The sequence below is a fragment of the Oncorhynchus gorbuscha genome, linkage group LG06, assembly GCF_021184085.1.
Source record: "Oncorhynchus gorbuscha isolate QuinsamMale2020 ecotype Even-year linkage group LG06, OgorEven_v1.0, whole genome shotgun sequence".
In the NCBI taxonomy this organism is placed as follows: domain Eukaryota; kingdom Metazoa; phylum Chordata; class Actinopteri; order Salmoniformes; family Salmonidae; genus Oncorhynchus; species Oncorhynchus gorbuscha.
Genome location: NC_060178.1, coordinates 81,602,849 through 81,666,001, shown reverse-complemented (window position 1 = coordinate 81,666,001; position 63,153 = coordinate 81,602,849). Strand labels below are relative to the sequence as shown.

Below are 63,153 nucleotides of genomic sequence, written 5' to 3'. Positions count from 1 at the left end.
AATTGTCCCATGAAATCAAAGATCCACCACCAGATTTTACAGTAGGTATGGGGTTCTTTTCTGCTCATGCATTCTTATTTCGATGCCAAACCCACCAATGGTGTGCTTGGCCAACAACCTCGATTTTCCCGAGAGGTGACTCCTATAATTATATCAGTTAAGCTCTTACTCAATCAGTGAGGCATTTGATAGTGCATGAGTATAGTACACTATATATGTATACACACCGGGGCCTCCAACTCCTATTTCTATTCTGGTTAGAGACAGTTTGTGCTCTTCTGTGAAGGGAGTAGTACACGGCGCTGTTCGAGATCTTTAGTTTGTTGGCAATATCTCCCATAGAAGCCTTAATTTCTCAGAACAGGAAAAGACTACACGTGTTTTCAAAGAAAGTTCAGTGTTTCTGGCCATTTTGAGCCTGTAATCGAACCCACAAATGCTGATGCTCCAGATACTCAATTAGTCTAAAGAAGACCATTTTTATTGCTTCTTTAATCAAAACAACAATTTTCAGCTGTGCTAACATAATTACAAATGGGGGTAAAACACAGATGTTTCGGCATCACTGTGTAAGTGTGCACAGTGACGCCGAAACATCAGTGTTTTACCCAATAAATTACTGGATGTTTACAGTACCAGTCAAAAGTTTGGACACACCTACTCATTTAAGGGTTTTTATTGATTTTTTCTATTTTCTACATTGTAGAATAATAGTGAAGACATCAAAACTATGAAATCATTATTTAAACAAATGGAAATTCCTCAAAGTAGCCACCCTTTGCCTTGATGACAGCTTTGCACATTCTTGGCATTCTCTTCAATTAACAGGTGTGACTTGTTAAAAGTTCATTTGTGGAATGTATTTCCTTCTTAATGAGGATGTCAGGGACAAGATTGTAGACCTACACAAGACTGGAATGGGCTACAAGACCATCACCAAGCAGCTCGATCCCAATAAAAGGTGTTATTACGTGCTCCACTAAGGCAGTTATTTATCTTATAACTTGTCCTTGTGGTAAAAATTATGTAGGTAAAACAAAGCGCGAATTAAAAGTACGTATCTCAGAGCATCATAGCACCATTAGGTGTAAAAACTTTACTTATCCAGTTGCCCATGAATATCTGAATGATTCAGAGGACAACTGGGTGGAAGTGTTGTGGTCAGATGAGACCAAAACAGAGCTCTTTGGCATCATCTCAACTCGCTGTGTTTGGAGGAGGAATGCTGCCTTTGACCCCAAGAATACCATCCCCACCGTCAAACATGGAGGTGGAAACATTATGCTTTGGGGATGTTTTTCTGCTAATGGGACAGGACAACTTCACCGCATCAAAGGGATGATGGACGGGGCCAGGTACCTTCAAATCTTGGGTGAGAACCTCCTTCCCTCAGCCAGGGCATTGAAAATGGGTCGTGGATGGGTATTCCAGCATGACAATAACCCAAAACACACGGCCAAGGCAACAAAGAAGTGGCTCAAGAAGAAGCACATTAAGGTCCTGGAGTGGCCTAGCCAGTCTCCAGACCTTAATCCCGTAGAAAATCTGTGGAGGGAGCTGAAGGTTTGAGTTGCCAAACGTCAGCCTCGAAACCTTATTGCCTTGGAGAAGATCTGCAAAGAGGAGTGGGGCAAAATCCCTCCTGAGATGTGTGCAAACCTGGTGGCCAACTACAAGAAACATCTGACCTCTGTGATTGCTAACAAGGGTTTGCCACCAAGTACTAAGGCATGTTTTGCAACGACTTTTTTCCCTCATTAAAATGCAAATCAATTTATAACATTTTTGACATGCGTTTTTCTGGATTTTGTTGTTATTCTGTCTGTTCAAATAAACCTACCATTAAAATTATAGAGTGATCATTTCTTTGTCAGTGGGCAAACGTCAAAACAAATACTTTTTTCCCTCACTGTATATCCATCCTGCCATGCCCTTCTAAAAACTTTGAAAGCCAAGTTAACGAACAGATCACTGACCATTTCGTGAACACACAATGTTTTCTTGCCTCACATCATTATTTGGAAACGGTATATTGATGTTTTGTTCTATGGAGGGGTGATGCAAAACAGCTCCAGGCGTTCTATGCTTTTCTTAACTCCTGTTCTGAGCATCTGAGATTTACTATGCAATCTGATACATGTCTAATCAGTTTTCTTGATCTTCTGATCTTATGTGAAGATAATGTTCGATACATTGATCTTCACAGGAAACCTACTGATCGTAACAGTTTGTCGAGGGCTGATAGTTGTCACCCACTTCCCTTAAAAAATAGTTTGTCCTACCACCAATTCTGTCGAATCAAAATAATTTGCAAAAAACAGTCCGATTTCGACAGAAATATGGCTGAGACGCAAAGAAAGTTCAAGGAGAGGGGCTACAAGAATGATCAGATCAATATTGCCATTGAGAAAATTCAAAACAAAACGAGACATGACCTTTTTCAAAGTCGGTCTCGCAAAAATACGCATTCTTGCGTTTTAACTACCCGCTATTCAAAGTGCTCTGAACAAATTAAGGGAATTGTTCACAAACATTGGCACATCCTAAAATCCGTTTTCGGACCTTCCCTTGGTCGTATTCTCACGGGGCAGAAATCTCAGACACCAATTGGTAAACTCTGATTTACCACCCCAAGATATTCCTGAACAACGTCTATTTGCGCCCCTACTGGATGGAAATTACAAATGTAATGGCTGTGCTCAATGCAATGGCACTTATAAATTTAGAGCCTTCAAACACCCACAAACAGGGAAATCGATCCTAATAAAAGGTGTTATTACGTGCTCCACTAAGGCAGTTATTTATCTTATAACTTGTCCTTGTGGTAAAAATTATGTAGGTAAAACAAAGCGCGAATTAAAAGTACGTATCTCAGAGCATCATAGCACCATTAGGTGTAAAAACTTTACTTATCCAGTTGCGGCCCACTTCTTGGAGGCAGGCCACTCGATTTCGTCTCTGCGTTATATTGGCATCGAACATGTCACCCTCCCTAGGAGAGGGGGTGACCTTGATAATGTATTGTTAAAACGAGAGGCTGCCTGGATCTTTAATTTAAAGACCCTTGCGCCCTTCGGTCTCAACGTAGACTTTGATCTGGAGCCATTCTTGTGATTATTGTGACTTTGCCATTGTAATTGTGTGTAAACTTGTATAGTCAAATTAATCTATGATCGTATGCTATCCATTTGTTTGTATGCTGTTCTTTGTATGACATTTTAATATTTGATTATTAACCAATGATATTAGGCCACTCCTGGCCATGATTACAGACACCTGTGTCTTTTGACACTATATAAACGAGTCATCCCGCAGTGTTTGTGATTATACCCTGATGAAGACAGCTTGGCTGTCGAAACGTTGGTATTACATTTTTGCATCTGAGCTCCAAGAGTGTGCGGCTCTCTTTTATTTTCAAGTTTCTACTCCGCTAGCCAGCGTTTCTTTTTCTTCTAGATCACTGACCATTTCGTACTATCTCCACTATGCAATCTGGTTTCCAAGCTGGTCATGGTCAATCACTGCATTCTTATTGGCAGACTCAATAGCCTTTGTTTCTCAAATGACTGCCTCGCCTGGTTCACCAACTACTTCTCAGACAGAGTTCAGTGTGTCAAATAGGAGGGCCTGTTGTCTGGACCTCTGGCCGTCTCTATGGGGGTGCCACAGGGTTGACATCTCGGGCCGACTCTTTTCTCTGTATATATCAATGATGCCACTCTTGCTGCTGATGATTCTCTGATCCACCTCTATGCAGGCGACTCCATTCTGTATACATTTGGCCCTTCTTTGGACACTGTGTTAACAATCCTCCAAATGAGCTTCAATGCCACACAACACTCCTTCTGTGGCCTTCAACTGTTTTTGACTGTACTTATGTTAATCCCATGTGTAACTCTGTGTTGTTGTTTAAGTCGCACTGCTTTGCTTTATCTTGGCCAGGTCGCAGTTGTAAATGAGAAATTCTCTCAACTGGACTACCTGGTTAAGTAAAGGTGAACAAAAAAATATTTTAAAAAATATATAACTTTTGACTAATTTAACACACATGAATTTGTCTGATAGAAACAAACTGAACTTGTCCCAATAGTTTTGGTCCCCTAAAATGTGGGGACTATGTATAAAAAGTGCAGTAATTACAAAACAGTTTATCCAATATCTATGTACAGTAAATACACTCAAATTAAGTCTGAACTTTGACCTCATAGTTATTGTGTCATTTAAAATGTGTCACTGTCCCAATACTTTTCTAGCTCACTGTATATGCCTGTAGCAGACACTTTTATCCAATGTGACTTAGTTGCACGTGCATACATTTTATGTATGAGTGCCTTGGGGACTCAAACCCACAATCCTGGCAGTGCAAGCACCATGCTCTACAAACTGAGCCATACAGAACCACTTGAGGCCCACTTGACAAAGGAATAAAACTACGCAGATTTAGTTTAATACGGTATGTGAATGCGCTTTCATTCTCTCACCTGCATTAAACCAGAACCTTTCCCAAATCAATAGGGAAGGCTAATCTCTGCATTATGTACTGTATGTTGTGTCAGTCGATGTTTCCATCTCAATCTCAATTGCTTTCACAGGCAATTGATGGTCAAGTGGATAAAGGAGATTCACAGGGCCCATTGGACAGGTGTATGAAAGAGGACACACATTGAGGAATCTGATTCCTAAGACACAGTGTACTTGTAGCAGAAATCATTTTGTAAATATATTCTATGAACCTTAAAGTATTGTATACTTTGAACTATCACATAAAAATACCAGAAAAATGTACACATTTTATTGAATCACATTTAAATGCATTTCCCTTTGAGGAAAGTGAGAAACTGTACTTAGAAAAGTCATTCTCTGCTTTCTCTGAAGTGTTCTGAATGGATGTTGCTGAGCAGTCCCTCAGATGATTAGCGGAAAACAATTGTCAGTTCTAAAGTGCTCATTTCTATTTTAAGTGGTCCTCCAAAGCATATCTTGCAGGACTATAGTAACTTGATGATAAAGGTCATAGTTTTAGAGCAAAGTTACTATAGCCTTGCCTATATGCCGCAAGAATGCAGATTTATCTGCTGGTTCTCTCCACAGGTGTGTTCCCCTGCACATTTGCGACAGCAGTCAGAAGATCTGTACGCTGTCATAGACGAAGTGTTAGAGGGCCCCATGCCAACGGTGAGTTTTGTACTGATCTGCACTAATTTGAACCAAAATGACAGAGATCAAATAAAGTGTTCTCTTTTATGATTTATTTTGCCATATCTCAGCACAAAACGTCCCCTGCCCTCGCAAATCCCAGGGAATCAAAGGAAAAAGTTGCACCAAAGGTATGTAAGAAGAACTCACAGCAATAAGTAGAATAGAATAGAAGTTTATTTTTCCAGAAGGAACTTCAGTTGTGGTAAGTGGGATTAGATAAAGATAAAGACACGGTATGTAGTGAACCTATAAACAGCAACATTCACATATACAAATGCTTACAAGGTATATATACAAAATAAATATGTCACACAAATACATTTAATTTAAACACAGTGCTAATGTGGGTACAAAACTGTTAGTGGCTCTCTTGGTTTTAGGAGAGCCTGCACCCAGATGGCACAACTGCATATTTACTGTTCAGTGGATGTGTTAACCAAAATGATTTCTTTATCCCTCTTACATGTAAATGTCTCGTACACATGTATTTCAACTCTTATCTCAGGCTTTGTTCAAATTATCATGGATACGTTACTGGAAAGCAATAATGTGATAGCAAAAATACATGTGTTCTCATATTGTCACGCCCTGACCTTAGAGAGCTGTTTTATTTCTCTATTTGGTTAGGTCAGGGTGTGGGCATTCTATGTTTTGTTTTCTATGTTTCTTTATTTCTATGTTCTGGCTGGGTATGGTTCTCAATCAGGGACAGCTGTCTATCGTTGTCTCTGATTGGGAATCATACTTAGGTAGCCCTTTTCCCCTCCTTTGATTGTGGGTAGTTGACTTTTGTTAGTGCCACTATGGCCCTGTAAGCTTCTCGTTCGTTCGTTCGTTCGTTCGTTCGTTCGTTCGTTCGTTCGTTCGTTCGTTCGTTCGTTCGTTGGTGACATTTTAAATAAAAGGAAAATGTACGCTCTCCATGTTGCACTTTGGTCTACTTCTTTCGACGGCCGTGACAGAAGTACCCACCACCAAGGGACCAAGCAGCGTGGCCAGGAGGAGCAGGGATCCTGGGCCCGGGAGAAGAGAGAATGGAGGACATCTTAGACATGGGAGGTTATGGCAGTGGACAAGACCCTGCCATGGTTACAGGCTGAAGTAGCGAGGGAGGAATGACTTCGCTACCAGGAGTCACGGCAACAGAGCAGGCACGAGAGGCAGCTCCCTCCCAAAAATTGGGGGGCACACGAGGAGTTTGGCTGAGTCAGGTTGGAGACCTGAGCCAACTCCCAGTGCTTACCGTGGCGAGTGTCGTACTGGTCAGGCACTGTGTTATGCGGTGGAGCGCACGGTGTCTGCAGTGCTCGTTCACAGCCTGGTACGCTACCTTCCAGCTACCTGAATCGGCCGGGCTAGAGTGGGCATCCAGCCAGGTCGGAGGGTGCCAGCTCAGCGCATCTGGCCGCCAGTACATTTCTACGGTCCAGGATATCCTGCGCCGGCTCTGTGCACTCTGTCTCCGGTGCGTCTGCACAGCCCAGTGCATCCTGTGCCCCGCACGTGACGGGCCAAAGTAACCATCCAGCCGGGACGGGTTGTGCAGGCTCTACGCTCGAGACCTCCAGTGCGCCTCCACAGCCAAGTGTATCCTGTGCCTGCTCCCAAAGCCAGGCCTCCTGTGTGTCTCTCCAGCCCAGTGATGATCCATGGCATGAAGCCTCCAGTGATGATCCATGGCACGAAGCCTCCAGTGATGATCCATGGCACGAAGCCTCCAGTGATGATCCATGGCACGATGCCTCCAGTGAGGAGTCATGGCACGAAGCCTCCAGTGAGGAGTCATGGCACGAAGCCTCCAACGACGGCCTCCAGTCCGGAGCCTCCGGTGACGCACTATTTGGATTCATTGTCAGTCATTGGGACGTAAAACTAAATGTGTGAGTATACATTTTTGTTTTGTTCCCTTAGTTATAAACTACACATCACAAAATAAATGAGAATACTTGTTACTGTGCATCTGGAAATCCAAACTTGCTCCCTAAAGAACAAATAAATAAATCTGGTGGCCACATGGGAATACACCATATCTTTGTTGATGACTGTTTACTGTCTGTAATTGAATGACTTAACAATGTATTATTCACTCCTTCTGATACTGTAATGTGTTTCTTTGTTGTGATTTTTTTCATTTCTCATATGCGTTTGTAGAAAATAAATTAATAGAAATATCCGGACAAAGATTGTCCTCTTGAGTTTGAGATACAGGTTATGTACATGAAAACCAGTTGAAAGAAAAGCGAACAATAACAACTATATTTTGTTGCAAAAAACACATGCACTTAGGGTAGGAGGTATTTTTGAGAAGGGGATTTAGTCAAGCTTTCTGGATGGAGACCTGTGGAGGATTTAGGCTTTTATGATATCCTCACGGTGGGGATGTTCCACCCCCTCTGAGTCTTAATGCCCAGGCCAGGGCCTGGCTGTTCTGCTGCCCTAGGCAAGACCAAAAAATGCCCCCCTCCTATACTCCCTCAAATCTAATCCCAGTAAGCAAAATTACATCTAAAATATGTATTTTCCAGACGTTGAAGTTAGGTTCATTTTAGGTTCTGGATGAAAGGTGAAGAAAAAGTGTTTTCCGGACATTGAAATCAGGTTTATTTTTGGTTCTGAATGAAAATAGGAATTTTCCGGAAGTTGAAATAGGTTCATTTTAGGTTCTGAATAAAAGTTTAAACAGATGTCATTTATATAAGTTTTTTTTTTTACCAAATCAAGGCTGGTCTAGACCAAATCTGAACCAAATATAGACGTTCAAACCAAAAACCTAGCCCGGCGACATTGAAATCAAGACTAGTCCTGACTGCACCAAATCTGGACCAAATATAGAAGTCTGTTTGGGCCAAATCAAGGCTGATTCAGACCAGAACAAATCTGAACCAAACGCAGACGTCTATGACTGGCTCAAACCGGTCCCGACCTCACAAGAAAAAGGCATCTGGTCTGAACAGGACCGACAGAAGACGTCAGCGTCAGTCCGTGCTTACTGGAGTGTAGCCTACAGTGTTATCCCGCAATGGAATTTAATCAATGCCCATCCATGTGGTAGGCCTACAGTTTGTAAAACAGGCAGTTGCATTGGCTTTATTAGTAATGATTCCTGTGACTAATCAATTTGGCTATTAAAGCTCTTGAGTATCTCCTACCCAACTTTATCAGGAGTTATCCTGAGCCTATTTGCAATGATAATCAATGTGTTTACACGTCTTGACATGCAGAAGTATTTCTTTTTCACTATGATAAGCTCATTGAAAATGTATGGATACAAACTTGAAACCACTGATCATGACAATTTAGTCCCCAGGGTGAAACTCCTGGACAGCAGCTGTGAGTAGCTTGATTGTCCATTTCATATTGTCCATTTTACTTTGACCCGCCCTGTGTTTAGGATATGGTCTTCGCTAACATGTTATGGTGCAACGTTTTAGCGTCATATCCAGTTTCAAATCAACCATTCAGGCGAAGCACTCCTCCTGTAATGGAGAGCTTCTCATTTAGTCATCAGGAAAACAGTTGGTGTCAGTCTATTACAAACCTTGGAGAAGAGGGATGAAACCATAAGGAAGCAGATTTATCACAGGAGGGATGGGCGGAGATGGGACCAAACACTATCTGCCAGTCATTGGGAAAACCGCACCTAAATGTAATCAATGTAGGCAGCTTTCAGACGAAACTGACCTTTTGAAACTGGGGCAGCGCCAAAATGAGATGAATGCTTCAGAAACAGGAATGCAAGTGGGTGCAGTAGCTAGACAAAAGCAATTTCACACTCACCTCAGGGCATTTTTTCAACCACTTGCATGGGAAATATGTTTGGGCTTGGCGGTATGCCTCCGGTTGACTGAGTGAACAATACAAAGAAAACTAGGCCTTTCCTCCACGAAACTAAATACGTTTACATCTCTTTAAGTCATTTTGGCAAATACATAAAGAAGATTAATTTAATTGAGGAAACTGGAAACGTTCTGGAACACTTGTCAGCTAATAAATAAATGGGTCAGATTCTGCATCATTCCATCTTAATAACTTTGCATTTCTTAATTTTGAAGTAACAGCACATGTCCCCCCATCTGATCCCCCTTGTTTAGTTCTCAGACAGTTGTTACCTTGAATTCCTGTCTCACATTCCATTTCTAATCCCCAGCGTGTCCAACCCATCTAATTCAAAGTGCTAAAAGCTCTCAAACTTTTCAACTCATGGTTCTAAAAGGTTACCATGGTGAACATGTTCTTATTTGACACATCCTTTGGTGACAACACAGCACGATGAGCTAGAGGTGAGAACGTAAGGGTACAGTGTATGTGCAGAAGGAAGGACCATACATTATTAGTCGTCAGCAATTAAGAGTAATAATTTAATTTCCTACTGGACATATTTTGCACTGGCAGAAGCCACAAGTACACCTAAGCCTTATAAATTAATCCTACCATGTGTATCGAAAATGATACTGTTAAAAATAAAATAACCAAAGATTGTATAATGCTGACTAAAATGTCTGTCCTAGATATTTGTTTTGATCTGAATAGTTTATCCCTAATAACGTAGTATTAGAGTCAGCATGAAAACACTATCACAAATATATGAGGGCAATATCACTGAGCACTTCCAAGTATATAGTGTCAAGGTGAAAACACGCTTTTGAAAAACATCAGGGATGGTTTTGAAATGTCAATTTTCAATTGAAGCGGCTCGGACACAAAGCAAGGCTGTAAAAGTAATCAAGAAATGCCAACAACAAAGTCTAAACAGAGAGGATCATTTCGGAGAATGTTGTATAACACTGAACATGAAATACAGTATGAAGTTTAAAGTATTTGTACATATGTGACTGATGTGAAATGGCTAACTAGTTAGCGGTGGTGCGCACTAATAGCGTATTGATTGGTAGCGTCACACGCTCTGAGACCTTGAAGTAGTGGATTTTGTGGCGCGATGGGTAACGATACTTTGTGAGTGACTGTGGTTGATTTGTGCAGAGGGTTCCTGGTTCGAGCCCAGGCTGGGGCAAGGAGAGGGACAGAAGCTATTCTGTTACACATACACTTAGACATTGGGTTTGTAAGTCGCTCTGGATAAGAGTGTCTGCTAAATGACTTAAATGTAAATGTTCTGCCACAAAAATCTCTGATTTGACATTTCATGGTATTTGTCATTACAAGGTATTCACATAACTTTTTTTCCCCCATGCATACAACAATGTCTGCATACTCAGACTTCTCACTTAAATGTACACCTTGGTTACAGACCATAGGAACCCTAGACTTAGCATGAGTAGCAATATCAATAGGCTAGGTAGGTGGTTTAGTAACATTTGGGGTCTCGTCCGAGATGCACTGTATATACTGGGTATACCGAACATTAGGAACACCGTAGTAATATTTAGCTACCCCCGAGTTCCCCACTGTCAAACACTTTCCACAGGGATGCTTGCCCATGTTGACTCCAATGCTTCCCACAGTCGTGTCAAGTTGGCTGAATGTCCTTTGGGTGGTGGACCGTTCTTGATGCAAACGGTGAACTGTTGAGTGTGAAAAAAACCATCAGCATTGCAGTTCTTGACACAAACCAGTGTGCCTGGCACCTACTACCATACCCCCATTCAAAGTCACTTAAATCTTTTGTCTTGCCCCTTCACCCTCTGAATGGCACACATACGCAATCCATGTCTCAAAATTCTTAAGGTTTAAAAATGGTTCTTTAACCTGTTGCCTCCCCTTCAGCTACACTGATTGAAGTGGATTTAACAAGTGACAATAACAGATCATAGCTTTCACCTGGACTCATCATTCTGTATACTCCGTGTACTTTTTTCATGTTTGATATCAATTAAAGTATTGGTTTCCAAATTTTGTCCACTGGGTCTGGTAATCATTTGGGCCTTTATTATAAAACAAATAAGTCACACGGAGATCCTTAAAACCATGGGTCTTCACTCGCTCCCTCCCTCACAACAACTTAATGGTTATTTGCGGCACGCTTTAAAAAAAATCTATTGAATAAATCTAGTTTTATTCATCTGATCATACATCATTCAGCAAAATAACCACTTATTCATTACACTAGTGAGCATTAAATCATTACAGTCAAGCTGCAGGTACATTAACTCTTAAGGTAATTATACACTGAGTAGAGGCACAGGTAAACAGAGTAGTCAACTGGAGGCCAATGTTTTGATACAGCGAACATCTCTTGAAGGGTATTTGTGCTATTAGGAATTCCCCAATTCGTAGTGGTGTTCCATTTAGCGTGGTGTCCACTGTCCTAGTCCCCCCAAGGCAGAAGTATCATTAGTGAGAATACAGTTATGACTCAAGATGCAAAGAAGGGTATGGATCACATTTCTAGGTCACAGACAGGTGTTTCCAACATACTCATAGATCATTGGGGTGGCAGCGTCGCCTAGTGGTTAGAGTGTTGGACTAGTAACCGGAAGGTTACTAGTTCAAACCCCCGAGCTGACATGGTACAAATCTGTCGTTCTGCCCCTGAACAGGCAGTTAACCCACTAGGCCGTCATTGAAAATAAGAATGTGTTCTTAACTGACTTGCCTGGTTAAATGAAGGTAAAATAAAAAATAAAAATAAGATGTACGCTCTTAGGCAAAAAGGTGCCGAGTAGAATCATATAGGTTTCTTCAGTTTGTCCCCATAGGGGAACCCTTTTTTGTGCTAGAGGGGGGTTCTTCATATAATCCTCTGTAAATGGTTCTACCAAGAACTCTTATCATCTAAAGGTTCTTCCTAGAACCCTCTGAACAGTTCCTCCAGCCTTATTATGCTTTAAAATGAAACTCTTTATGACAATTCAGTACATACTTGTATATCACAAGTTGACTTTAACACGGTGGTGTGACTTACACGCCTGATTATGCTTGCTCGCAAAGTGAAATGTAATTCCTATTTGAGAAGTCCGTCACTGGCCGCGTTTGACTGACATGCACAGGCACACAGAGAGAGCCTGCTCCGTTGTCAATTACGTTAGCAATGTGTGTAGACACAAGTTAATAACTTCGCTATCTTACATAGATTACACACTTTATTCTTACCTCCCGTCAGCAACAGTTTATGACATACAGACAAGCGTTTAAGTTAAGCAACGTTAATTGTACTTCATGTTATGGATGAGCGCGCTGTTTGTTTGGTTCTCTTCCTCTCTCTCCATTTCTGTAGCTTCCTGGTATGCTGGTATGAGGACGAGAGCTACGGCAATCAAGCTGGCTTTGTAGAGCCTGTCCGGAATGGCTCGTTCATGTGAATGGGCGTATTGGAAGACACCATGTCGGTAGGGATGGGATTTTGTAAATGTGTTATAATGTATCATGAGAAACGGATTACAAAGGTGCAATGTACATCATTAATTATGTTTAGCTGAGTGGAAAATATAGGCTTTGATGATGGTAATTACCCAATTAATTAGTGTTTAATATGTTCTGATGGGAATGGCTTCCCCTACAAAAGGAGCCTCTCTTTCAGTTCAAAGGGGTGAGACCCTTTTGGATTGAGCTGTTGATGGAGCAGCATTGTTTGTAGCTGTCCCATAATGTACATTTTTGATGGCAGTACTGTTGTTTTTCTTCCGGATTCACTATGTATATAAACACCCTTGCACAGAAGTACTTTTTTATTTATTTTTATTCCATCTTTTTATTTGATAGAGGTTAGGTTTTTCAGTTTAGCCTTCCGGCCTACTCTACACGTCACTATTGGAATCAAGCGAGAGTGAGGATATCCAACAATTGGAACATTTAATCACCCAAGACCTGCATTCAGAATGACTGCCAGAGTAGGGAAGATTGATAGTCTCATCTATCTAAATCTAAACTGGAGCGATCATTTCAATAACAGTTGCTATTTGACCAACTACTAAAATGTATGTTATTTATCTTTGTATAGCATAACATTAATCAACCAATCAATGTAGATTGATTAAACAATCAGATATTGAACAAACCATTCTGAAAATCAACATGCTACAGCATGCTGGGAAATATGATAATGATTGGTGTGGTTTTGAGTGTTTTACTCTACCACAAAGCAAAAATTACACAATCACACTCAACTTTGGGTATTAACAGTAATACCGGGGTTATTTTACAGCACAAAGTGTTAAGTTAATTTAACTCCTGAAACAACACTAGAAATGTTCCACTGAAAATCAACACTAGGTAACATATAACGTCTATTTCACAGAAACAGACTTTAAGACACTTAACAGTCAATTATTAATTTCATTCTTTAATGAATGCTCTCCAGACGAGTCCCCGCTGACCTTGCATTGTCATTACTTCCTGTTGTCATTTGATCTTTACTTCCTGTAGCTGTCATTTGCTGTTTCGATATAGCATTATGAGTTGGGAGTGCTTCTTCCCTCAGATGCGTTACAGAGGTTTTGTTTACTTTTACAAACTGGCTGTTTGGCCGAATTCTCTGGACATTTCATCCCATAGCTAAACAATCGAACCTTCGGAGCATGTGGGGATTCTCTACTTTACATTAAAACAATGTATGTAGCTGCAGCTCCTTCCGCTGCCACTTGCCCTTTGTTTCTGTTCTCATTCACCCTGCACATGATCTTATGTCTTTGTCTGGTGTACAAACTTCAACAAACTGTTGTAACAATAAACAACCTTTCTCTGTTGTAAATATAATTTTAAAAACAATCAAAATAACCGGCCACACACATTGTATTCCATGTGCGACAGACTGATCACTTGAATTGACCAAACACTGGCTCATGGCCAACGGTTAAAATGTCACCTACACATGCAGTATGTTTGGCTGCGAATTCGCTCAGGAATAAACACTGTACATAATTTGAGAAGATCAAAGTGCACATTCCGATGAAAATGATTGTGATCAAATGGTTGACGTGCAGATGCTGCATGAATTATTTTACTGGTAAAATGTGAAAAATTATACAGTAATTCACAGTTAGTAAAGTGAGAAACATGAAAGGAGGTTGAGCAGCAGTTACAGTTGAAGTTGGAAGTTTACATACACTTAGGTTGGAGTCATTAAAACTTGTTTTCAACCACTCCACACATTTATTGTTAACAAACCATAGTTTTGGCAAGTCGGTTAGGACATCTACTTTGTGCATGACACAAGTAATTTTTCCAACAATTGTTTACAGACAGATTATTTCACTTATAATTCACTGCATCACAATTCCAGTGGGTCAGAAGTTTACATACACTAAGTTGACTGTGCCTTTAAACAGCTTGTAATTCCAGAAAATGATGTTATGGCTTTAGAAGCTTCTGATAGGCAAATTGACATCATTTGAGTCATTTGGAGGTGTACCTGTGGATGTGTTTCAAGACCTACCTTCAAACGCAGTGCCTCTTTGCTTGACATCATCAAAAAATCAAAAGAAATCAGCCAAGACCTCAGAAAAAAAAATCTGGTTCACACTTCCAAAGTTGTGGCAAAATGGCTTAAGGACAACAAAGTCAAGATATTGGAGTAAGGATGCCTACAAACCTGACTCAGTTACACTAGCTTTGTCAGGAGGAATGGGCCTAAATTCAACCAATTTATTGTGGGAAGCTTGTGGAAGGCTACCCAAAACGTTTGACCCAAGTTAAACAATTTAAAGGCAATGCTACCAACATTTTCTTTCGGCCTTCATAAAATAAAGCTTTTGGTTGTGCATTTAAAATATCTCAATAAAGAAATGTGTTTCTCCGACTTTGCCCTTACTCTAATGTACAATTGTCCCCCAACAACCCAAGCTTAGAACTGACTAATCAATATTACTTAGAAAAATCCTTCTGGTGAAAGAAAACCTGAAAATTAAGTACACACATTTTAAGTGACATATTAGTGTAGGCAAGAGCCAAAAAATACTAGACATTTTTATAAGCAGCCTTTCCCTAAAAATGACATACTATGCACTAAGGTTTTACAGCAAACTCAGCTTATTACACCTGCTTCTGCTATTGATGTTCATAGGTCACATTGTGGGTAAACATACAGAGCATTCGGAAAGTATTCTGACCCCTTGACTTTTTCCACATTTTGTTACGTTACAGCCTAATTCTAAAATTGATCAAATAGTTCCCCCCCCCCTTCATACACAATACCCCATAAGGAAAAAGCAAAAACAGGCTTTTGGAAATGTTATAACAAATAAAAAACTGAAGTATCACATTTTATTCAGACCCTTTCCACAGTACTTTATTGAAGTACCGTTGGCAGCGATTAAAGCCTTGAGTCTTCTTGTGTATGACACTACAAGCTTAACACACCTGGATTTGGGTAGTTTCTCCCATTCTTCTCTGCAGATCCTCTCAACCTCTGTCAGGTTGGACGGGGAGTGCCGCTGCACAGCTATTTTCAGGTCTCTCCAGAGATGTTCGATCGGGTTCAAGTACGGACTCTGGCTGGGCCACTCAAGGACATTCAGAAACTTGTTCCAAAGCCACTCCTGCGTTGTCTTGGCTGTGTGCTTATGGTCGTTGTCCTGTTGGAAGGTGAACCTTTGCCCCAGTCTGAGGTCCTGTGCAGGTTTTCATAAAGGATCTCTCTGTACTTTTCTCTGTTTCTCTTTCGCTCGATCCTGACTAGTCTCCCAGTCCATGCCGCTGAAAAACATCCCCACAGCATGATGCTGCCAGGTTGCCTCCAGAAGTGACGCTTGGCATTCAGGCCAAACAGTTCAATCTTGGTTTCATCAGACCAGATAATCTTGTTTCTCATGGTCTGGGAGTCCTTTAAATGTAATGTTCCTTTTACTGAGGAATGGCTTCTGTCTGGCCACTCTATTATAAAGGCCTGATTGGTGGAGTGCTGCAGAGATTGTTGTCATTCTGGAAGGTTCTCCCATTTCACAGAGGAACTCTGCTGCTCTGTCAGTGACTATCGGGTTCTTGGTCACCTCCCTGACCAAGGCCCTTCGCCCCCGATTGCTCAGTTTGGCCGGGCAGCCAACTCTAGGAAGAGTCTTGGTGGTGGGGACCTTCAATGTTTCAGAAATGTTTTAGTACTCTTTGAAAGATCTGTACCTCGACACAAACCTGGCTCAACCTCATGGCTTAGGTTTTGCTCTGACATGCACTGTCAACTGTGGGGCAGGTGTGTGCCGTTCCATAACATGTCAAATTAATAGAATTGACCACAGGTGGACTCCAATCAAGTTGTAGAAACATCTCAAGGATGCTCAATGGAAACAGGATGCACCTGAGCTCAATTTGTAGTCTCATAGAAAGTATTTGAATACTTTATGTAAATAAATAAATAAAAATGTCACAAACCTGTTTTCACTTTGTCATTATGTGGTATTGTGTGTAGATTGCTGAGGAAAATGTTTTATTTAATCAATTTTGGAATAAGGCTGTAACATACCATGTGGAAAAAATCAAGGAGTCTGAATACCTTCCAAAGGCACTGTAGATAGGGATGTAGGTAGGGATAAAGTTAGGCAACAAAATAGATAATAAACAGTATCTGGTGAGTCAAGAAGTTAGTTCAAAAACGGTCAATGCAGATAGTTAAATAGTTAACCAAATTGCTACCTGGACTAACTATTTAGCAGTCTCATGGCTTGGAGGTAGAAGCTGTTCAAGATCCTGTTGGTTCCATACCTGGTGCATCAGTACCGCTTGCTGTATGGTATCAGAGAGAACAGTCTATTACTGTGGTGACTGGAGTTTTTGACAATTTTTAGGGCCTTCCTCTGTCACTGCCTGGTATAGAGGACTTGAATGGCAGGGAGCTTCGCCCCAGTGATGTACTGGGCCGTACTCCCTACCCTCTGTAGCACCTTGCGGTCGGATGCCAAGCAGTTGCCATTCCAGGCGGTGATACAGCCAGTTAAGATACCCTCAATAGTGTAGTTATAGGACTTTTTGAGGGTCTGGGGGCCAATACAAAATCATTTCAGTCTCCTAAGGGGGAGACCCTCTTCACAACTGTGTTGGTGTGTATAGACCATGATAGAACCTTTATGATGTGGACACCGAGGAACACTACAGCCCCATCAATGTGAATGGGGCGTGCTCAGCCCGCTGTTTCCTGTTGTCCATGATCAGCTCCTTTGTCTTGCTGATGTTGAGGGAGAGGTATTTTTCCTGGCACCACACTGCCAGGTCGTTGACCTCCTCCTTATAGGCTGTCTCATTGTCGTCTGTGATCAGGCCTACCACTGTTTTTTCCTAAACAAACTTAATGATGGTGTTGGAGTCGTGCACGGCCACACAGTCATGGGTGAACAGGAGTGGATTAAGCACGCACACCTGAGGGGCCCCGTGTTGAGGTTCAGTGTGGCAGATGTTTCGCCTGTGTAGGAAGTCCAGGATCCAGTTGCAGAAGGAGATTTTCAGTCCCAGGGTCCATAGCTTAGTGATGAGCTTGGAGGGCATTATGGTGTTGAATGCTGAGCTGTAGTCAATGAACAGCATTCTCACATAGATGTTCCTCTTGCCTACGTGGGAGAGGGCATTGGGGTGTAATAGAGATCTGTTGGGCCGGTAGTAAAATTGGAGTAGGTCTGGGATGAGGGTGTTGATGTGAGCCACGACCAGCCTTTCAAAGCCATTTCATGGCTACAGATGTGAGTGCTATGGAGTGATAGTCATTTGGACATGTTACCTTGGCGTTCTTGGGCACATTGACTATGGCGGTATTACAGATTGGGCCAGGGAGAGGTTGAAAATGTCAGTTTAGACACTTGCCAACTGGTCAGAGCACGCTCTGAGTATGCGTCCTGTTAATCTGTCTGGCCCAGCGGCCTTGTGTATGTTCATCACAGGAGGTTGGTGGCACCTTTAATGGCAGAGGACACGCTTCTGGTAATGACTGGAGAGGAATGAGTGGAATGGTATCAAATAGAATATGTCAAACGCATGGGTTCCATGTGTTTGATGCCATTCCATGCACTCATTCCCAGCCATTATTATGAGCCGTCTTCCCCTCATCAGCCTCCACCTCACTGTTGAAAGGTCTTATTCACGTCAGCTACGGAGTGTGAAAACACAGTCATCCAGAACAGATGGACCATATGCGGACTGTGTTATATGCATGTGTCCCTGGAGACAGCAACCTTACCTCGGTCCAGGGCCAGCTCAGTCTTGATTCCTTGGTCCCTCAGCCCAAGTGGGTAATTGTTTTTTCAGTTTATGGTGATGACAATAAACATATTGTAGTTATATCAGGGGATTGCCCCAGCTGGGACTCAAACTCAGGTCCAGCAACTCTCAAACCAACACCTTAACCATTACACCAAGAGATTGTTAAGTGTTTGGTTGCTACAATATTCAAAAAGGGAACTACTGTTTACATCTGTCGTATCCTGTGCACGTGACAAATAAACATTGATTTGAACTACAACAAAACATACCCAAAACTAAAGACCTAAAACTAAAAACCTAAAGCGCAATAGGGACATCAAACTCCATCAGTCTTACGGCTCTGTAAGCTGCCACACTCTGATTGCCTGTACCTGTGTGCACACTTAACAAAACCTCCTGACACAGCACAGCACCTGACCCGGTTGCTGCTGCCACCTGGGTATGGAGTGTGGAAGTGTAGCATATTATGGCCCATCAGAGAGGAAGAGGCGGAGTGCGAGGCTTCACTCTCGTCCAAAATAAGCCCAATGCGTTTCCATGGGCTTATTTTGGACCTAAGCTTGTTGCCTTTGGGACAACGACTCCCATTGTTAGGGTGGAGACATGAGCATCTCATCATTATATACAGATCTCTGGCTGTGTTCATGACAAGTGGGAAACTTTGAAAATACTGTAAACTGGGAGCAACAAGTGTGCATTCACGTGCTTTGAAATCGGTGAGAGTGCCGATTTCCTAATGGAAAACAAGCTGCTCAAATTATAGTGTTAAAAAAACATATAAATAGATTGGTTTATATTAATGATATTTTGTCATTGCATTTAACTGCTGAAAATGCTGTTACCAAGGTAATTTCCTTATTAGGTCTCTGAGTTCAACATGTGGGAGAAGTCGGAGAACAGGGATGATAGACAACATTACCACTATTAATTACGAGTTGGAGGGGGGTTTAAGTGGATTTTTCCCAGTCGTATGATCGTATATACGAATTTACGAGATGTCATGAATGCAGCATAATTGTGCTCATAAGAACTTAACTACCTTACTTCTTCCATAACACTGGCAACATACTGTATGTCTCAAACTATCCCTTAGTTCACTAACAATTCATTAACCTCCTTTGATGCAGAATGATCGTGTTTGGGAACCCTGAGCACATCCCTTCTGAATAGGCCCCAAATACATTTTAGTCTAGACTTTTTAGTAAATGTAATACTCTTCAACATGAGTACCAATCAGATACACACGGATTATATATAATGTATAATCTGTTCTTGTAACTTATTTTAGGTTAGCAATGGCATAAATACTCACTGTGCCATATGAGTCACTGATCTTGTGTTAATGAAATGCCAACCTAATGTATTCGGTCAATTTAGCAGTAGTGTCAATTTACAAAACATATACATATACAGTACATAACCATTTGTTTCACTTAGCAAACCATCAACCTGGCACAACGCTCTCTTAACCACTAGATTACCTGCCGTATATGCTAGACAAGTTTAATGATGTATACACAGGTGACTACCAAAATAATAGAAAGGCTTGAATATGAGGGATACAAAGTATTGTATATTGAAAGCAAGTACCTGAGTTATTTAAACAATTAACATCCTATCATGCTTAGGGTCATGTATAAAAATGCTGGGCAGGACATTATTTTGGCCATTATTTTGGCTACCATGACTATGCTCCATAGGATGACAATGACCCCATCCACAGGGCACAAGTGGTTTGATGAGCTTGAAAACTATGTAAACAATATACCATGCATCTGTCATCAGATCTCAACCCAAATGAACACTTATAGGAGATACTGGAGCGTTGCCTGAAACAGTGTTTTCTACCACCACCAACAAAAGACCAAATGTCGCATCCCTCCAATACACTTATAAAATCTATGCCAAGGTGCATTGAAGCTGTTCTGGCTCGTGGTGGCTCAACTCCCTATTAAGACACTTTATGTTGGTGTTTCCTTTATTTTGTTGGTTACCTGTACATGCTTAGACATGTTCCATTTGGTGAGATGTTTGGCCGAGTGCGACTGACGTAACCAGGGAGGATCCTCTTTGGTAGTCCACACCCCCTCCTCTAAACTTCTCTCAACCAAGTCTATGGTTGAAATGAGCCCTTCCCCTTCCAAAATTCTAAAGATGACAGGTGTAGGTGCACCCCCGCAAAATCGTGATTCATCCAAATAATCAGTGACGCAAAAACCAGCACACCGGTAATATTTTTCCTCATAATCCTCTTATCCCACAGCTTCCTGACAGACATAACATTTTGTTACAGATGTTAGGAGAGACTATTAGTATTTTAAAATAATAATCGTCCCTACCACGTCGTCCATTATTTACAGGTAACATACAGACCGTCTGTGTTTGTCCCATACCTAAATGTCATAATAGGGATACATACATTCTGGTGTGGAGTCCCACAGCTCTATTGTGCTTACATCAGAGTTGATAATGACAACACCTGTCAGGGCATGCTCAAGCAAGAGTCAGACCCAGATTCCCTGCCAGTCAGAGATAAGGATAACATCATAGCATGGCTTGAATTTTCCAGGATGACTCAGGGCAGCTTCAGGGCAAAAACTCAAGAGTTAATAATAAAATATGCACCTTACATGGCCTAATTAAGACTACAACCACTTCCAGATTATGTCTGAACAATGCAAGATCATATTTTGTCCTCCCTGAGTCCTTTCCTGTTCAGCATTGGAGACTTACTACCAGAGGCATTTCGGACACACTATGAGGGTTCATGTACTGTATGTAACCTGTTATGTAAATGTCAAGACACAAAGACATGGGTTTGTGGACGAAAATGCAGATCTTGTCTGATTCACTGTCTTAGGGTGGAACATGAATTTCTGAAGAAGTCAAGATGTTATGCTTTGAATTTTACACATGCGTTCAATGATAATTCATTGGAACCTTTTGACTGACAAGATTAAAGGTGACGGTAGTAATTATATCTTTGCCATGTACAGTGGCATCTTTGTTTTGTTTTTTAGCAACAAAAAAACTTTTCTAGCTTTATCTCAATGTATTCATGTCATAGATGGGAAAAACAACAACAACATAAAGTCAACAATTGTTTCAGTTGAAAAATGTGTATTCTACAAAATGTATCAATTTTAAGCCTACTATTGTTTTAGCCCAAACAAAACATCCAACTGTGCCAGAAATGTAATACTTCAGAAAATCCACTACAACCTGTAACGCTCGTCCTCTTCTTCTGATGATGAGTAAGAGAGATCGGACCAATTTTCAGCGTGGTAAGTGTCCATTTTAATATGTCAAACTGAACACTACAAAATACAAAATAACAAAGTGAAACAAACAAAACACTCCCGTGTGGTACACTAACACTAACACGGAAAATAATCACCCACAACTCAAAAGTGAAACCAGGCTTCCTAAGTATGGTTCTCAATCAGGGACAACAATAGACAGCTGCTTCTGATTGAGAACCATACCAGGCCAAACACAGAAATCTCAAATCATAGAAAAAGGAACATAGACAACCCACCCAACTCACGCCCTGACCATACTAAACAAAGACATAACAAAAGAACGTGACACAACCATGCTATCCACCAACTAACGCCCCAGGCATCAACACAATCCTTATCTGATAATAGATAGATAGAAAATAATAGATAGTCTGTTCGATTAGTAGTGTGATGATTAATTATGAATAGAAATAACGAGCAGGATCATTGTACAGTGCATTCGGAAAGTATTCATACCCTTGCCTTTTTCTATGTTACAGCCTTATTCTTAAATGGATTATATTGTTTTCTTCCCTCGTTAATCTACATACAATACACCATAATGACAAATCAAAAACTCAGTTGAAGCACTTTTGGCGGCAATAACAGCTTATATACTGTAAACAGGTGTGTGCCTTTCAAATTATTTCCATTCAAGTTGTAGAAGGATGATCAATGGAAACAGGATACACCTGAACTCATTTTTTAGTCTCACAGCAAAGGGTCTGAATACTTATGTAAATAAGCCATTTCTGTTTTTAATTGTTAAGAAATGTACAAACATTTCTTAAAACCTATTTTCGATTTATCATTATGGGGTATTGTGTGTAGATTGAGAATAGCTGTAACTTAACCAAATGTGGAAATCAAGGTGCCTGAATGCTTTCCGAATGCACTGTAGATAGGCAGACAGTCAAAAGACAAAGCAAGCTGTTAGTCATTAAATATATGTGTTCTACGTAAGTAGCTCAGTAAAATGGAATTAAGGCGAGTCACTGAAATCCAGCCAATTTACTGAAAGAGCAGCCTGTCGAGCTCACTGAGTGTCCTTGTCAGGAGTCAATGTGTTGCACTATATTTTATTTTGTCACCAACAAAAAAAACATTTGGCCTCCCCAGATGAGTTAATTTAACCAACTCTGAATGACGAAGTAAGCATTTCACTGTAAGGTCTACACCTGTTGTATTCGGCGCATGTGAGTAATAAAATGTGATTTGATTTGATCACACAGCCCACATAGGCATTTATCCCTGGAGCTCAAGCTGTCTAATGAGTTTAGAATGCTGACGAAACTGCTCAGTTTCTCAGAGAAATCGGATCATTTAATTATTTGAAATATGTTTCAAATACATTGCATTTTTTGAAATGACCTCATGAAGCGTTTTTAGTTTTAGGCATCATTTAAATGATAATGATACTTCTCAGATACTAGTATACATTTCATGCAGCGTTAATAATTAAACTATTTAATTTTGTTATTTCTAAAATGCTCTATTAGCTAGGTTAATATAATGAACGGAATAAAGACCCCCTCAGATCTTTTCTATTTCTGACCAGGCACCAGTGATGAAAGTGTCACATGTGCTCCCTCTCCGGCCTCTAGGTCACCAGGCTGCTTGTTATGACACTCACCTGGACTCCATCATCTCCTTAATTACCTGCCCTATATATGTCACTCCCTTTGTTTCCTTCCCCAGGCGTCATTGTTTCTGTTCCATGTCGGTGCGCTGTTCGTGGTTCTTATTTTGTTCACGCACAGTGTTACAGAATGACGCCTCACCAAAGGGAAGCATCCGGGAGGCTCGGCGGGCTCTCGCGCCTCAGCCGGTTCGACGGGTTCTCGTGCCTCGTCCGGTTCGGCGGGCTCTAGCGTCTCGGCCGGTTCGGTGAGCTCGGGATTGTCCCTGTGGTTGGCGTCCTGCTGCTGGAGCGGAACGTGCCGGGGAGGGGAGGGAATACTGTCATATGCTCTCGCTCGACGCTCTAGGTCACCATGCTCCGTCAGGGAGGGGTACTGTCACGTGTGCTCCCTCTCTGGCCTCTAGGTCACCAGGCTTTTCATTATGGTGCACACCTTTCACCATCGTTACGCGCATTATGACACTCACCTGGACTCCATCTCCTTGATTAACTGCCCTACATATGTCACTCCCTTTGGCTCCTTCCCCAGGTGTCATGGTTTCTGTTCCTGTTTCATGTCGTGCGCTGTTCGTGGTTTCTTGTTTTGTTTATTCACTCCTTGAACTTGCTTCCGGACTCTCAGTGCACAGAGCTACAGAAAGAGTGTGGCTGCTTGCTGTATTCAACAGCTTTTCAGTTAGCTCCAGCTACACTTATGTAAATGGTAGAAGAGCTGTGAGTTGTTCCATTTAACTTTTACCATGCTAAAATTATAAACCAAATAGAAAACAAAAGGGGCACAGGAAGTGGGGCAGCACTGTAGGAAAATCCTGTGAATCTGATTGGAGTGCAATATTCGTCTGTAGTGGTATGTAGACAGCCAAGAAAAATACAGATGAAAACTCTCTAGGTTACAGCTTACTTCATTAGATGTCGTGCACCAGCTGTTGTTTACAAATATACATAGGCCGCTACCCCGTGTCTTACCAGAGGCTGCTGGTCTATCCTGCCGATAGAGTGTGTCACCCGTCAGCTGTATGGTATGAATGTCGTCGTTCAGCCACGACTCGGTGAAACATAAAATATTACAGTTTTTAATGTCCCGTTGGAAGGATATACGTGCTCATAGTTCGTCCTGTTTATTTTCCAGCGATTGAACGTTGGCTAACAGTACCGATGGCAAAGGCAGATTAGCCACTCGTCGCCTGATCCTCACAAGGCACCTCGTTTTCCTTCCGCAAAATCTCAGTTTCGTTCCCCTGCGAATGATTGGATAAGGGCCTGTTCGGGTGTTTGAAGTATATCCTTCCCGTCCGACTCATTAAAGAAAAATGATTTGTCCAATTCGAGATCAGTAGTCGCTGTTCTGATGCCCAGAAACTCTTTTCGGTCATAAGAGACGGTAGCAGCAACATTATGTACAAAATAAGTTACGAACAATGCAAAAAACAAACAAAATAGCACAGTTGGTTAAGAGCCAATAAAACGGCAGCCATCCTCTCCGGCGACATCACAAGTTCAATGGGAGCTCTTGGCTGACAATTACAGGAAACCTTTTTGCATCGCCACTCCTCAAGTAATCCAAAGCCGCTGCAGAGCAGCTCTCTGTTAACTACTGTTCAATACCTAGCAATATATACGTTTGGGATAACAAATTTAAAAACACTGAATCAGCTGATTTAAGAGAAGGTACTATTTACCAATTTATGTAGAATCTTACTGACTGTGTACCCAGATACATAGGTTACTTTCCAATAACCATTAGCATACTGCTTAGAATGAAGCCTATGTATTGGCCTAACGGACCTGCTACACTGGATGTGCTACTTACGCTGAGCATGAGCAGCGATTGACACGCTCTCATTGTTGTCAATGAACACTTTCTACACTGGCTGCGTTAGCAGGGTTGGTCTGAAGCATAAAATGACTCTCTGGTTCGTGTTTCAAGAATTTGTCATGTAGCTCACGCACAAGCTCGCTCTGACAATTACTGTGGACACATCCTCAAGTGTTTTAAGGGATATAGGGGCTAGACCTTTATCTGAGATTCAGGCTTCCAATGTCCATTTCCTCAACGTAATGAGAAGAGACATGGATTTCACTTTGAAGTTTTATGAAGGATATTCTAGCAATGTGTGACTGTATGAAAAGACTATGTGATGTCCATGTGTTACCCTGGATATAGACAGAGGGATTTTAATTACACAGTACACATATTGCACATACTAACAACTAAATATATCTGTTACTTGAGAATAGTGTAGGATGATTGTATAAATGAAATACTGCGCATTTGGAAAGTATTCAGACCCCTTGACTTTTTCCCAATTTCTTATGTTACAAATGATTCTATAATGGATTAGATTGTTTTTTTCCCCATCGTCATTCTACACACGATACCCCATAATAACAAAGCAAAAACAGGTTTTCAGAAATGTTTGCAAATTTAAAATATAACATGGAAATATCACATTTACATAAGTACTCAGACCCTTTACTCAGTACTTTGTTGAAGCACCTTTGGCAGTGATTACAGCCTTGAGTCTTCCTGGGTATGACGCTACAAGCTTGGCACACCTGTATTTTGGGAGTTTCTCCCATTCTTCTCTGCAGATCCTCACAAGCTCTGTCAGGTTGGACGGGAAGCATCGCTGCACAACTATTTTCAGTACTCCAGAGATGTCAAATAAAATAAAATAAAATCACATTTTATTGGTCACATACACATGGTTAGCAGATAACAAGTAATCAAAAAATGTTCACAACAACTACAAGTGTAAAGGAATTAATAAGAATATGTACATATAAATATATGGATGAGTGATGGCCACGCGGCATAGGCAAGATGCAGTAGATGGTATAGAGTGCAGTATATACATATGAGATGAGTAATGTAGGGTATGTAAACATGATATAAAGTGGCATTGTTAAAAGTGACTAGTGATACATTTATTACATCAAGTTTTTAATAATTAAAGTGGATAGAGATGTGAGTCAGTATGTTGGCAGCAGCCACTCAATGTTAGTGATGGCTGTTTAACAGTCTGGCCTTGAGATAAAAAGCTGTTTTTCAGTCTCTCGGTTCCAGCTTTGATGCTCCTGTACTGAACTCACCTTCTGGATGATAGCAGGGTGAACAGGCAGTGGCTCGGGTGGTTGTTGTCCTTGATTATCTTTTTGGCCTTCCTGTGACATCGGGTGCTGTAAGTGTCCTAGAGGGCAGGTAGCTTGCCCCCGGTGATGTGTTGGGCCGACCGCACCACCCTCTGGAGAGCCCTGCGGTTGCGGGCGGTGCAGTTGCCGTACCAGGTGGGGATAAAGTCCGACAGAATGCTTTCAATTGTGCATCAGCAAAGTTTTGTTAGGGTTTTAGGTGCCATGCCAAAGTTATTCATCCTCCTGAGGTTGAAGAGGTGCTGTTGCGCCTTCTTCACCATACTGTCTATGTGGGTGGACGATTTCAGTTTGTCAGTGATGTGTACACAGAGGAACGATGTGGATAGGGGGGTGCTCCCTCTGCTGTTTTCTGAAGTCCACATTTGTCAAGGATAGGCAGTGTGTTAAGGATAGACCGTGTGTGACATAGTTCTATTGTTTTAGACGTTATCATCACATTACAAAGAAATTCTAAGGTGGTTACAGTGTACTAATGATAATAATAATAATATAATATATGCCATTTAGCAGACGCTTTTATCCAAAGCGACTTACAGTCATGTTTGCATACATTCTACGTATGGGTGGTCCCGGGGATCGAACCCACTACCCTGGCGTTACAAGCGCCATGCTCTACCAACTGAGCTACAGAAGGACCACCCATATGTAGACCATAATGAGATCATGAACAATGTTCTTTCAAATTTTTGGGCAACTTCCAGTGAGGCTGTAGGCCTACCAACGAAACCAATGGAGCAAACATTTTCACAGGGAAATAGGTTAAGATGTTTATGATATAGCCTACAGTAGCCTATATGTGGTGTTCAATGCAGGCCTCCAGTACATTGCATGAGACTTTTAAGAACGTTTTTACATTTGTTATTTATTTATTTTTTATTTCACCTTTATTTAACCAGGTAGGCAAGTTGAGAACAAGTTCTCATTTACAATTACGACCTGGCCAAGATGAAGGAAAGCAGTTTGACACAGAGTTACACATGGAGTAAAACAAAAATTCAGTCAATAATACAATAGAAAAATAAGCCTATATACAATGTGAGCAAGTGAGGTGAGATAAGGGAGGTAAAGGCAAAAAAGGCCATGGTGGCGAAGTAAATACAATATAGCAAGTAAAACATTTAAAAAATACAGTAGGGAAAGAGGTAGTTGTTTGGGATAAATTATAGATGGGTTATGTACAGGTGCAGTAATCTGTGAGCTGCTCTGACAGCTGGTGCTTAAAGTTAGTGAGGGAGAGAAGTGTTTCCAGTTTCAGAGACTTTTGTAGTTCGTTCCAGTCATTGGCAGCAGAGAACTGGAAGGAGAGGCGGCCAAAGGAAGAATTGGTTTTGGGGGTGACCGGAGAGATATACCTGCTGGAGCGTGTGCTACAGGTGGGTGCTGCTATGGTGACCAGCGAGCTGAGATAAGGGGGAACTTTACCTAGCAGGATCTTGAAGATGACCTGGAGCCAGTGGGTTTGGCGATGAGTATGAAGCGAGGGCTGGCCAACGAGAGCATACAGGTCGCAGTGTTGGGTAGTATATGGGGATTTGGTGACAAAAAGGATGGCACTGTGATAGACTGCATCCAATTTATTGAGTAGGGTATTGGAGGCTATTTTGTAAATGACATCACTGAAGTCGAGGATCAGTAGGATGGTCAGTTTTACAAGGGTATGTTTGGCAGCAGTGAAGGATGCTTAGTTGTGAAATAGGAAGCCAATTCTAGATTTAACTTTGGATTGGAGATGTTTGATGTGAGTCTGGAAGGACAGTTTACAGTCTAACCAGACACCTAGGTATTTTTTATTTCACCTTTATTTAACAAGGTAAGCTAGTTGAGAACAAGTTCTCACTTGCAACTGCGACCTGGCCAAGATAAAGTATAGCAGTTCGACACATACAACACAGAGTTACACATGGAATGAACAAAACATACAGTCAATAATACAGAAGAAAAAAAGAAAACAATGGCTATATACAGTGAGTGCAAATAAGGTCAAATAGGTCAAATAAGGGAGTTAATGCAATAAATAGGCCATGGTGGCGAAGTAATTACAATATAGCAATTAAACACTGGAATGGTAGATGTGCAAAAGATGGATGTGCAAGTAAATAAATACAGTATGGGGATGAGGTAGATAGATGGGCTGTATACAGATGGGCTATGAACAGGTGCAGTGATCTGTGAGTTTAATTTGAGTCTGGAAGGAGAGTTTACAGTCTAGCCAGACACCTAGGTATTTGTAATTATCCACGTATTCTAAGTCAGCGCCATCCAGAGTAGTGATGCTGGATGGGCGGGCAGATGCGGGCAATGATCGGTTCAATAGCATGCATTTAGTTTTACTTGCGTTTATGAGCAGTTGGAGGCCACGGAAGGAGAGTTGTATGGCATTGAAGCTCGTCTGGAGGTTAGTTAACACGGTGTTCAAAGAAGGGCCAGAAGTATACAGAATGGTGTTATCTGCGTAGAGGTGGATTAGATAATCACCAGCAGTAAGAGCAACATCATTGATGTATACAGAGAAGAGAGTCGTCCCGAGAATTGAACCCTGTGGCACCCCCATAGAGACTGCCAGAGGTCTGGACAACAGGCCCTCCGATTTCACACACTGAGCTCTATCAGAGAAGTAGTTGGTGAACCAGGCGAGGCAAACATTTGAGAAACCAAGGCTATCGAGTCTGCAGATGAGGATTTAGTGATTGACAGAGTCGAAAGCCTTGGCCAGGTCAATGAATACGGCTGCACAGTATTGTTTCTTATCGATGGCGGTTAAGATATCATTTAGGACCTTGAACATTATGAAGGACCGTGGGCCAAATAGGTGACAGTACATTGCATTGTATTGTGTTGTATGATGCAAGAAACCACTTTACAAAATAAAGTAATTATTATTAACCATACAGAGAATTAGACAATGTTGGCTAACCCTCTTGCTATTGGCTTATTCACATATTCAAGCCTGTCTCAAAATACAACACTGTCCTTTAAATTAAGACATAAGCTTTTTACCTGACTGACTTTTTAAAGAAATGTAGCCTACACTTTTGTGCTCTTGTGGGAAGCAGTAGCTCCCATTTTCTGGCCTACACTTTTCTATAACTGGACTAATAACTCACTAACTAGCAAAGAATATCAACTAATGTTCACCCGCCAGGCTTTGCTCTCTGATCTGAACTGATCTGAAAAGCGCATTCACTCGTGGGTGATTGAAAGACCGCTGGTGGTCTACAATACCACCACCCCATTTCTTCTGTTTGGCTCATGTCTAAGTCATGAAGAACATACAGTATTTTCACTTATGTGAAACATATTCACACATCAGAAAGAACTAGTGTGGTACAGGTGTTCTCCAGCAATCCCCAGTACCATCAATTCAGCTTGCAAGGGGGACTAAACAAAGGCAGTCGAGAATGACAGGGTTGGGTTGTATTGTGTAGACACTGTCTAGACATGACAAATGCCTACATTTATCATTTTATTCAGTACACAAACACTCACAATGCTTATACTATATACACTGAGTGTAAACAACATTAGGAACACCTGCTTTTTCCATGGCATAAATTGACCAGGTGAATCTAGGTGAAAGCTATGATCCATTATTAATGTCACCTGTTAAATCCACTCCAATCAGTGGATATGAAGGGGAGAAAACAGGTTAAAGAAGGATTTTCAAGCCTTGAGACAATTGAGACATGGAATGAGTATGTGTGCCATTCAGAGTGTGAATGGGCAAGACAAAATATTTACGTGCCTTTGAAAGTGGTATCGTAGAAGGTGCCAGGCATACTGGTTTGTGTCAAGAATTGCAATTACTCTGGGTTTTTCACACTCAACAGTTTCCAGTGTGCAGTGCTTAATTTGTCAATTGGGAGGTGCACGGACAAAAAGTGAACCGAGGGGGGGGTGACCTGGGGGGCTCTGGGGTACCAGAATGCATGAAAAAAAATCACCTATATAATAAAGCATTGGGTGCATTATCATCACTTTTGCATTCTGGCATAGAGCAGTAGAGTAGAGGCTCTTGCAGTAGTTGCACACATGGCGAAAATATGGCCTTTTAATAACACATTTCACAAACGTATATATTATTTTAGAAGACTGGAGACTTTAGCTGTCACACCCTGACCTTAGTTATCTTTGTTTTCTTTATTATTTTGGTTAGGTCAGGGTGTGACGAGGGTTGTTTGTTTAGTTTTTGTATTGTCTAGGGTATTTTGTATGTCTAGGGGTTTTTGTAAGTCTAGGTGTTTATATGTATATGGTTGCCTAGATTGGTTCTCAATCAGAGGCAGCTGTTTATCGTTGTCTCTGATTGGGGACCATATTTAGGTAGCCATATTCCTTGGGTATTTTGTGGGTTATTATTCTATGTTTAGTTGCCTGTTCTGCACATCTCATATTAGCTTCACGGTTCGTTGTTTTGCATAGTTTGTTCAGTGTTCTTTCTTTATTAAAGAAGTATGTACGCTTACCACGTTGCGCCTTGGTCTCCTCCATACAACGACCGTGACAGAAGAACCCACCAAAAAAGGACCAAGCAGCGTGCTAAAGAGGAGTGGACATCTTGGAACCGTGAGAAAGAGGAGTGGAGGACATCCTGGACCTAGGAGAAGGTAATGTCAGGGGACAAGACCCTGCCATGGAAGCAGATGGAGAGAGCATAGGAGGAAAGGCGACGATATGAGGGTACACGGCTAGCACGGAAGCTGGAGAGACAGCGCCAATAATTGTTTGGGGGTGGCACACAAGGAGATTGCAGGAGTCAGGTTGGAGACCTGAGCCAACTCATCGTGCTTACTGTGAGGAGCGTGTTACTGGTCAGGCACCGTGTTATACGGTGGAGCGCACAGTGTCTCCAGTTCGCATTCATAGCCCGGTGCGCTCTATTCCAGCTCCTTGCATTGGCTGGGCTAGAATGGGCATCCAGCTGGGAAGGAAGGTGCCGGCTCAGCGCTCCTGGTCTCCAGCATACCTCCTTGGACCAGGATATCCTGCGCTGGCTCTGCGCACTGTGTCTCCTGTGAGTCTGCACAGCCCAGTGTGTCCTGTGCCAGCCCAGTGCGTCCAGTACGTCCTGTTCCTGCTCCCCGCACTCGCCCTGAGGTGCGTGTCCCCAGCCCGGTACCACCAGTGCCAGCACCACGCACCAGGCCTACAGTGCGCCTTGGCAGTCCAGTACGCCCTGTTCCTGCTCCTTGCACTTGCCCTGGGGTGCGTGTCCCCAGCCCGGTATCACCAGTGCCGGCACCACGCACCAGGTCTACAGTGCGCTTCGGCAGTCCAGAGCGCCCGGCGACAGTACCCAGTCCAGAGCGTCCGGCGACAGTACCCAGTCCAGAGCGTCCGGCGACAGTACCTAGTCCAGAGCGTCCGGCAACAGTACCCAGTCCAGAACGTCCGGCGACAGTACCCAATCCAGAGCGTCCGGCGACAGTACCCAGTCCAGAGCGTCCCGGCGACAGTACCCAGTCCAGAGCGTCCCGGCGACAGTACCCAGTCCAGAGCATCCGGCGACAGTACCCAGTCCAGAGCGTCCGGCGACAGTACCCAGTTCAGAGCGTCCGGCGACAGTACGCAGTCCAGAGCATCCCCAGCCCGGTATCTCCAGCGATGGTTCCCAGTCCGGTGTCTCCAGCGACGGTCCACAGTCCAGTTTGCCAGCGACAGTCCCCAGTCCAGAACCTCCAGCGATGATCCACGCAGCGAGGGTCCCCATCCGGGGCTTACGGCGAGGATCCGCAGTCCAGAGCCTCCGGCGATGATCCATAGGTCAGTGCTACAAGGGCGGAGGGATCAGTGTAAAGAAGGGGGGCGGCGTCCAGAACCAGAGCCGCCACCGAAGTTAGATGCTCACCCAGACCCTCCCATATAGGTTTGCGGCAGGGAGTCTGCACCTTTTGGGGGAGGGGGGGTGCTGTCTTGCCCTGACCTTAGTTATCTTGTTTTCTTTATTATTTTGGTTAGGTCAGGGTGTGAGGAGGGTGGTTTGTCTTGTTTTTGTATTGTCTAGGGGTTTTGTATGTCTAGGGGTTTATATGTCTATGGTTACCTAGATTGGTTCTCAATCAGAGGCAGCTGTTTATCGTTGTCTCTGATTGGGGACCATATTTAGGTAGCCATAATCCTTGGGTATTTTGTGGGTTCTTATTCTATGTTTAGTTTTCTGTTCTGCACTTCTCATATTAGCTTCACGGTTTGTTTTGTTGTTTTGTATAGTTTGTTCAGTGTTCTTTCTTTATTAAAGACGTATGTATGCTTACCACGCTGCGCCTTGGTCTCCTCCGTACAACGACTGTGACATTAGCAGAATAGGCCTATGTGTGTGAAAACGTATTGTACAATATGAGGAGGAAATTATAGTCCTAAAAAAGCTTTCCAGTCTCACTGACTCAACCAATGATGCATAGTAGCCCACTCACAGGTGATGTTAATCGTTCTTGTCTTACTTTGTAAAACAATGCTGTTCGCTCAATAGGCCTATTTGGGAATTGATACCGTGGTAGCGTACAGACAGCTAGATTAGTCTTCTCTTTTTAGCAGGATCCATTTGCTTTCCAACCTGTGTTTTCATGCGATTTTAATTGAAATATTGTGAAAGGCCTGTTTTTGCTGCATCCTGTGCACTGACAGATTTGCAGCGCAATCGTGTAGATAAGCCTTCTGATAGGGCTACACACAATCCACAGCTATTTAAAAAAAAATAGGCTATTGATCCTCTGTGGCTAAGTTATAATCCTACTCTTGGTGTAGCCTAGTATTTTTGAATTAGTTCATTTCTTTATGAAGAGACAGCAGTAATTCTATAACTTTGGCAAATGTATTTCAATTTATCAGGGATGCTGCCGCATCTCCAGCACCCTTCCCGCGGCTATGATTCTATAAGGAAATCAATTATGAAGTGCAACCCTGGAGAGCTGAAGGTTGCAGACTCTTGTCTATCAGAGCAGAGAGAGGAAGAGAGATCATATAAAGAGAATCTCATTCTAGTTCTGTGAGAGATAGGCCTACAGATAGGCTTCTCTCTCTCACCAGAGCAATGGCCAGACTACAATGTTGCGTAAAAACATATAAGCTAAACCTGGCCGGCACAACAGAAATCAATTCTTAGAATATCAGGAACATTTTTACATTGCATTTTTTAGGGGGCAGGAGAATTACAGAGGAGTCAACTTGAATTAACGCTGGTTGCTTTTATAATAATTTTTACATTGCAAACAGTGATGCCATGAGAGGTACTGGATCCTGGCAAATGGGTTCTGAAACCAAACAGCCCTTAACTTGAGGCGCCAGATCCTGTTCTGGCAGAATCCGGTTAAAATGAAGCACTGCCCATGTGTATCAAGAATGGTCCACCGCCCAAAGGACACCCAGCCAATTTGAAACAACTGTGAGAAACATTGCAGTCAACATGGGCCATCATCCCTGTGGAAGGCTTTCGACACCTTGTAGAGTCCATGCCCCGACGAAATGTGGCTCTTCTGAGGGCAAAAGGGGGTGCAACACAATATTTGGAAGGTGTTCCTAATGTTTTGTACACTCAGCATAAATGTAATCAAATTAGTTAGCATGCACTGTTAGCTTACGTACATATTGCCATATTATAAAACATGTAAAGGCTCCTTTAAATTTGATAGAAAAGACTATCAAAACCTCCATAGTCTACATCACACAATTGAACTTTGAACTCTCAAAGAAGAAGAGGTGGGTGTGGCTACCTATCTGAAACAGGTTTATGGCAGCCCCTGTGCTGTGAGCAAGTTTAAAGCCTGAGCTATTTGCATGTGAACTGGAATCCACACCCTCCATCCACAGAGTGCTTCTCATGTTGAGACACCTCCTTGTCTTTGTTACTTTCAGTTGGCAGATATAAGCTTTTCCTCCAATACGGCTTAACAGTCAGCAGAATACATTGAAAGATGCCGGACTGGGATTTATTGGGAAACTACAAGATACATTTTCTATAACTCATACGTTTAATGTAAGTAACTGCTATAGAGTTTAACATTAGACTGTTGTGACATGGAATGTAGAATATGCTTTCAAATAATTCAGTGGACTATGAACAAATAACGATAGGCATATGAGCTAAGAAGCATAATAATGTGTATAATCTCTATTCATTTAAATATTTTCTCATAAAAAGTAATGTTGAGGAAATATAATATACAATCAACTGGACACATTGCATCATCACAAAATAGCAGTGAAAGGCAGATTCCAAAACATTGGTTTAAAAGCCCAATAGGGAAAACTTGACTAACTTTACTAAAACTAGGAAGAGAAAACAATTTTGTTTGTCACATGCTTTGTTGTAACGAGTGCTCTGAGAGTCGGGAAGCAAGTACAGGGAGTGAGTGTTTTAATAAATAAACAAAACAAGAAACAAGAAACCCAAACACACCGATATGAAACAGAGTAAATAACATCTGAGGAAAGAAGCAAGGGGATTGACAGATATAAGGAAGATAATCAAGGAAGTGACGGAGACCAGGTGAGTGTCATGAGGCACATCAACAGCATCATCCCAGAAACCCTATACCCACTCCAATTCACATACCACCCCAACAGATCCACAGATGATACAATCTCTATTGCACACCACACTTCCTTTCACACCTGGACAAAAGGAACACCTACGTGAGAATGTTGTTCAATGACTACTGCTCAGCGTTCAACACGATAGTGCCCTCAAAGCTCATCAATAAGCTAAAGACCCTGGGACTAAACACCTCCCTCTGCAACTGGATCCTGGACTTCCTGGCGGGCCGCCCCCAGGCGGTAAGGGTAGGTAACAACCCATCCACCACGCTGATCCTCAACACAGAGGCCCCTCTGGGGTGCGTGCTCAGCCCCCTCCTGTACTCCCTGTTCACTCATAACTCCACAGCCAGGCACGACTCCAACACCATCATTACATTTGCAGATGACACACAGTGGTAGGCCTGATCACGGACAACAAAGAGACGGCCTATAGGGAGGAGGTCAGAGACCTGACCATGTGGTGCCAGGACAACAACCTCTCCCTCAACATGATCAAGATCGGATCAGGAAAAAGGAGGACCAAGCACGCCCCCATTTTCATCGACGGGGCTGCAGTGGAGCTGGTTGAGAGCTTCAAGTTCCTTGGTGTCCACATCACCAACAAACTAACATGGTCCAAGCACACCAAGACAGTCGTGAAGCGGGCATGACAAAACCTATTCCCCCTCAGGAGATTGAAAAGATTTGGCATGGGTCCTCAGATCCTCAAAAGGTTCTAAAGTTGGACCATGGAGAGCATCCTGACTGGTTGCATCACTGCCTGGTATTGCAACTGCTCAGCCTCCGACCGCAAGGCACTACAGAGGGTAGTGCAAATGGCCCAGTACTTCACTGTGGCCAACATTCGTGCCATCCAGGACCTCTATATCAAGCAGTGTCAGACAAAGGCCCTAAAAACTGTCAAAGACTTCAGCCACGGCAAGCGGTACCGGAGGGCCAAGTCTAGGTCCAAGACGCTTCTAAACAGCTTCTAACACCAAGCCATAAGTCTCCTGAACATCTAGTCAAATGGCTACCCAGACTATTTGCATTCCACCTCCCCACCATCCGCACCACTGCCACTCTCTGTTGTCATCTATGCATAGTTACTTTAATAACTCTAACTACATGTACAACTGAAGTCGGAAGTTGACATCCAATTAGGTTGGATTCATTAAAACTTGTTTTTCAACCACTCCACATATTTCTTATTAGAAAACTATAGTTTTGGCAAGTCGGTTAGGGCATCTACTTTGTGCATGACACAAGTCATTTTTACAACTATTGCTTACAGACAGATTATTTCACTTATAATTCACTGTATCACAATTCCAGTAGGTCAGAAGTTTACATACACTAAGTTGACTGTGCCTTTAAACATCTTGGAAAATTCCAGAAAATTATGTTATGGCTTTAGAAGCTTCTGATAAGCTAATGTATATCATTTGAGTCAATTGGAGGTGTACCTGTGGATGTATTTCAAGGCCTACATTCAACCTCAGTGCCTCTTTGCATGACATCATGGGACAATCAAAAGAAATCCGCAAAGATCTCAGCAAAGGAATTGTAGACCTCTACAAGTCTGGTTCATCCTTGGGACCAATTTCCAAACGCCTGAAGGTACGAAAGTATAAACACCATGGGACGACGCAGTTGTCATACTGCTCAGGAAGAAGACACATTCTGTCTCCTAGAGATGAACGTACTGTGGTGCGAAAAGTGCATATCAATCCCAGAACAACAGCAAAGGACCATGCGAAGATGCTGGAGGAAACATGTACAACAGTATCTATATCCACAGTAAAACGAGTCCTATATCGACATAACCTGAAAGGCCGCTCAGCAAGGAAGAAGCCACTGATCCAAAACCGTCATAAAAAAAAGACTACATTTTGCAACTGCACATGGGGAACAAGAACATATTTTTTGGAGAAATGTCCTCTGGTCTGATGAAACAAAAATAGAACTGTTTGGCCATAATGACCATTGTTATGTTTGGTGGAAAAAGGGACTGACTTACAAACCGAAGAACACCATCCCAACCGTGAAGCACGGGTGTGGAAGCATCATGTTGTGGGGGTGCTTTGCTGCAGGAGGGGCTGGTGCACTTCACAAAATAGATGGCATCATGAGAAGGGAAAATTAAGTGGATATATTGAAGCAACATCTCAAGATCAGTCAAGATGTTAAAGCTTGGCTGTAAAATGGGTCTTCCAAATGGACAATGACCCCAAGCATACTTCCGAAGTTGTGGCAAAATGGCTCAAGGACAACAAAGTCAAGGTATTGGAGTGGCCATCACAAAGCCCTGACCTCAATCCTATGGAAAATGTGTTGGCAGAACTGATAAAGTGTTTGCGAGCAAGGATGCCTACCAACCTGAATCAGTTACACCAGCTCTGTCAGGAGGAATGGGCCAAAATTCCCCCAACTTATTGTGTGAAGCTTGTGGAAGGCTACCCGAAACCTTTGACCCAAGTTAAACAATTTAAAGGCAATGCTACCAAATACTAATAGAGTGTATGTAAACTTCTGACCCACTGGGAATGTGATGAAATAAAAGCTGAAATAAATAATTATTTCTAAATTATTCTGACATTTCACATTCTTAAAATAAAGTGGTGATCCTAACTGACCTAAAAGACAGGGAATTTTTACTAGGATTCAATTTCAGGAATTGTGAAAAACTGAGTTTTAATGTTTTTGGCTAAGGTGTATGTAAACTTCCGACTTCAACTGTACATACTACCTCAACTAACCGGTGCCCCCACACATTGACTCTGTACCAGCACCCCCCTATATATTTTTTTTATTTTTTATTTTATTATTTTATGCTGCTCTTTAATTGCTTGTTACTTTCATCTCTTATTTTTATCATTTTTTTTACTGCACTGTTGGTTAGGGGCTCGTAAGTAAGCATTTCACTGTAAGGTCCACACCTGTTGTATTCGGCGCATATGACTAATACAATTTGATTTGATTTCGATTTGATTTGATTAAGACTTTCCCAAACCGGATACTTTGTTTGTATCCCCCAGGGCAATTTAACTAATCGCAGAGGCTGTTCCAAAACTCTGCTAGCAGAAAAGAGAAAAGAGACACTTGGAGCAGACTTTTAGTCCAACTCAGGAGGCGCACACACCACCAACCGCTTCCGAGTATATTCCTCGCTAATGTTCAGTCCCTGACGACCTCAGGGCAAGGATTTCCTTCCAGAGAGACATCAGGGATTGTAACATACTTTGTTTCACGGAAGCATGGCTCTCTCAGGATACACTGTCTGAGTCCATTCAGCCAGTTGGGTTCTCAGTTCATAGCGCAGACAGGAATAAATATCCCTCTGGGAAGAAGAAGGGAGGGGTGTATGTTTCATGATTAACTTCTCATGGTGTGATTGTGATAACATACAGGAACTCAAGACCTTTTGTTCACCCGACGTAGAATACCTCACAATCAAATGCCGACCGTATTACCTCCCAAGAGAATTCTCTACGGTTATAGTCACAGCCGTGTATATTCCCCCTCAAGCCGATACCACGATGGCCCTCAAGGAACTTCACTGGACTTTATGCAAATTGGAAACCACATATCCTGAGGCCTCATTTATTGTAGCTGGGGATTTTATCAAAGCAAATTTGTGGAAAACGTTACCAAAGTTTTATCAACATATTGACTGTAGTACTTGCGCTGCTAGAACACTCGAACAATGCTACTCCAACTTCCGGGATGCCTACAAGGCCCTCTCTTCGGTAAATCTGATTGCGACTCGATTTTGCTCCTACCTTCCTGTAGGCAGAAACTCAAACAGGAAGTTCCCGTGCTAAGGACTATTCAACGCTGGTCTGATCAATCATAATCCATGCTTCAAGATTGTTTTGATCACGTGGATTGTGATATGTTCTGGGTAGCCTCCGAGAACAACATAGATGAATATACTGATACGGTGACTGAGTTTATCAGGAAGTGAATAGGAGATGTTGTACCCACTGTGACTATTAAAACCTACCCTAAACAGAAACTGTGGATAGATGGCAGCATTTGCACAAAACTGAAAGCGCAAACCATTGCATTTACCTATGGCAAGGTGACTGGGAATATGGCCAAATACAAAGTGTAGTTATTCGCTCCGTACGTCAATCAAACAGGTAAAATATCAGCATAGAGACAAAGTGGAGTCGCAATTCAAAGGCTTAGACATGAGACATATTAATCAACAAGTCTGTACAAGCTGGGCCAGCTGCAGTTAGTAGTTTAGAACACAGTGTGCTTCTGACAACATGAACACCTATTTCTGATGTGTACATTCTGACAGCTAGAATGTCTATGTATTGAAATGAGCTAATTACATAGTTATTGGTTAACCAAAAAACAAACTAAGGGAAACTATTACAACATAACACTACACATGTCATTCCATGAATTGAGTGCCTTTTGGTTAGTTAAACTATGTAAAAATTAAATATTTAAAAACGCAATTTATTTCACCTAATTTAAAAATTCTGTCATAAATGTTCAACTTCATAAAAAACATGTTTTCCCATCTCAATAGGTTAAATGAAGATACTATAAAGGGACTAATAAAGTTATATGGTTGACAGAAACTGTGTTGACAATTTCCTCTTAAATCAGTCACAACTCCCCTGGTGATGGGGGAATGGAAGCATGTTGTGTGCAACACGGAGGGGCAATTGAATGCATGCTTAACTTGGTAAAACATGATTAGCCTATCTATCTATGGATAACAGGGTTGATGTGTTGTGCCCACAAAACACCTGAAAATTGCCAAAAATATTAAAACCAACTCACCTGATTTTACAGTATGATTTGAGTATTAGATGTTCAATGTTTGGTTTGAAAACGTTTAAAAATACATGTTTTTACCATATTAAAACAAAAGTTTGGTTCACATAACAGGATTAACCACTAATCACATGCAATAAGTACAAAACTTTTAAAGAAGTACTCAGAAATGAATTCCCCAAAACAACAAAACACCTACAGCTTTAGAATGATGGTGAAAACTCAGGGAAATCTTGGGGTTAAGTGGGATATAATCTTCCTAGAAGTTAGACAAACATGAACCGAGAAAATACTTAAACAGGGATTTTCAGTGAAAACACATTTTATTTCAATGAAAACACTCACTATCACATTGTTTTTCTAACACGTTGCTTCTTGTCCATTTGACTTCCAGCGTCCACCATCTGTAACAGGGCTCGCTTAGCCATTGTGATGATGGAATCCGAACAACTCTCCCTGCTGTCCTCCTTGAAAGGAGAGTTGCAGTCTGAGGATTACATTCATCCCCACTATAAGGAGGCTTATCGACTTGCTATCGATTCCCTGGTGAATGGTGGCAGAGAGAGCTACCAGGAGCTCCTCAAGGCCGAGCGGATAGGGAGCTTTCTCTCAGAAGATGAACTCCACTTCATCACTACAAATGCCTCACACCCATTGCCTAGCAGCCACACAGAAGAAATCAATGGACCAGCACTGGACACTCCGGCCAGCAAGTCCTCAACTGGGACGTACTGGCCTGTGCTCTCAGACATAGTAACACCCGACCTGGAGTTAGGATGGCCGATGGTCATGCATGATAAACTCCAAACCAATATAGATCTGCTTTTCCATCCACCCAGACTAAACAGCCCCACCATCAAAGAGGTGATCCGTAAACAGATTCAGGGTGCCAGACAGGTACTGTAATCCTGCAATGCATTGTGTCCACAACAATGGTAATGCTAATGCTTGTTTATGGAGTGCAAATCACAATATTGTATTTTTGAAAGCTGCTGATAGTACCTTTTTGGACTAATAGTAGAAAGCCTCATGTTTAGCTAATATTGCCTGCTCCCCAACTGGGACTGTCTCTTTGTGTGTGAATGTGATAGCTCAAGAATCACAAATGTAAACTATTACAAGACAAAGTGACAAATTCAATAACGAGATTCCTGGCCCCATTTTATTTAACTCCCAGAGAAAAATTATACATGATTCATTTTCACTAGTCAGTAGTGTCTGAGGAGGTCAGGGCAGGTCTATAAAATCAGGTTTTGCAACTTACCTTCATGAGTAAAAGTGTAGGTGCCCTGCAAAAGAAACTTTAGGTTACTTGCGTAACCCCAATTTGATGAAAATGCGAGTGGGATGTGTCACTTAAGGGTTGTTAACAAGCCCACCAACATTCTCGACCATGTCTCTCTTCCTTGCGCTCTTGCAAGCAGGGAAAGGTGGTGACAAATATTATTCATATTCTCATAGAACCGGGGTTACGTTTCCTTTCAACGTGTCACTTAAGGCATATGGCCAACACCCGTAATGCAGACATGCTCTCCAGGGTAGTTCCAATAGCCACACCTCTCAGAGGCCTCAACACTGAGGGAGAATGCCCCAGGAAGATGCAATGACGTCCAGTCGGTAAAGACTTCAGAAACGTATGAGGGCTGGCCCAACATGCCATAGCGCAAATCTCCCATAAGGAGATGTTTTACAACAGTGCCTAAGAGGTAGCCATACCTCTGGTGGAACGACCCATTCTGGACTGTTACCCTTGCTACTATATTTTCCAATGGAATAGCCTCCACTATCTCAAGATAGCTGTTGGAGGTGCCCAAAAAATACAGAAGTCATTGTCACTCTAGAGCAATACTGTCGTTTTAATCCAATCAAATGCACCAGGTACATTCTGGACACAAACGGTGGAGAAGCTCTACTTCCGTTAACTGGGTGAGTGGTACCCAGGAGGACCCTGGGCAAACTGAAGGCATGAACGGTGGGTTGACAGTGAGTGCAGCCCACTCACCTGCTTTGCAGGCATAGTGCAGACAGTAAAGTGGGTTAGAAAGAGAAGTATTACATCTCCCCGCTTTCCAGCGCCTCAAGAGGCCTCAAGCCCAATAGAAGGGTCCCAGTGATGGAGCTAAAAGCTTGGAGACTGGTTTTGTGTTACGACATAACAGAGGCTGTTACCCTACTGTGCAACTGTCGAGGCCTGTGTAACAGGTGAGATAACAGTTAACTGTTCCTTTAGAGATCTTCACGCTGTCCAAAAAGGTCCTGCAATGAAGCATAGAAACCTTGCAAACAGAGGGTTAGGGTTAGAAAGGGCTATGAATGATCTGTGTACGTTACACCATTTCTCCAAAAAACGCATTGTCTCTTTTTCCAAAAAGTGGACGTATAGGAGGGGTACTGGAACTCTAGATCGTGAAAGATTTTGAGTTGCCGGCTTGTCGCATTCAGATTTATCCTCCCACTGGTCATCCCCAGAGTACCATGGCTACTGGGTGAGGGTGGCAAGTCTTTACGTATGTTTGGGTCTGCAGATCCCTGCGTAACAATGGCTATCAGGACTGGTTATAAAGCAGGAGAGTGATCTCTGCTAACCAGGGCCTGTGTTAGGTCTCTTCCCTGCCTCGCTCACTTAATGCATTTGAGCAAATTAATTGTGTTTTGACAAGGTATGGGGGTATACAGAAGATAGCCCTATTTGGTAATGGCACCTGGTAGTAAAGAGAAGGTGCGTTACTGTGTTGCTCTTGCACTAGACGGTTAGAGGTGAAAATGCCATAAGGTGAGGGAAATGGTTGGCCATAGTTAAAGGGCAAATGGCAATCTGTCATCTAGCTTTGTATGTCTGAAGAGACCCGAGGGAGAGTGGACATGCTGACTTCCATCCCTGGATAGAACCTGAGAAGGTGCTGAGGGTCCAAGGGGGGTAAGAACACTTGGGGGTAAGAATGCACATCCTCCATCATCCCATGTGAGCAATGTCATGCAAGTGTGCTGTTACAAAGGGAATATTGTTTTTCCCCCAATGCAGATGTTCCTCACCACTGTCGGGCGAGACAGAGATGGGGACAGGCGGCTTATGTTAAACCCGAAAGAGACGGGTAGGGCAAGGAAGCCGTAGGCTTTGCAAACTATCCTCCTCTGCTGCTTAGGGCTGTGCCCTAGGTTGGCTGGCCCATCCTGCCCCCCTTAGGGTGGTTAATAGAGTGGAACTTTGCTGTGGCCACAGCAAAGGACTGTTTAACTCCAGGTTTCCCTGGTTTAAGAGCTTAGCCTGGGTATTGTCAGTCTGCTGTGTTGCCAGGGGTCTTGGGCCAACTTGGTACCCCTGCCATGCTGTGAGGCTGGGGTGAGTTACAGTGACCAACGGGCTGCCACAGGGCCTGGGTTTGTGGGGCAGGCAGAAGTTGAAGGCTTTGCTTTCTTTCTTACACATGTCACAAATCTGCCGCTTGGTGTAGCATGTCACACTTCTGCCGCTTGGTGTTGACAGCTGGGTTAACCTCTCTGGGATATGTGGGACGCTAACCGAAGTCTAACTGCCCACACGCGGTTCCCTCCGGCCAGCACTGTGCTAGCTACAGCGCACCTTAGCAAAGGTAGCTGTTAGCTAGCTAATGCAACACTAACATCGCGGCTGTAGTTTGCCCACGTTGCACACCCTAGGTAGTATTAACCGCAAGGCTTCTACTAGCTAGTTTACGCCTACTAAAGCCGAAGAGCTTACGCATTGTTTTTACAACAGGAATCTTAGCATAGCCCTGTTCTGCATAATGGCCACTGCTTCTCCATCCCAAAACAAGCCTAGAAAAGCACTCAAACCCCTCCTCGGCCGGTGGCTGAAAGGGGAGGGGTTAGAGACAGCAAAGCATTTTACAATCTAGAGTCATTTACAATGCTGACAGGAGTTGGGGTTCTCGAGTTCTTCCTGAGCATGTTACCTTCCTAGGCAATGTATGCATTGAAGGTGAAAATCCTTCCCTGCAATCGTGGAGGATTAAGCAGAAGAACATGGGGGTTTGAGTGCTTTTCTAGGCTCGTTTTGGGATGGAGAATCAGTAGCCATTAAGCAGAACAGGGCTATATTTCTCTGGTAAATATTCTCCCACGACCGAAGAGCTGTGAGGCTAACCAGTTGGTCTAGTTAACATGAACGAGTAAATGCAGTTTTGAACCAGATGAGAGAAGAGTGCTAGCAATACTGGTACCGTGATTGCAGGTAGTAGTGCTGGTGTGGTTAGCTCGCTCTCCTAGAATTTAGAAAGTTGACAGATCAGTCTGATTTTATTGAGAAATGAGGTCAGGAAAATCGATATGTACATGTGCAGGTATAAGCTATAGTTTTACTGTGGTTTTTCACGTGATTTAGACTACATCGTCTAGACTGTACTAGTTACAAGTATTCCAAGTATTAGCCAGATGAGGTGGGTGTGTACTGTACATAGGTAATACTCCCATCCATATGTCAAACCAAGTCAAACCCGTCACAGGGAATATGGTAAACACAGAGTGGCCTTAGCTTGTGATCACACACTAATTCACTCCTTGAGATACTATACAATATATATATATATATATATATATATTTTTTTTTTTTTTTAAGGAAGCACAATATGACATAATAATGATAGGACTCGGACACATATATTGTTATTTTTCTGATGAACATTTACTTTGATATACTGAGTAATTTAATAACCTCTAGTGACTCCCCATCCCGCATGAGGGAGCGTAATCATCAACTGACACATATTAGCATAACGCAACGGACATAAATATTCCTAGAAAATATTCCTATTCATGAAAATCACAAGTGAAATATATTGAGACACAGCTTAGCCTTTTGTTAATCACCCTGTCATCTCAGATTTTCAAAATGTGCTTTACAGCCAAAGCTAGACAAGCATTTGTGTAAGTTTATCGATAGCCTAGCATAGCATTTTGTCCAGCTAGCAGCAGGTAACTTACATTTACATTACATTTAAGTCATTTAGCAGACGCTCTTATCCAGAGCGACTTACAAATTGGTGCATTCACCTTATGACATCCAGTGGAACAGTCACTTTATGATAGTGCATCTAAATCTTAAAGGGGGGGGGATACTTATCCTATCCTAGGTATTCCTTAAAGAGGTGGGGTTTCAGGTGTCTCCGGAAGGTGGTGATTGACTCCGCTGTCCTGGCGTCGTGAGGGAGTTTGTTCCACCATTGGGGGGCCAGAGCAGCGAACAGTTTTGACTGGGCTGAGCGGGAGCTGTACTTCCTCAGTGGTAGGGAGGCGAGCAGGCCAGAGGTGGATGAACGCAGTGCCCTTGTTTGGGTGTAGGGCCTGATCAGAGCCTGGAGGTACTGAGGTGCCGTTCCCCTCACAGCTCCGTAGGCAAGCACCATGGTCTTGTAGCGGATGCGAGCTTCAACTGGAAGCCAGTGGAGAGAACGGAGGAGCGGGGTGACGTGAGAGAACTTGGGAAGGTTGAACACCAGACGGGCTGCGGCGTTCTGGATGAGTTGAAGGGGTTTAATGGCACAGGCAGGGAGCCCAGCCAACAGCGAGTTGCAGTAATCCAGACGGGAGATGACAAGTGCCTGGATTAGGACCTGCGCCGCTTCCTGTGTGAGGCAGGGTCATACTCTGCGGATGTTGTAGAGCATGAACCTACAGGAACGGGCCACCGCCTTGATGTTGGTTGAGAACGACAGGGTGTTGTCCAGGATCACACCAAGGTTCTTAGCGCTCTGGGAGGAGGACACAATGGAGTTGTCAACCGTGATGGCGAGATCATGGAACGGGCAGTCCTTCCCCGGGAGGAAGAGCAGCTCCGTCTTGCTGAGGTTCAGCTTGAGGTGGTGATCCGTCATCCACACTGATATGTCTGCCAGACATGCAGAGATGCGATTCGCCACCTGGTCATCAGAAGGGGGAAAGGAGAAGATTAGTTGTGTGTCGTCTGCATAGCAATGATAGGAGAGACCATGTGAGGTTATGACAGAGCCAAGTGACTTGGTGTATAGCGAGAATAGGAGAGGGCCTAGAACAGAGCCCTGGGGACACCAGTGGTGAGAGCGCGTGGTGAGGAGACAGATTCTCGCCACGCCACCTGGTAGGAGCGACCTGTCAGGTAGGACGCAATCCAAGCGTGGGCCGCGCCGGAGATGCCCAACTCGGAGAGGGTGGAGAGGAGGATCTGATGGTTCACAGTATCGAAGGCAGCCGATAGATCTAGAAGGATGAGAGCAGAGGAGAGAGAGTTAGCTTTAGCAGTGCGGAGCGCCTCCGTGATACAGAGGAGAGCAGTCTCAGTTGAATGACTAGTCTTGAAACCTGACTGATTTGGATCAAGAAGGTCATTCAGAGAGAGATAGCGGGAGAGCTGGCCAAGGACGGCACGTTCAAGAGTTTTGGAGAGAAAAGAAAGAAGGGATACTGGTCTGTAATTGTTGACATCGGAGGGATCGAGTGTAGGTTTTTTCAGAAGGGGTGCAACTCTCGCTCTCTTGAAGACGGAAGGGACGTAGCCAGCGGTCAGTGATGAGTTGATGAGCGAGGTGAGGTAAGGGAGAAGGTCTCCGGAAATGGTCTGGAGAAGAGGGGAGGGGATAGGGTCAAGCGGGCAGGTTGTTGGGCGGCCGGCCGTCACAAGACGCGAGATTTCATCTGGAGAGAGAGGGGAGAAAGAGGTCAGAGCACAGGGTAGGGCAGTGTGAGCAGAACCAGCGGTGTCGTTTGACTTAGCAAATGAGGATCGGATGTCGTCGACATTCTTTTCAAAATGGTTGACGAAGTCGTCTGCAGAGAGGGAGGAGGGGGGGAGGGGGAGGAGGATTCAGGAGGGAGGAGAAGGTGGCAAAGAGCTTCCTAGGGTTAGAGGCAGATGCTTGGTCACGGAAATCAGAAAAGCAATCAAATTAAATAGTTTACCTTTGATGAGCTTCGGATGTTTTCACTCACGAGACTCCCAGTGAGATAGCCAATGTTCCTTTTTTACCAAAATATTATTTTTGTAGGCAAAATAGCTCCGTTTGTTCTTCACGTTTGGCTGAGAAATCGCCCGGAAATTGCAGTCACAAAAACACCGAAAAATATTCTAAATTAGCTCCATAATATCGACAGAAACATGGCAAACGTTGTTTATAATCAATCCTCAATGTGTTTTTCAAATAACTATTAGATAATATATCCACCGGGACAATTGGTTTTTCAGTAGGACCGATTGGAATAATGGCTACCTCTGTATTTTACACGAGAATCACTCTGGGAGCCATCAGGTGACCAGTTGCGCAATGTAGCCGCTTACGGTATTCTTCAACATAAATGCGTAAACCTATGTCACAATGCTGTAGACACCTTGGGGAATATGGAGAAAAGGTAATCTGGTTGATAGCCCATTCACTGCTCAATAGGGACGCATTGGAACGCTTCGCTTTCAAAACATGAGGCACTTCCGGATTGGATTTTTCTCAGGCTTTCGCCTGCAATATCAATTCTATTATACTCACAGACATTATTTTTACAGTTTTGGAAACTTTAGAGTGTTTTCTATCCTAAGCTGTCAATTATATGCATATTCTAGCATCTGGTCCTGACAAAATATCCCGTTTACTATGGGAACGTTATTTTTCCAAAAATGAAAATACTGCCCCCTAGTCACAACAAGTGACACAAAAAAGGGATCAAAGCTTTCACCTGGATTTACCTGGTTTACATAATTTGAACTCTAAAACAACAATTAATAAACATTTTTACACTTTATAAGGGCATGCAGGGTCATGGTAATCACAGTCACAGTAATCACATAAGAGTTCCTGAGCTTACAGCAATGCCTCACAAAAATATTTTGACACTTTATTTGACACTTCTATCGAGAGGGGGATACAGGTACACTACCGGTCAAACGTTTTAGAACACCTACTCATTCAAGGGTTTTATTTTTTATTTTTTTATTTTTTTAAACTATGACATAACACATATAGAATCATGTAGTAACCAAAAAAGTGTTAACAAATCAAAATATATTTTATATTTGAGATTCTTCAAATAGCCACCCTTTGCCTTGATGACAGCTTTGGCACACTCATGGCATTCTCTCAACCAGCTTCATGAGGTAGCTGTTCCACTGGATGTCATAAGGTGAATGCACCAATTTGTAAGTCGCTCTGGATAAGAGCGTCTGCTAAATGACTTAAATGTAAATGTAAATGTAAATGTAGTCACCTGGAATTAATTTAAATTAACAGGTTTGCCTTCTTAAAAGTGAATTAGTGGGATTTCTTTCCTTCTTAATGCATTTGAGCGAATTAATTGTGTTTTGACAAGGTAGGGGGGTATACAGAAGATAGCTCTATTTGGTAAAATACCAAGTCCATATTATGGCAAGAACAGGTCAAATTAGCAAAGAGAAAGGACAGTCCATCATTACTTTAAGACATGAAGGTCAGTCAATACGGAACATTTTAAAAACTTTGAAAGTTTCTTCAAGTGCAGTCGCAAAAACCATCAAGAGCTTTGATGAAACTGGCTTTCATGAGGACAGCCACAGGAATAGAAGACCCAGAGTTACCTCTGCTGCAGAGGATAAGTTCATTAGAGTTACCAGCCTAAGAAATTGCAGCCTAAAGAAATGCTTTACGGAGCTCAAGTAACAGACACATGTCAACATCAACTGTTCAGATGAGACTGTGTGAATCAGGCCTTCATGGTCAAATTTCTGCAAAGAAACCACTACTAAAGGACATCAATAAGAAGAAGACACTTGCTTGGTCCTAGAAACACGAGCAGTGGACAGTAGACAGGTGGAAATTTGTCCTTTGGTCTGGAGTCCAAATTGGAGATTTTTGGTTCCAACCGCCGTGTCTTTGTGATACGCGGTGTGGGTGAATGGATGATATCCGCATCTGTATTTCCCACAGTAAAGCATGGAGGAGGAGGTGTTATGGTGTGGGGGTGCTTTGCTGGTGACACTGTCTGTTATGTAGTTAGAATTTAAGGCACACTTAATCAACATGGCTACCACAGCATTCTGCAGCAATATGTCAGGTAAGACACTAAACAGAAAACAAGACCCCACAAAACCCAAAAGGAAAATGACAACTTACATATGATCCCCAATCAGAGACAACGATAAACAGCTGCCTCTGATTGGCAACCACACTCGGCAAAGAACAATGAAATAGAAAACATAGACTTTCCCACCTGATTCACACCCTGACCTAACCAAACAGAGAATAATAAGGATCTCTAAGGTCAGGGCGTGACAACTTTTTTGTTTACTACATGATTCCATATGTGTTATTTCATAGTTTTGATGTCTTCACTATTATTATACAATGTAGAAAATAGTACAAATAAAGAAAACCCTTGAATGAGTAGGTGTTCTAAAACGTTTGACCGGTAATGTAGGTGGGAGCAACAGTGGGAAGGGTAGACGTGGTGATTGAACCGCCAGTTTCCATTTGGGTGTCATATGTGACATGTGCTTGGGAGTGTTACCACAGCGCTACACAATCCCTCATACTTTAATTCACAAAAGATCCAAAAGGTGGGTCCATCAGCACTAAGGTGTTACAATGGTATGCTAATTATTTTAATCAAATCAAATCAAATTTATTTATATAGCCCTTCGTACATCAGCTGATATCTCAAAGTGCTGTACAGAAACCCAGCCTAAAACCCCAAACAGCAAACAATGCAGGTGTAAAAGCACGGTGGCTAGGAAAAACTCCCTAGAAAGGCCAAACCTAGGAAGAAACCTAGAGAGGAACCGGGCTATGTGGGGTGGCCAGTCCTCTTCTGGCTGTGCCGGGTAGAGATTATAACAGAACATGACCAAGATGTTCAAATGTTCATAAATGACCAGCATGGTCAAATAATAATAAGGCAGAACAGTTGAAACTGGAGCAGCAGCACAGTCAGGTGGACTGGGGACAGCAAGGAGCCATCATGTCAGGTAGTCCTGGGGCACGGTCCTAGGGCTCAGGTCCTCCGAGAGAGAGAAAGAAAGAGAGAATTAGAGAGAGCATATGTGGGGTGGCCAGTCCTCTTCTGGCTGTGCCGGGTGGAGATTATAACAGAACGTGGCCAAGATGTTCAAATGTTCATAAATGACCAGCATGGTTGAATAATAGTAAGGCAGAACAGTTGAAACTGGAGCAGGAGCATGGCCAGGTGGACTGGGGACAGCAAGGAGTCCTCATGTCAGGTAGTCCTGGGACATGGTCCTAGGGCCCAGGCCAGTTGAAACTGGAGCAGCAGCATGGCCAGGTGGACTGGGGACAGCAAGGAGTCATCATGTCAGGTAGTCCTGGGGCATGGTTCTAGGGCTCAGGTCCTCCGAGAGAGAGAAAGAAAGAGAGAAGGAGAGAATTAGAGAACGCACACTTAGATTTACACAGGACACCGAATAGGACAGGAGAAGTACTCCAGATAAACAAACTGACCCTAGCCCCCCGACACATAAACTACTGCAGCATAAATACTGGAGGCTGAGACAGGAGGGTCAGGAGACACTGTGGCCCCATCCGAGGACACCCCGGACAGGGCCAAACAGGAAGGATATAACCCCACCCACTTTGCCAAAGCACAGCCCCCACACCACTAGAGGGAAATCTTCAACCACCAACTTACCATCCTGAGACAAGGCCGAGTATAGCCCACAAAGATCTCCGACACGGTACAACCCAAGGGGGGAACCCAGACAGGCCGACCACAACAGTGAATCAACCCACCCAGGTGACGCATCCCCCCCAGGGACGGCACGAGAGAGCCCCAGCAAGCCAGTGACTCAGCCCCGTAACAGGGTTAGAGGCAGAGAATCCCAGTGGAAAAAGGGGAACCGGCCAGGCAGAGACAGCAAGGGCGGTTCGTTGCTCCAGAGCCTTTCCGTTCACCTTCCCACTCCTGGGCCAGACTACACTCAATCATATGACCCACTGAAGAGATGAGTCTTCAGTAAAGACTTAAAGGTTGAGACCGAGTTTGCGTCTCTGACATGGGTAGGCAGACCGTTCCATAAAAATGGAGCTCTATAGGAGAAAGCCCTGCCTCCAGCTGTTTGCTTAGAAATTCTAGGGACAATTAGGAGGCCTGCGTCTTGTGACCGTAGCGTACGTATAGGTATGTACGGCAGGACCAAATCAGAGAGGTAGGTAGGAGCAAGCCCATGTAATGCTTTGTAGGTTAGCAGTAAAACCTTGAAATCAGCCCTTGCTTTGACAGGAAGCCAGTGTAGAGAGGCTAGCACTGGAGTAATATGATCAAATTTTATGGTTCTAGTCAGGATTCTAGCAGCCGTATTTAGCACTAACTGAAGTTTATTTAGTGCTTTATCCGGGTAGCCGGAAAATAGAGCATTGCAGTAGTCTAACCTAGAAGTGACAAAAGCATGGATTAATTTTTCTGCATCATTTTTGGACAGAAAGTTTCTGATTTTTGCAATGTTACGTAGATGGAAAAAAGCTGTCCTCGAAATGGTCTTGATATGTTCTTCAAAAGAGAGATCAGGGTCCAGAGTAACGCCGAGGTCCTTCACAGTTTTATTTGAGACGACTGTACAACCATTAAGATTAATTGTCAGATTCAACAGAAGATCTCTTTGTTTCTTGGGACCTAGAACAAGCATCTCTGTTTTGTCCGAGTTTAATAGTAGAAAGTTTGCAGCCATCCACTTCCTTATGTCTGAAACACATGCTTCTAGCGAGGGCAATTTTGGTGCTTCACCATGTTTCATTGAAATGTACAGCTGTGTGTCATCCGCATAGCAGTGAAAGTTTACATTATGTTTTCGAATAACATCCCCAAGAGGTAAAATATATAGTGAAAACAATAGTGGTCCTAAAACAGAACCTTGAGGAACACCGAAATGTACAGTTGATTTGTCAGAGGACAAACCATTCACAGAGACAAACTGATATCTTTCCGACAGATAAGACCTAAACCAGGCCAGAACATGTCCGTGTAGACCAATTTGGGTTTCCAATCTCTCCAAAAGAATGTGGTGATCGATGGTATCAAAAGCAGCACTAAGGTCTAGGAGCACGAGGACAGATGCAGAGCCTCGGTCCGATGCCATCAAAATGTCATTTACCACCTTCACAAGTGCCGTCTCAGTGCTATGATGGGGTTTAAAACCAGACTGAAGCATTTCGTATACATTGTTTGTCTTCAGGAAGGCAGTGAGTTGCTGCGCAACAGCCTTCTCTAAAATCTTTGAGAGGAATGGAAGATTCGATATAGGCCGATAGTTTTTTATATTTTCTGGGTCAAGGTTTGGCTTTTTCAAGAGAGGCTTTATTACTGCCACTTTTAGTGAGTTTGGTACACATCCAGTGGATAGAGAGCCGTTTATTATGTTCAACATAGGAGGGCCAAGCACAGGAAGCAGCTCTTTCAGTAGTTTAGTTGGAATAGGGTCCAGTATACAGCTTGAAGGTTTAGAGGCCATGATTATTTTCATCATTGTGTCAAGAGATATAGTACTAAAACACTTGAGCGTCTCTCTTGATCCTAGGTCCTGGCAGAGTTGTGCAGACTCAGGACAACTGAGGTTTGGAGGAATACGCAGGTTTAAAGAGGAGTCCGTAATTTGCTTTCTAATAATCATAATCTTTTCCTCAAAGAAGTTCATGAATTTATCACTGCTAAAGTGCAAGTCATCCTCTCTTGGGGAATGCTGCTTTTTAGTTAGCTTTGCCACAGTATCAAAAAGGAATTTCGGATTGTTCTTATTTTCCTCAATTAAGTTAGAAAAATAGGACGATCGAGCAGCAGTAAGGGCTCTTCGGTACTGCACGGTACCATCCTTCCAAGCTAGTCGGAAGACTTCCAGTTTGGTGTGGCGCCATTTCCGTTCCAATTTTCTGAAGCTTGCTTCAGAGCTCGGGTATTTTCTGTGTACCATGGAGCTAGTTTCTTATGAGACATTTTTTTAGTTTTTAGGGGTGCAACTGCATCTAGGGTATTGCGCAAGGTTAAATTGAGATCCTCAGTTAGGTGGTTAACGGATTTTTGTCCTCTGGCGTCCTTGGGTAGGCAGAGGGAGTCTGGAAGGGCATCAAGGAATCTTTGTGTTGTCTGTGAATTTATAGCACGACTTTTGATGTTCCTTGGTTGGGGTCTGAGCAGATTATTTGTTGCAATTGCAAACGTAATAAAATGGTGGTCTGATAGTCCAGGATTATGAGGAAAAACATTAAGATCCACAACATTTATTCCATGGGACAAAACTAGGTCCAGCGTATGACTGTGAGAGTCATACGCTAAATCATCATGTTAACCATAACCTTTTTTGTTATTTTCCCTTCTTTCCTTACAGGTTATTGCAATTGTAATGGACATTTTTACAGATGTGGATATATTCAAAGAAGCGGTTGATGCCTCCATCAGAGGAACTCCAGTTTATGTGCTTCTGGATGAATTTCATCTGCAAAGCTTTCTCTCAATGGCTGAGAATCAAGACATCCAAATCCCAAAACTTAGGGTACGTTCACATCCTCTGTTACAATGTTAATTCATCTACTTAGAGGTTGATAATCAAAAGTATCGCCTGATCCTCCTCCCATCGTATATACAGTATTGATTTGTCCTTGTTTTTTATTTTAACCAAAGAAAACAAGTGACTATCTCGAAGTTATTGAGGGATGATGATGTTTCGGCAACGTGAAAATAAAAATTCCAGCGTATGGTACCTCTGTATCTGATAGATAATGTACTATGTGAGGTGCAGCAGTGGGGAGGGTGAAGGTTATTGCAGTGTCTTGTGTTATATACTGTAGATGGATTTCAGAATGAACCTGAACCACTGAAAACTTAATTCTCACTCTATCTTGCAGGGCGAGGCAGTTTACAGGTTGAGGTAGTTATTACCAGAGGTATTTAGGACACAGCCAGAAGAGTTATGCTTTCCTGTCATAGCATTTTACAAGGCTGCAATAAAGCTCTCTCGCTATTTCGGAGAGTCAATATATACTTCATGCGAGAATACTGATAATAATCAGGCTTTGCATAAAGCGGTGTATTACCGTAGAATGGTCTTGCTAAGATGCCACTTTGACTGTCTTGGTCTACAGAACATGAGAGTACGCACAGTGAAGGGGCAGGATTACATCTGTCGTTCAGGAGCTACATTTCATGGAGCAATGGAGCAGAGGTTTCTATTGGTGGACTGCCAAACAGTGGTGTACGGATCATACAGGTAAATGGAACAAGGAGGCCAGTGGTTCAGAATAAGGATTTCCCCATATTGATTCAACTGTTCTTTGGCTATAAATACAATCTACTTTATTGAGTCATTGTGATGTTCTTTCTTTGTATTGTAATTGTGACTATTTGAACAGGTTAAGGATTAAATAGATAATTTTCTGGCTTTTGACCCCAATCTTATTTGTGTTTTAAATTATTATAATTTTTTTACCTCTGTGATGTAAATAATGCATGGCATATAAGTATGAAAGCTTGGACAATTTAAAGATTTTTAGAAGTTCTGTTCAATGTTACTTTACAGGGCTTTCTGTGTAGACTGTATTTGATTTCTAAGTGGAACACAGAACTTTTCTTGAGATATGAAAACATTTAAGATTGGGGATTTGTGTCTGAAAGGGTTGACTTTTCAAAAAGAGTAACAGATAAAGCAATATTAATGTTCTACTTTAGATGCCAAAGGCTTATCTTTGATAGAAAAATGTGCCACAACATAGAGATTAATTAGAGATGCTAAGGGTTGACAGCAGACAATTTATTGATAATGCAAAACTGTTTACCTTAGTTGACCTCGTGCATAGACTGAGCTGAACATGTCTGTTAGAGTTGACATTTGACACTGAAGTAATTGCTGCTCTACGTTTCTTCTACTCCACCCAGCTTCATGTGGTCCTATGAGAAAATCAACCTGAGTATGGTGCAGGTCATAACAGGCCAGCTGGTGAAGTCCTATGACGAGGAGTTTCGAACGCTCTTCGCTCGCTCCTCCATGCCAGCAGTTCTCGCCCCTCCCGAGGGTGTGCTACTAGAAAGGAATGGAAGGCATGCTCTGGCAAAGTATGCTTCTCAATCCAGCCAAGCCTTTGAGAGGAAGGACCAGTTGAGACATACCCTGGACACAGTGTATAGGAAAGCCTGTGAGAGACAGATGGGCATGACGAGCCCTATCAGAGAGATGGAGGAGAGACTTTATGAGGAGGAGCCATTTCAACACAGACCCATGGTCAATCATGGTGTGAGTGTTCAAAATCACATCCATCAGTTCCAGTCTGCAGAGACGGCAAACTTCCTGAAAAGACACAGTTATGCTGGGGAGAGACAAGAAGTCTTGCATGTTCCACACAACACAAGGTATGGGGCAAGCAACTGGAATGTGGCTGGAGATGAAGGTTATCACTGTGCCCCGGGAAGACTCCACTTTTCCAATGCTATGGATGACAATTCTCAGGGGGCACAGATGTACAGAGGTCACAATATTCGGCAGTCCTACCACGGAAATGACAAACACGCCCGCTCCATGCAGCAGAACATACCGACTTTGGAGCACACGGCTAAGTCCTTCTTGCGCACATATAGGATAGAGTCTTACCTCAATAACACTGACACTCCTATTGGGGAATCATGTGATTATCTGGACCAGTATGAAGCTCTGGAAAACAAAGCTAGCTCATTCATTCCCTCCAGAGTTAGGTCATCCCTTGTTTTCAAGTCCACTATTCCAGAGCAACCGGAGACAAACATTTACTCAAAAAACTCTTCCATACGTCAGGTCGATCTCTCTGCAAGGCAAAACAATGCACCGCATTACTCATCAATGCAACGGAATCCAGCAACATCAATGGAAAACAGAATGAGACAGGATGAGTTTATAATGAAGAAGCAAAGTCTGCAAATTTTGGATGATCCCAGGAATAACATTGGCTATGGAAGAGACCCACATCAGTCTGTCTATGCCAGCCTGGGCAGAACCAAAGGGGGACTGGTAATCAAAAACCCTGAGCTCCTCCAAGACAACTGGCACAAAAGGCACAGTGTGGCAGACCCAAAGTCCAACATAGACTACAGAGACAATAAAGAGTCCTCCAGTCACATGTATGGTGGAGCCTTTGTGAGGAAACAGGCAGATGGTGGTGGAATAAGAGTGGGTGCACAGAATGGAGGATATTCTTCAAATCTGAATGAGGATCAGAGATCTGTCTCTCAATATGATGTCAAAAACACAGTGGGCATAAAGAGACCACCTCTTTCCATTTGGAAAGAGCCTCCCTCCAGAACTGTGTCTGCAGCAGCCCTTGATATGAACAGCAAAGAGCCCACTTACAAGTCCACCAGTACAGCACTGGGCTCACCTCGTTTCCTCAAGAAGAGCTCCAAGAAAATCAGATCGTTGCTCAACATACCAGAGAAAAAAGAGGGTTCCCATCTAACCAAGGAAAATGTCATTCCAAAAGGGGGTGGTAGCTCAGACACCATAGTGACTGAGGAAGAAGAACAAAGACCAAACAGAGAGAGGAAGGTTGCATCGCAGAGTGGCACCGCAAATCCAACCAGATCCCCTACCAGGATAAAGATGGACAAGAACCACTTTGCAGATGATATAGGTAAATCATCAGCCCCTCGTTTCAGCACTGACGAGCTGCAGCAAAACCCTCCTGCCAGAGTTACATCCATTAGGACACAGGGGCAGCCTACTGCCATTGATGAAAGACATGAAAGGGCAAGCCTTGCATCAGGAAACTGGCGTAGCGATCAGGGGGGCAGTAGTCGTTTGTATAGCAGATTTGAGCCTTTCTGCTCATTTGAGAAGACGCAACCCCACTCTTTACAATCTGCAACAGCCCCTGCACCCATACATGCACCAGAGAAGACCAAGAGCATGCACTCTGCTAAAAGTAACTCCAACAATGAACAACACAACCACACTGGCCAGCAGACAACTAGCCACCATGAAAACAAACTGGGGAAATTTATACAAAGAGTAGGGAATTTCATTCACAAAAATAAGTAGTAGAAAAGAAAGTTAGCATAGTGAACCAAGCTTACTGGTTGAATGATGACATTCAAAAACGCAATCAAATTGTTGACAGATTGGAAACAGTGTACTGCACCATTAAACTTGAAAACTGTTCACATGAATAGCTGACATCCTTTCAGGTCTATTTAGAGCAATGGAAAACTGATCATTACTTCAATTAAATATCAATGTTTTGATTATTAGTAACACTTTCTACGAGGCACAAACATACAAGCAGGGTCTGGGACAAGGTATCACGGACAGTGAACTCAAGTCAGAGGACCACAGCTGAAGTCAGACCAGCAGAACTGGGTCAGCAGCACAGTCAGGTGAACAGGGGACAGGGACAGCCAGGTATCGTCAGACCAGGTATATATATATATATATATATATATATAGAGGGGCAAAAAAGTATTTAGTCAGCCACCAATTGTGCAAGTTCTCCCACTTAAAAAGATGAGAGAGAGAGGCCTGTAATTTTGATCATAGGTACACTTCAACTATGACAGACAAGATGATAAAATTTTTTCCAGGAAATCACATTGTAGGATTTTTAATGAATTTATTTGCAAATTATGGTAGAAAATAAGTATTTGGTCAATAACAAAAGTTTATCTCAATACTTTGTTATATACCCTTTGTTGGCAATGACAGAGGTCAAATGTTTTCTGTAAGTCTTCACAAGGTTTTCACACACTGTTGCTGGTATTTTGGCCCATTCCTCCATGCAGATCTCCTCTAGAGCAGTGATGTTTTTGGGGCTGTTGCTGGGCAACACAGACTTTCAACTCACTCCAGAAATGTTCTATAGGGTTGAGATCTGGAGACTGGCTAGGCCACTCCAGGACCTTGAAATGCTTCTTACGAAGCCACTCCTTCGTTGCTCGGGCGGTGAGTTTGGGATCATTGTCATGCTGAAAGACCCATCCACGTCTCATCTTCAATGCCCTTACTGATGGAAGGAGGTTTTCACTCAAAATCTCACGATACATGGCCCCTTTCGTTCTTTCCTTTACACGGAACAGTCGTCCTGGTCCCTTTGCAGAAAAACAGGCGTTCCTGGCGGCGTAGCTTTGTTACTTTGGTCCCAGCTCTCTGCAGGTCATTCACTAGGTTCCTCCGTGTGGTTATGGGATTTTTGCTCACCGTTCTTGTGATCATTTTGACCCCACGGGATGAATCTTGCGTGGAGCCCCAGATTGAGGGAGATTATCAGTGATCTTGTATGTCTTCCATTTCCTAATAATTGCCCCCACAGTTGATTTCTTCAAACCAAGCTGCTTACCTTTTGCAGATTCAGTCTTCCCAGCCAGGTGCAGGTCTACAATATTGTTTCTGGTGTCCTTTGACAGCTCTTTGGTCTTGGCCATAGTGGAGTTTGGAGTGTGACTGTTTGAGTTTGTGGACAGGTGTCTTTTATACTGATAACAAGTTCAAACAGGTGCCATTAATACAGGTAACGAGTGGAGGACAGAGGAGCCTCTTAAAGAAGAAGTTACAGGTCTGTGAGAGCCAGAAATCTTGCTTGTTTGTAGGTGACCAAATACTTATTTTCCACCATAATTTGCAAATATATTCATAAAAAATCCTACAATGTGATTTTCTGGATTTTTTTTCTCATTTTGTCTGTCACAGTTGAAGTGTACCTATAATGAAAATTACAGGCATTTACAGGCCTCTCATCTTTTTAAGTGGGAGAACTTGCACAATTGGTGGCTGACTAAATACTTTTTGCCCCACTGTATATATATTTTATGACATGGAACAACTTTGATTCAACCAGTTTTCAGTCTAAGACGAAAAGAGAAAAGCTAAAAGAGTGTGTGTGTGTGTGTGTGTGTGTGTGTGTGTGTGTGTGTGTGTGTGTGTGTGTGTGTGTGTGTGTGTGTGTGTGTGTGTGTGTGTGTGTGTGTGTGTGTGTGTGTGTGTGTGTGTGTGTGTGCGTGAGCGAATGTGTGTGTGTGTACACTGCAGTGAGGAAAACACTGAACAGAATTTGTTAAATCTTATTTGCTCCTCGAGTCCATAATCTGTTACATCAAATGGATGAGCCTCATAGAAAGTGTTATCAGATATGTATTTTTTCAAACCTAAAACTAGATCAGCTACTCGAAGGCTGTGATGAGAGACTAAAAGTTAACTGTGTTAGATAGGATCGATTAATTTATTAGGATTTATGGTACAGTAGCTTAATTTCCATATGAAACACATTAACTGTCATCATTCAATCTTAAAAGATCACAATAAAGCTGTGATCACAGACAGTGGAAAATATTTTGTCACAATATTAGATAAACATATCCAGGATCTACAGTGTGTACATGTACATGATTGGGTGAATGAGTTCATTTTTTTAACCTTTATTTAACTAGGCAAGTCAGTTAAAGAACAAATTGTTATTTTCAATGACAGCCTAGGAACAGTGGGTTAACTGCCTGTTCAGGGACAGAACAACAGACTTGTACCTTGTCAGCTCAGGGATTTGAACTTGCAACCTTTTACAAGTCCAATGCTGTAACCACTAGGCTACCCTGCTGCCCCAGTTTTTGACATTATTGCAGGGTGTTTTGATGACTAGCTTTCTTGTTAAATGCTTTGGCAAAATATGCTTGAATAAAGTTATATTTTGTTCTACTGTTCTACTGTGGCTGCATATGGCTGCATATGTGTTGCGGATACAGGTGTTGTGAGAAATGTAATGGTATTATGATGGGACAATTTTAGGGAAATGTACATTGTATGTCTTTTTAAATATAGTTGCTTTTTCCAAACAAATGTCATTGTGTTTCCTTTGATCTGTTTCTGTATGTAACATAGACCTACTGGGCAGCAAGGTTATAATAGTTTTGTGTTTTTATATTAGGTTTTACTTCTAGTAGTTTTAAGATTTTTATTAGAAATTCTGCTTACAGATCATCTTTACTAGTTTTTATTGAGTTTAAGTTTCACCAAAACATTTCAATATAATTTTTATAAGCTTAAGTTTAAGTTTTAGTGTTAGGGACAGAAAGTAACCTATGTGTGGGAGGCTGGGAAACATTTGTGTTGTTTAGTTTTTGTTTTTTTGTCTCTTCTTGCCACTGTGGGGTAGTAATGCATAAGGTGATGGGTCAGGTCATAGGTTAAGTTAGGATTAAAGGGAAACTAAGTGAGATGAAGTAGATCAGTGGTCAACAACAGGTCGATCGCGATCTTCAAGGCATTCCTAGGCGATCACCAAACATTTCTGTAGAAAAGCCAATGATAAAGACATACAGGATTGCGTTCCTTTTTTTCCCTTGTGTTGCGTTTTTTGCGGTAGGCATATTTGATTCAGAAGCCCTGCGCACCGGGTAGGCAAAGAGATCCCATTTTTAACCACTTAATTTGTCTGAAAAGACAAATTGCCTACCCGGCAGACTGGGAGATCTGTGGCTAAATGAGTGTGCCTACTGCCCTGGCTCATCGGATAGCTCAAATCACTGTGCCTCCCTACATCTGCCACAACCCCGGCCACAGCAAAGTTTGATACTAGCCGGCGTGAGATTTAATAACTTTTAAAACTATGACCAGAGAGAGACTGTCAAAGAATACAGCAAAGAGCTGCTGTTTTTGAGTGTGTTCATGTCAAATCAAATCAAATCAAATGTTATTGGTCACATACACATCGTTAGCAGATGTTAATGCGAGTGTAGCGAAATTCTTGTACTTCTAGTTCCGACAGTGCAGTAATATATAACAAGGATTCTAACAATTCCCCAACAACTCCCTAATACACACAAATCTAAAGGGGTGAATGAAAATATGTACATAAACTCAGCAAAAAAAGAAACATCCTCTCACTGTCAACTGGGGCCGCAGGGTAGCCTAGTGGTTAGCGTGTTGGACTAGTAACTGGAAGGTTGCAAGTTCAAGGTACAAAACTGTTGTTCTGCCCCTGAACAGGCAGTTAATCCACTGTTCCTAGGCTGTATTTGAAAATAAGAATTTGTTCTTTAACTGGCTTGCCTAATTAAATAATGGTAAAAAATAAACTGCATTTATTTTCAGAAAACTTAATGCGTGTAAATATTTGTATGAACATAACGGAACATTTCTGGGGGGAATGGCCCTAGCCCTCACCCTACAATCCAACAGGTCCCAGACGTGCTCAATGGAATTGAGATTCGGGCTTTTCGCTGGCGATGGCAGAACACTGACATTCCTGTCTTGCAGGAAATCATGCACAGAATGAGCAGTATGGCTGGTGGCATTGTCATGCTAGAGGGTCATGTCAGGATGAGCCTGCAGGAAGGGTACCACATGAGGGAGGAGGATGTCTTCCCTGTAACACACAGCATTGAGATTGCCTGCAATGACAAGCTCAGTCTGATGATGCTGTGACACACCACCCCAGACCATGACGGACCCTCCACCTCCAAATCGAGAGCTCCGACTTTCCAACCTGAAGTTCACTGACGTTGTCACAAATACTCCTTCTCCGGCGCTCAAGGTCACCAGGCTGCTCATTATTATGCACACCTCGAATCAAATCAAATCAAATGTTATTGGTCACATACACATAGTTAGCAGATGTTACTGTGAGTGTAGTGAAATGCTTGTGCTTCTAGTTCTGACAGTGCAATAATATCTAACAAGTAATATAACAATTCCACAACAGCTACCTAATACTCACAAATCTAAAGGGATGGGATAAGAATATGTACATATTAATATATGAATGAGCAATGACCGAGCGGCATAGGCAAGATGCAATAGATGGTATAAAACACAGTATACACATATGAGATGAGTAATGTAAGATATGTAAACATTATTAAAGTGACTAGTGATCCATTTATTAATGTGGCCAATGATTTTGAGTCTGTATGTAGGCAGCATGATCAAATCATGATGACTTCATTGATCTTCAGGTCGTAGCTCTAGAAAGAGGCCGGATTTGCAATTCCGAGTTGGATGCCCATTCAAAACGTATTTTTCCAGTCGGAGCTCGTTTATTCCCGACTTCCCAGTTGTCTTCAACTCACTGAAGTCAAGTTTTCGCAGTTCCGAGTTAGTTGTTTTGAGCACGGCACAAATCATGCTTCGTTGACGGCATGGCCAATGTTGAATGTTTATAATTTTAAACTTGGAAAAGAGCCCCTTAATCCCAGATTTAGGACCACACAGCCATTGTCACTGATTCCAAACCACCCATTGTTGAATTTGCAATTTCCAACTTGTTGTGTAATGTTTATGAGCACCGATACATTTGATATATAATTTCTCTTCATTATTTCTCTTCATACAACAAGGATTAAAAAGGATTTGCCAGTAGATTGTCAACCTGATTCATGATGATGACTACTAGCTAAGATTTTGAAAGTATGATGTTGACATGATCAGTCCAATCAAAGCTACTGTACATATTACGTGATTTGACATAATTTTATCTGTGGCTAATGACCTTGAGCCTTCTTGGATGGGCACTTATAATCTAACTCTATGGAAGCACCCAAGGGGCTACAATTTTTGAGGTCTACCCTTAGACTTTGCGGTGACGTAGTGTCTCCATGAGTGACAGAACACTGAGCCAATCACGGCGCAACACTCTTGTATTTTCTGCTGGCTTGCCCCACCACCACAAATAGCACTAAACTAGGCTGAAACACCTGCATTTTGGAGACGCCTTACTCAAGGAAACAAAAAAGAGACCATGTTTGTATGCAACTTTATTAACACAATGTTATATTTTTGGGAAATATTTTCCATGCCTATGAAGTGTATCCCCTGTGATATGCATGCTAATACTTTTCAGTCTGTTTCCTTTCAGGGCTGGATTTTATTTGAATGTTACCACCCACCAGCATAGCATTGTTTACTACTCAGAAACACCTGCAAAATTCTTCTTCGTGAGTCGCGACTGAGCTGAGCAATATAATAGATAATCTTTGGCTGAGCCAATGCTTTTCACCATAGCCTACACCTGGTCGTCTGAGCTATGGAGCAAATTCAAATAGGGGATGCATACTTATGTTTTTGCATCCAAAGTGTATTGGATAATTTGTCAAGTTTAACAATGATTTTTGCTAGTCCGTATTTAAAAGATTGCTTGGGATGTGATTGCATTTTGGAACCCCGCTACCCCCGTCGCCCCAAGATGAATGGTTTTGAACACTCTCCACTGACTTGATTGGTGCAGCTCGAAATCACAAGTGTCTACCAATAAAAAAGCACCCGCAAACTGTTGTATCCATTTTGTGCTGTTACATTTTTATTGATGTTTCGTTTCGTGTCTGATATGCTCAGGGTGCTGTTGCATATCATTTGCGGCGTGCATCATGAGCAGTCATTTTAGTCTATCATTTCACTTCATTTAGCTGTGAGAACCCATATTAGCTTGGGTTGACTTGGCATGGGCTGACTGCCAGGAGCCTCTACCAAAGGATGCACCGTGTCCATTACATTGTAGAAAAACGCACCTCTAGTCCACTCCGTTCAATAGGCTATCCAATTTGTAAGTCGCTCTGGATAAGAGCGTCTGCTAAATGACTTAA

The 63,153-nt window shown here is 42.5% G+C and overlaps 1 protein-coding gene across 1 annotated transcript; it reads left to right on the top strand.

Annotated features, from left to right (window-relative positions):
- Positions 1–34,168: 34,168 nt before the first annotated feature.
- On the top strand, positions 34,169–57,022 carry LOC124037272 (protein FAM83B-like). The gene is made up of 5 exons (XM_046351966.1): positions 34,169–34,321; positions 40,058–40,560; positions 52,961–53,125; positions 53,715–53,839; positions 54,505–57,022. The coding sequence occupies exons 2-5, from the start codon at positions 40,096–40,098 to the stop codon at positions 56,630–56,632; spliced, it is 2,883 nt and encodes a 960-aa protein (XP_046207922.1). The 5' UTR covers positions 34,169–34,321; positions 40,058–40,095; the 3' UTR covers positions 56,633–57,022.
- Positions 57,023–63,153: the final 6,131 nt, after the last annotated feature.

What these genes read in the sequence shown, in the direction of transcription:
- LOC124037272 (XM_046351966.1), top strand. Translation starts at nt 40,096, where the DNA reads ATGATGGAATCCGAACAACTCTCCCTGCTGTCCTCCTTGAAAGGAGAG. An exon ending in AGATTCAGGGTGCCAGACAG is followed by an intron (nt 40,561 to 52,960) that starts GTACTGTAATCC and finishes CTTTCCTTACAG; the next exon opens with GTTATTGCAATTGTAATGGA. An exon ending in TCCAAATCCCAAAACTTAGG is followed by an intron (nt 53,126 to 53,714) that starts GTACGTTCACAT and finishes CTTGGTCTACAG; the next exon opens with AACATGAGAGTACGCACAGT.